This window comes from Carassius gibelio, chromosome B11, assembly GCF_023724105.1.
Source record: "Carassius gibelio isolate Cgi1373 ecotype wild population from Czech Republic chromosome B11, carGib1.2-hapl.c, whole genome shotgun sequence".
Taxonomy (NCBI): domain Eukaryota; kingdom Metazoa; phylum Chordata; class Actinopteri; order Cypriniformes; family Cyprinidae; genus Carassius; species Carassius gibelio.
In genome coordinates this window covers 22,221,279-22,282,226 of record NC_068406.1, presented here as the reverse complement: position 1 = coordinate 22,282,226, position 60,948 = coordinate 22,221,279, and the positions used below count along the sequence as shown (strand labels likewise).

Below are 60,948 nucleotides of genomic sequence, written 5' to 3'. Positions count from 1 at the left end.
TTTTCAGTGCCTTTCATTTATTTGTTTCTCATCATGCATGTCTGAGCAGTTGTTGTACTGAGGAAGCGTTTTTGTTAATATAAGGTTGTTGTTGTTTTTTTTTTGTTTTTGTTTTTGTTTGTTTTTTACCAAAAACACACCATCCACCTTAAATCTAATAATGAATCACTGAGACACCTGTTCACACTGGTCTGTGATCAATGAGCTTCGTCTGTTCACATGAAACCATGTGTCAGGATTACCTCTCCTGAAACCTAGTTCAGTTAAAATCATTTACATCAGTCATCATTTACACAAACCCATATGACTTAATGCATCACGTACACCAAACTCTAGAAGATGCACAGTGCATATTCATATAATACAAGCTCTTACCAGATATAAAATGAAAGTATTAAAAATAGATATATAAATATATATAAAGAATTCACAACAGTAGATATATCTTAAATACATTTTTGTTGTTCTTATCTTTTTATGCTGTCATAGGAATGTACCTGAGCCCTCATAAAGATACGTCAAGATGAGAAGATAATATGCTTAAGAATGCTGCTTTACCAGATGTGGAACCCTGCATATGTAATTACATTTTTAGAGAATGAAAAAAGTTCTGAATGGTACTAGGTGATACTGATTCAACATTTCAAGATTTTTATTTTTATTTAATGATGTGATACTAAGTGATCTGAAGGATAAAATAAATGGTCTGACAGATGCACTTATTCATTTTTAAATTGTGATTTATAAATGTATGACTGTCACATTATGTTTTTGGATTGAAAATTAGTATTAAATTAGAGTTGTCTTATAAATAAATAACAGAATAGATAATGATGGATACTTTGTGACTTTTGTGAACAATACATTAGTAAAGAAGCAGATTAGAGTGATCCATTGAGCTCAGTTACAGTACATGAGAAAATAATATTTAAGTTGTTATCAGTCTGAACATCAAGAACTTCTGGTATGAAACCACAAATTCGACACACCCTCCTCATTAAAAAAATAAAAAAAACATGCGTGCATACCTTTTGAACCTACTAGTGATGATGCACACAATCAGGTGTTTAGGTATTTCACATTTGTAATTGAGAAATGGTTTTTAGCCGGGGTTATGAAACACTGCTCCAGAGCAGGGTTATCAGTGCTTTGGCTTATTACTGTAACTCTGTATTGCAGTGTCAGACTAGTACAGTGTGAAACGATGTGGTGATAAAATGTTGGGACTAGATGCTTATTAACTGATTACCGGTCGGTGTGGCTCATATTCTCTTGCTTTGGAAAGTCACGAGACAACGCCTCAGCGGTCGAGTGGAAATTGTCAAATAGTGATGGAAAACATGTGAATTGGAGTATAGAAGGGGTTAATTTAATCTTACTTTTTTCAACCTTTATCTTCAGTGTGGAAGTAAGCCTATGGACAATACTTCCGGTTCATTAATTTTTTTTTTACATTTATGCTTTTAGCAGACGCTTTTATCCAAAGCGACTTACAGTGCATTCAGGCTATCAGTTTTTACCTATCACGTGTTCCCAGGGAATCGAACCCCCAACCTTGCGCTTAATAACGCAATGCTCTACCCATTGAGCTACAGGAACACATTAGCCACTATACAAAAATAACAAGGAGGATGAAATTGTGCAATAAAAAGTTAAACTATTTGCACTACAACCAGTGTGTTCATAATTAAGATAATACATTAAATAATATGGTAAGGCAAACTAGTTTTCAATATCAAGCAGCAAAACAAGCTGTTTGTAAAGCTAAAACTAAACTGGACAAGGATGAGACGAAAACTAGACCCACAGAAATCACAAATGCTGCTCTTACAGAAAGAAAAAGGTGGATATTTCAGCATGTGCAAGTGCTGTTATCAGTGGCGGCTCCAGACAATTTTGATTGGGGGGGCAATGGGGGGGTCCTGGTCTTTTCAAGGGGGGTCTCATGAAAACCAACAAAAAATACAGTGGACATGGCTAATAACTGCATATTTCTGCTACTAAACAACAAAAACACCTTTGCAATGTAAACAAATGACAGGCTATATTTGTAATTCATATCCTACACAGCGCACTTTCATGTCAGGTATATTATGCATTTTTATTGACATTGATATTTTTACATTTATTTCCAGATAGATATTATTGAGTTTACAGGCTAAAGTGGTCTTGCTGTTGTAAACACTTGCTTTTGTAGAAAAAATATTTGCATCACATTTAAAATATAATTATATTTTAATTCATTTCTGAATTGTTTTTATTTTTATAATGATAATTCAGAGAATGAGAAAATCTGAATAAGCCTTACCAGTGTTGTGATAATTATTTTTACGTGTTAAAAATAAATAAGTACTGTAATATAATAAAAGTTTATTCAAATAACATAAAAAAGACCAGACCCCTCGATGCATGTGAAACTTTTCTCCCTCAAACAGCACACTAGTGTTACTTCTACACTACAGCAAAGAGTATAGAAGTTACTTCTATACTCTTTGACTACAGGCTACACACTGCAATATAAACAACGTATCTGCATGTTCTCACATCACATCGTTCTTGTAAAATAATAATAAGTAAATAAACACCAAAATCACTTCGCTGAGAATGAAACACCACTTACCAGCTGCCACGATGTTGAAAATGCAGCATGAGGAATCTTCCCGGTTGGATGAGGTCGTAGTCAGGTGAACTGTCATCATGTTGGTCATTTTATTTACGGCTAAATTATTATTAATAAATTGTACTAATATTATGATTGGGCGTGGGCAGGCATTCACAAAAGTTTATGTTATTACAAAAAAAAATTCGAGGAAATTTTGCTTTTGACAAAAGGGCACTTAAGGGGCAAAGGAGCAGGTGCTCAAGTGAACCGGTTCTTTCGGACAATTCGATCAAATAAACCAGTTGAAAAAAAAAATGGTTCACCGGTTCTTTTGCGCTCGATGTAATGCCGTCATTGGCGATGATTGCCCTTCATTCAAGCCTTCAGTTTACCCGCGCTTATAACATTAGCACAGAATCAGTTCAGAATCAATCACCAAAAGAATCAGTTCGGTTCAGATGCGCTCTGTGTCAGTCTGCTTCACGCTGAATCACACATGCGCAGTTATCATCAGCTCATCGGTTCTCGAATCGGACGCGTCCGACAGAAACGGTTCTCGGTTCAGTGTATGAATAAATGTCGAAATAATTATTATTTATTATTGTTCTGCGTAGTTTGAAGAGAAACATTTTTGGATCTTTATCCCGCATATATATATATTTTTTAATCAGGAAGAGGCTGGGGGGTCAAATGGGGGGTCAAGGCATTTTTTGGCAGGGTCTTGAGACCCCCCAAGACCCCCCCTGGCGCCGCCGGTGGCTGTTATAAACATGTTACATACTTGATTCGTCCAATGACACTGACACAGCTAATATGCAAATAAGAATATTAACCAGGGTTTAGCAGTGTACAGTGTGAAACCTCAGTGTATGAATATCCAGAATTAACTGTTAACCCTAAAATTTGTCTCTCAAAACATTTCTGTTTCCCTTCCAGGTCTACAATCTTCAGTTTTTTAGCAGTCATTCTCTGAAATTGTAGGCCATGATAGAGATCTATTGTGATGACATTCAACAAGACCTTTGACCATGTGTAACACCTGGGTGTGTTCATTAAAAAAGAAACATTTACTTCTCAGATTAAGGGAAATGTTGTGATAAAAATTCTTGATAATTCAGTCCAAGACAAGAAATGTCACATTCTGACATAACTGAACGGCATAAAATATGTTGACCTTTCAGGTGCTAGAGAACAAGGGTTCATACCCACCTGTTCACAGGAAAACTAAACATCCCCTCCCACATCCTAGACAGCTATTTAAAAGATTTTTTAAAACTGACAAAGTCACAGCCAAGCATTTGCTTCTGTGTCTTGTTTCCCACTTCCACGCTTGAGACTTTAACCAGGACGGCACTATGTCTTACCCTTATTCCAGAACCCCAAGTGTTTATGGAGGAGCCGGTGGTCGAGGAACCCGGATCTCTGCATCACCCTCTTCACCAAGGGGCTTCAACCTAGCTGATGGTTTAGACCCGTCCACTGATGAGAAGGGCACCATGCAGAATCTGAATAACCGCCTGGCGTCCTACCTAGAGAAAGTGCGTTCACTGGAGAAGGCCAACGCTGAGCTGGAGCAGAAGATCAGAGAGCGGTGTGAAAATCGCCCTGATGTCACATTCGACCACACCATCTTCCTGGACCCCATCAAGGACCTGAAGAACAAAGTAAGTTCAGAATCGTAAGGAGTAAGGTGTTCTGGGTTTCGGAGGAAGAGTATGACCTGACATGCTATTTGAGGCATGATATGCAATCATGACATAAGTAATCTGTGAAACTAAAAACATAGTTTGATTTATTGTCAATAATTAAAATAAAGCTAAACTAAATTATAAATTCAATTCTAACTTAAAAAAAAAACATTAGTGTCACTATGCCTCATCAACAAATTAAAATATAAGTTTAAACACTAACACCAAATCTAAATGGAAATTTAAAAAACTAATAAAACAATTACAGAAGCACATAACAACATTAAACTGAAAATATAACAAATCCAAATATTAATACTATGATATTTTATATCTATCACTGACAACAGAACACTAATTGGCTCATGGCATTTGTATTTGTTTGGCTCTGTATATATAATTATATATATTTACTGACTGATTAGTCTGCGATGGCTCTTGACAAATATATGTTAAGAAACAGACTGAACAGGTTTGCTCTCAGACTTGGCTTTTGTTCCAGATTCTGTGGCTGTACTAAATTCCACACCAACAGCCACCTCTAAAAATAAAATGACTCCAGGTGCCAGGATGTTTATTGTGCAATAGACTAATCCACTTTTTTTCTTCTCATATGGAATTCAGTGTTCTGAGGGCGTATATTTTGTAACCTTCTAAAACAATCATCATTGACAGCCACTGTTTGTGTATAACCATCTTTATAATACAACTAACTTTCTTTTTTGTATTGGCAGATTCAATTAGCTTCCCAGGAAAATGCCACATTAATCCTGGCTGCGGATAATGCCAAACTGGCTGCTGATGACTTTAAGCTAAAGTGAGAAACTGAATATTTATGTCTTACAGTTGTTCTAATTGGTAATTAAAGGTAATTAATCCTGTGAACCATCACCGCAGGTATGAGAATGAGCTGGCCATGCGTCGGGCCATTGAAGCCGACACCGCCAATCTGAGGAAACTTCTGGATGAGTTTATCTTGAGACGGTCGGATCTGGAGATAGAGACTGAGGCTCTGAACGAAGAGCTCATCATACTGAAGAGAAACCACGAGGAGGTACGATATATGACACATATTTCCCATCCTTGCCTCGCTGAACAGTCTTCGGTGTGGTTATATGCCCATTCTGTCTCATTAAAAAATAAGTGAGTTAAAAATAAACAGAATTCAGCTCATTGTTGTTTAGTGCCACAGTGTATTATTATCTATTCTTTAAGAGCCAATTCTAGCATGTAAACACCAGTAATATTGCCATGACAGGACTTGTATTTAGGGCACTGCCCATGCGACTGGTCATTCAGATATTCCACCCACAGACTGATTCCTGTTTTACACAAAGCTGTTATATAAGCACAAATTACCTGGAAACATTGACACCCTACTGTATACAGTAAATATCCCCATGGTGATGTGGTATGGTGATGCGATTCCTGCGAAGACTCAGAGCTGTTCAAATAAACCATTTATAACTAACACTTTAGATTAGGAACACTATTCACTTTTAACTAGTTGGTTATGCATATTACTAGCAATACATTGGTGGTTTTGAATACTTACAAAGCACATATTAATGGCTTATTCTACCTAAACAGTACCTAAATAAAACCACTACAACAACTGCTGTAGCTCAGTTACTATCAAAGCAGCAAACAATGAGTTTATTGAGGGAAACTCTAAGTAAACAGGAAGTGAATATGTGTCCACTAATCTAAAGTTTTATTTAGACACGTTTGGCTCGATATTCACCTCATTTGCGTCTTCCTCGCAAATTGAAAAATGTAAATTTTTCTTGAGCAGAACATTTTCATGACGCGTTGTTGCGCAAGCCAATCAGCAAAGAACTTAATGACTTGTCTTTGTATCAGAAAACTGATGTTATTTTATTTGTATTTTTTTATTCACGCGAGTGACGCCAAAAAAAACATCCCGCGAGTAGGCCTAATCTAGAGCGATGCAAATATGTAGACTTAGACTATACCTTTGCGTACTGCTAGGTGATTAGACTCCTAGCTTAGCATATATATAAAAGTTACAGTACTTCACCAACAATAATTACTGCGACTGATAAAACTGGACTGATTTACATTGCAATTTGCGATACATATATGATATAATATCTAGAAGTTATTGCAATAAGCCAATGCATTTTTGGCCTGCTTTCTCTTTGCTATCCAATGAGGATTCATCAAGGGGATACAATATTGCTTATTATCAACTATTATTGAAAACGAATGCTGTTTCTTTGTCACTGCAAATCGCTGTAAATGTAAACATCCAGTTTTTGGGAGTCTGTCCCTAGAAGTCCATTGTGCGGTTTCGTGCCGACATTGTGAAGACAAATAAGGATTCTGTTTGTTTATGCTTTCTAAAATGCCTATTTAATTCAAAATTAGACGAGGATCTTTTCTCAGTGTGAGAATCCACCACTCCTCACATTCCAGTCTTTCCACAAACAGACGGGCACACACCCTCGTGCAAACTGAACACAGCACAGCTCTCAAAAACCTGTAACTCATATCCAGATATAAAACTACCTTATATTTCACAGTGATACACAAACTTGTAGATTCAGTTGCATACCATGAGTATATTAAAACACTGATATAAAAGAAGAATAATGTATACAGTCAAATATGTTATAGACAAATTTTCTAGGATTTTCTAGGATTTCGTGTTCACCAGTGCTGCTTTTTGTCCAAAATACAGTAGAAACAGAAATATTGTATTAGTGTCTGCATTTTAATATATTTTAAACAATTTCCATGTGATTGCAAACCTAATTTTTCAGACATAGGCCTAATTTATTGCATTTGAAAATGGTTGCACTGCTTAAAATGTAAATGTTTTTCAGGACTCTTTGATACACAGCAAGTTTGAAAACATTTATTTAAAATATAATTTAGTCTTTACTGCATTCTTAGTAAATGTAATGCGTGCTTGCTGAAAAAAAGTATCACAAAATCATAGTGAAAATAAATTTTGAACAGTATGTTTTCTAAACTGAATGAAAGGAAAATTAAAGTCTTTTATTTAAATGTGGAAAATGATTCTGGTTCTGGATGGTTCTGGAGCTGCCCATAATCAACCTTTTCAGAGATAACAGTTTCCACGCCAGAAAAATAGGGTCATTAAGAGCGTTTCTTCCTTCCTTCAGTTTTTCCCTTTTCCTCTTGTTCTTCAGCTGCCTGCTCTGCTGGGGTTTTCCGTTCCATTACATCATTTTAAACTAAACAGTAATATCTCTGGGCCTCTTGGGTCTCTGTTCATGTGTTAACGCACTCAGGCGCACGCTAAAGAAAACATTTGCTAATTTACAGCTGATAAAATTGTTGCATAATAAACAAAACAATCTAATTTTCTCCTCATATCATACAAATATGTTTGGGATTAAAAGACATGGCTCATCCCACCTTTCCCACTTATTTTTTATTCCTCTTAAATCTACAAATAGATGATTAATGCTTCTTAATGATTAATGTTCTGATATGTGTTTTTTCTCAGGAGATGTCTCTGGCTAGTGCCGAGGCTGGAGGTCAGGTGAACGTTAGTGTGGATGCAGCACCCTCTATGGACCTGAACCAGGCCATGACGGAGATCAGACAACACTATGAGGCTGTGACTGAGAAAAACCGTGAAGAGTTGGAGTCCTGGTATGAAACCAAGGTGAAGTTAAAACCACAAATGCATCTGTACTTAAGTGACTTTATTACATTTAAGTATTATTTTTGGCATCTTCAGTACATTGAAATTGAATCCCTGCACTTTTAACCAGTTCTTGATTTCTATTTTTAAATGCAAAGTACATATATGGCAGGTTATCATGAGTTCTTATCAGAAAAAAAGTCAATAATTTAAATATTTATTCAAGAACAATTAATACTTTTTGTATGAACAATTGTAATTTACTCAGGTTTTCTAGATAATTTGTCTTTCCAGTAAGTACAATTTTGACAATAACCCTAACTGTTTAGCTGAAGTACAAACTGATTGAAATTCATTGAATTTACTCCCTTTTTTTTAAGTTAAGTGGTTGCAATCAATTTCTTTTTGCTACATTTAAATATACAAATTTACTTGACTAACTTGATCTTTTTTTTTAATAAATGACCTTAAAACCACTTGCCTTAAAAAAATGTAGTAGTTTTATAGTGTATAAGTTCTTACACTTGCAGTTTTCAGTTTTAATCACATCGACTTAGTCGCTCATCTGTGATTAACAGGAAAAAATAGTTTTATAGTAGCGTGCATGTGATGTTATAGTTGTTTTTGCTGGCTGCAGATGGCCACAGTGCAACAGGAGGTGGTCACACAAAATGAAGATCTTCAGAACAGCAGAACAGAGCTGAAGGAATACACAAACACTTTACAAAGACTACAGATTGAACTGCAGACCCATCAGAGCATGGTAAACCTGCACACACCTACAATAACACATTTATTTGCAATGCAAAACTTGCTTTTCTTTACTCTCAGCAGCTCATAGGGTTGTAGGTTAAAGGGAAGAAGCAATGCATTATAATTTACAAGTCTGTGGCAACATATCTTGGCAGAACGTTTTGTGCCAGGCTGTTTTTGCTCCAGCCTCACCCCCTCTAGTTCACCAACCAGCACTCTGCCAGCTTTAACATATTAAGGGGGAATGTGCTGTAATTTCCTGTGGTTTATATGTTTAGAAGAACAAGAGATAGTGTTTCAAAAGTGTAGATTATTAGCACTGTTTCCATGTAATTCTTCCCTGCTACAAATAACAAATAACAGTCATTATAACAACTATTATTATTATATATGTATATAAATGCAGTCTACATATGCATATATAGATGTGTTTATATATATATATATATATATATATATATATATATATATATATATATATAATGTCTATGCACAGAGGTCAGCCCTTGACGGTGAACTGGAGGAAACACAGGCCCGTTATGGGGACCAGTTGGCTAGGCTTCAGGCTACTGTTAGCAGCCTGGAGCACCAGCTTAGTCAATTTCATGCTAACATTGGCAACAACAAGCGAGAGTATGAAACGCTGCTGGACGTCAAGACCAGACTGGAGCTTGAGATTGCAGAGTACAGGAGACTGCTGGATGGAGATGAGAGGTGATGCTCAAGAAAATTATTTCTTGAATATCTTGTTGAGTCTTGTTGAAATTTAATAACTTGTGATTTAGTACATGCTGAATTTGAAGTTAAAAAGTGTACTTCTTTCGCTTCTTAAATGCTTTACTGACACCAACTCTCTTTCTCTATCTGATTTAACAGGAAGTCCCAAAGTAAGTGACTGTTTTAAAATAAAAGATATATATTCCACCACTATGAAGCATTGTTATGCATTGCTAATTAACCATCTTCCTTTGTCTGTTTTTAGAAATTGTCACCAAAACAATCACAGTGGTGGAAACCGTGGTGGATGGGAGGATCATGGAGAGCAGCGAGAGTGTGGATGTTAATGAGCGAGATAACTAATCTGCTCAAAAACACACCACATGTTTTACTCATGCCTTCTGTATTGCACACTTACACAGTTAATGAAGTAATTGGGAGTTTACATTTAGTAGATATGAACATGATTATCTGAATGTGAATTAGTTTTAGTTTTTTTTTGTCTGTCTGATTTCCAGCTCTCTGTTAAATGACAATCTCACACCTGATGTACTGCAAGCACAAATGTCAAAATGTATCACCAACCTTTCAGAAACAATGCTTTGATATTGACTTAAAACAGTAAACAGATTTAACATGACACAAACCACGGCTTCACTGATTTTATTCTCAAAAAATGGGTCACAGTGGAAGGCCTGAAAACTGGCGTGACAGTCATGTTTGGTGTTTATTTTGTAGTACTTGACACCACTTTCCCATCAACAATGTCTTCCTCAATGGTCTTCACCGTGATGGTTTTAGTAGAGCTCACTACTCCTCCTCCTCCTCCTCCTCCCCCACCACTTGTGCTGAAACTGACAAAAAAGAGAAAGTCTTCAGAAATGGCAATGAGAACGCTCATTTTGCAGGATCACTATCAGTTTTCCAACATCTCCTACCTGGTTGCTCCTCCGTCCAGCAGTCTCCTGTACTCCGCGATCTCCATCTCCAGCCGGGTCTTGATGTCCAACAGCATTTGGTACTCCTGAGATTGTCTGTCCATGTCACCTCTGAGGTGAACGATCTGCTCCTCCAGACTTGTTACACGAGCCTGTAGCTGAGTCAGCTGTATGGAGTAACGCGATTCTGTATCTGCAAGAGTTCCCTCAAGAGACCTTTTCTGTAGAATAGAGAGAAGGTGGTATTTATTAGCACAGACTGGAATAATAAGTATATATTGGGTTAAAAAAAAAAAACAGCCTGCCAAACTTAACCCAGCCTAAGATGATTGTCTTATCAGGTTCCGAGCATTGTCAGGATTGTCTAGGTTGCTGGTTTCAGAGGGGTTAAGCAATTTATACAAATATCTCCAAGCAGAGTACCAGCTTGGAGACCAATTACACCAGCTAAGACCAGAATGGCTTAAAATGTTGGGATAGATGGATCTTAAAACACTTACTTTACTGAGTTCAGATTGTAACTCGATCTCCAGGCCTTGAAGGGTGCGTCTAAGCTCAGTGACTTCAGTCTTGGACACTTGGAGGGTCTCTGTATTGGCGGTCACCTCCTTAGTCAGTGTCTCTGACTGCAGATAAATAACAATCCGAGTTTAGTTACGCCTCACCAAAGACCAAAACTCGGCTAATCTTGTGCTTTGTTTTACCTTGGTTTGGAACCAGGCATCTAGCTCCCGCTGGTTTTTGGCACTGACTCCCTCGTACTGCTCTCGGATCTCAGCCATCACGCGGCTCAGATCCTCCTGAGGAGCTGCATCCACCTCCACATTCACTGTGCCAGTCATCTGACTACGCATGGATGCCAGTTCCTACATAGAGAAGAACGTGAGATGATTTGTGACCCCTGAGGCACATTCCCTGAAATGTATAGCGCTTATCAGCATCACATTTGACTGCTTTGTTAGTTCATTTTATGGCAAGGTCAGAGGAACATATGTTTTTTGACATGATCAATGTTGATAACAATCAAACAGCATGATTGAATTTGACAGGTTTTTACCTCCTCGTGGTTCTTCTTGAGATAGATAAGCTCCTCCTTTAAGCCTTCAATCTGCATCTCCAGGTCGGATCTTGCCAGTGTCAGCTCATCAAGGAGTCTCTTCAGCCCAGCGATATCTGCTTCCACAGATTGACGCATGGCCAACTCATTCTCATACCTGAATGAATCACACAGAGTGGCTTATTAGTAACTTTTCCCCTAAGAATAAGGGTTGCATACACTGTAGGTTTGCACTTACTTGGTCTTGAAGTCGTCAGTGGCCAATTTTGCGTTATCGATGGCCAGGTAGACTCCCCCATTGATGCGAGTGGCATCTTGGATCTGTCAGAGACAAATAATTATGATTTTGCAAATGCATAGCTTTCAAATATGCATTAATAAGATCTACATGCAAAGATATGTCTGTTGAACCCATTTTGGGAGGTAACAATTTGATGTGCAAAAAACTCAATGAGTATATGACCACACCCTTATTCCTGCAGTTATGAAAACAGTATCTTGTGCACGAGACGTTTACAATAGCAGTACCATATCTTGCAGGTCGCTGATTGTAGCATGGTAGGCAGAGTAATCTCTCGCATCAGGTGAGGTTTTGTTCTCCAAAAACTGTCTGATCTTTAGCTCGAGATCTCCATTGGCCTTCTCCAGTGAGTGCACCTTCTCCAGGTAGGTTGCCAGACGGTCGTTTAGGTTCTGCATGGTTGCTTTCTCACTGACGTTCACTTTGGCGTCCATATCGCCTCCTCCGAAGCCTCCTCCGGCGCCACTGCCATAGCCAAACCCTCCTCCGCCACCAGAGCCACCACCAAAGCCATAGCTGGCTCCACCGCCGCCTCCACCACCAGATGCAAAGGTTCTTGTCCCAGTGGAGATACGGACCCCGTGGCCTCCTGCACCCCCATACACACTGCCAGCACGCATTGCGCTTATATGGCCCCCGCCTCCACCACCAATCCCAGATGACCGAGACATGCTTCCCATAGAAGGACCACGCATGGAGCTTCCACCTATACCCCCTCCAGAAGACATGAAACTCTGGCGGCTAAAGGACGTCATTGCTGGGGTGCGGAGGAGATGGTCTTTTTGCTGGAAGGAGAGGGAATGTGGCGCACAGACGAGGCTGATTGATTTTTATATGTTTGTGGGATGAGGTAAGGGGTGGGTGGAGGTAGAGATGGAGGAGGGGGTGAGGGGAGAGTATGAACTCAAAACTTCATTCTCCGCCCAACATGCCTAGAGGCAGAGGATCTGGCAGGTGAACTAATACGAATGTTGGAATGAGCTCTGAGTGAGAGCTCGTAGCCCAGGGATATGTGCAAAGACAAGAAACACCAAGTCACATCTTATCTCAAAACATGAATGCATTCATAACCTGCAAGATTTATCACAGGATGTGATTGTTTTGATGTGTAGACCTTGATTTTCCCATGCATGTTTGCACAGGGTCTCATGTTACTGCCATAAGGTTTGTGTTACAGGCTTCATAACATGCGCACTGACAGGATGACCTGCGCCTGCCAGCGGGGTTTCCTAAGCAACAGAGTGCTGGAAGTGATAAACACTTATAAACAGCGAGCTAAAACCACACAGTGAAATGGGCTTTTGCTCTTGGAATGCTGTCAGCTTCCCCAGAACAGACCTCCCTTTGTCTTTTCAAATATGAACAGAACAAAAAAACAGAGGGAGAGATACATGTTCCAAAGTGAACTTTTAAATTGCACAAGAGCCATCTGGAGACATACTTGCATGGTGCTTACCGTCTTGCGTAACAGTCTTTTTCTGAGAGCTGAAGCCATTACTCAGATACGCCACTCCAGAAGTCTTTACTTTTATCACCCAAAATTCTCGTATGTGTATGAAAGTTTAAAATGAGAGCTGAAGCATTGCTTTGGAAGGCATTACCATGCAATTCAACCGGTTCATTTCTATCAGCAGCTTTTTAAGCATCAATGAAAAGGCTGCTGCATTAAGATACATCAGTAGCGTAATTGCTAGTTTGAAACATTTACAAACTTACTATATACCCTTGTATAGCTATCATTACAAAATCAAATGAAAAGGTGCTTAGTGAATTTAGTGAAGGCTATATATCAAGTGATTAATCGCGTTTAACTGAGTGAATGTGCCTGCAGTTATAAGGAGTTGAATGATGTGAATTTCATGAGATACTGAATCACAAGATTTATTTGATCCATGTGTTGGTTCCGAACAAGTTCTTTCTTGCTCTGTTTTTAATCACAAATTCAGAGAACATTTTCCTGGATTAAAAGATCACCTTGTTAATGCAAGACCATGAGCATATCGATTTACAGGACACTTTTGTAAGCATGTCATGCAGGAGTTAATCTATTAATGAATTTTAAATCAGCCTTTTTCTGTGAGAATTTTCTTCTGATAAAAAAGGAGAATTGCAAATCTGCAATGCACTAAGAGAGATATGGGAGGAAATAATTTATTTAAATTCATTTGCTTTTACTCATGAAACGTCCCTGATGAAAAAAAAAATTATAGATCCATCACAGAAATTCTAATGGTTTCCACTACAAATACCATTACAAACACTACAAACCATCACTTTTTTGAACCATTAAAACCATTAAAAAAATTATGTAGTGTGTTATTATGTAGACACATAGGCAAACAATTACCAGTAACAAACTCACAGGGTCCTTTAGAGTTTCCATTAAAACCAGTAGGTTACAAGTCCCATTATAACCAGTAAAACCATTACAAATTATGTGATGGTTTCCATAGCTTTTTTTTCAGGAGGTGATAGCATTCCCCTATGATACCTTTCATTCACACGCAAAATATTTGCGTTAGCTAGTAAAAGAAGTGACACACTGAGAAACTTTAAGGCTGCTCACAAAAACATCGTAATATAGGCTAGATTTCCCTCCAACCTATTTTTTTATATGAAACAAATAAAGCAGCATTGATATAATAATATGAAATGGGAGGAAAATAATCAGTAAAAGAGTTTGCAAGTGAACACATGCAACATGTTTGAGAGAAAACAAAAACATTCAAATATTTTTTTCCTCATATCTCATAATTAATCTATCAACATGTCCCTTTAGGGCTTTCATATCATTTTCCTTCATCATTTTGCAAAGTCTCTCCAAAGAATACAAAACTTTTGTAAATTTCAGTTTATCAGAGTAATAAAAACTTTTGTGGATAAATGCAAAAACATATCATTTAAATATAAAAATATAAATAAATTACAAAAAAAAAAAAATCTTACTATCACCTTCTCCCTTATTGTCATTGCAGTTAGGTTTCTCAAGGAACGAGGAACTTTTTCAAATTAAAATATGATATATGTACAAAGATGTATACTGCTGAATGAACCAAAGACTTTAATCAAAAACTGTGATAAAGCAGCCTACATCTTCTTTTTCTTTTCCTATTCGATCTTCAATCATTTTTGCCTTTGACTTTATAACATGGTTCTTCTAGTCTCGGTGCTTATGTGTTGCAGACGTTTTGTGTTTCTTTGCACAGGGTGTGGTACAGTCATAAATCTGCTCCATATTTTAGATAGCAGCATTACTAATAATTAGCAATTGCAAAATGACCTGATCTGGTAAAATAATACTTCATTGTATTGTATTGATATCTTTATTAAGGAAAGCAGTTACATTACTGGTCAAATGTGAGATGCTTAAACTTTCATAAACCGTTTTTATTTCACAGACAATGAAAACACTGTCTGGGACAAACAGGGATTCATCTGAAACTCAGATTTTATAGACTGAACTGGTTTTTCTTGTCTTGTAGTAGCATAGTAGTAAAAAGATACGTGCAGAGTATCTATAATAGAACAATGCATTGTTTTAGAGTTCATCCGGAAAGTATTCACAGCGCTTCACTTTTTCCACATTTTGTCATGGTACAGCCTTATTCCAAAATGGATTCAATTCATTATTTTTCTCCAGATTCTAAAAAATTAATAAGTTTGAAATTGTAGCAAATTTATATATATATATTCAAAACTTTTGCCATTACACTCAAAATTTAGCTCAGGTGCATCCTGTAACTATCCTGTATAATCCTTGAGACATTTCAAAAATTTTGGGATTGGATTGGAGTCCACTTGTGGTAAATTCAGTTGATTGGACATGATTTAGAAAGGCACACACCTGTATATATAAGCAGGGGTGCACATAATTTTTTCAGCCTGGTTCTCATAACAAATCCTGGAGATATGGTTTGGTCCTCACACTAAAAACAAAATGCTAATATTTACTCCTAATTTCTTTGTTTGCCTCTTTAAGAAGAATCGCTTTATGTAATCCCCAATTTCAAGTCGCTTTGAATAAAAGAGTCTGAAAATAAATACATTAAAAGCATTTTCATCATCATATTCAAACTTAAAATCAGCAGGCTTTTATTTTGGCGGGAGGCCGGCAAGTAAATATACGCGTTTCTGGTTTTAGCGCTTTTGCTGATTACTGTAAAAGAGCGTCAGGGGATGAATGTCACAGTTTTGCATTGTGCTTTGAAAACGGCATGACATAGCCTAGATTTATGCTGTCAGGTTGAAAATAAAACTTATATAGTACAGTCTGTGATCTAAAATGGTAAGTGTGTATTAACAGCTGTCAACCATGTCGGTATGCAAATGCACTGTCAGAACATATTTATATAACGTATTTTTTATTTTGGTCACGCATGCGGACCTGCTGACCACTTATGTGCACCCCTGTATATAAGGTCTCAAGGTGAACAGTGTATTTCAGAGCACAAACTAAGCCATGAAATCCAAGGAATTGTCTGAAGGAATCCGAGACAGGATTGTATCGAGGTACAATGGCCTCCGTGGCAGCATCATGCTCTGGTGATGTTTTTCAGCGGCAAGAACTGGGAAACTAGTCAGGTTCAAGGGGAAAGTAATTGCAGCGATGTACAGAGACAGTCCTCAGACTGGGGTGACGGTTCGTCTTCCAACAGGGCAACAACCATAAGCACACAGCCAAGATAACAAAGGAGTGGATATGGGTCAACTCTGTGAATGTCCTTGAGTGCCCCAGCCAGGACCCCGACTTGTACATCTGAAAATGGCTGTGCACTGATGCTCCCCATCGGTCACCGTGGTTTTGCCAAGTGCAACATGTTCCTAGATCAACATCTTTTATTGACCCTGGATCAAAATTAATTTCCAAAAATATAACTTATCCACTTAACCTAACCCTACCCATAATCTATCCCTAAAATCAGAGTGAAATGATGGTTGAATAACAAGGCTGTACAAGCAACCCAACTCTTGTTGTAAGGCCAAAATGGAAAATTCCTAATTGGATTGGTTCACTGGAATGTCATTCCAGGATCAACATGTTGCACTTGGTGAAATCACGTTCACCCATCCCATTTAACCTGATGGAGCTTGAGAGGTACTGCAAAGAAGAATGTGAGAAACTGCCCAAAAATAGGTGTGCCAAGCTTGTAGCATCATATTCAGAGACTTGAGGCTGTAAAGATGCTTCAACAAAGTATTGAGCTTTCAAAAGATTTCAAGATTTCAACGTTGTCTTCTTTCACGTTGTCATTATGGGGTGTTGTCTGTAGAATTTGGAGGAAAAAATTAATTTAATCCATTTTGGAATAATGCTGTAACATAAAATGCTGTGAATTCTTCACATGGCCTCCCCTATTCAATTCAATTCAATTCAAGTTTATTTGTATAGCGCTTTTTACAAAACAAATCGTTACAAAGCAACTTTACAGAAAATTATGTTTCTACAATATTTAGTAGTAGCTAGTAGTTTGTGCACATTTGACAGGATTTTAGAAAAACTAAAAAATAATAATAATACAAGACGTAGTCAGCTAGACGATGAACTATCAATATTATTAATTAAGTTATTATATGATTAAGTCACACATTTAGGAATAATTGTTAGTTCTGTTTGTTCATTCAGGGTTAGCATCATCTGAGGTCCTCTGAGGGTCAGCATCATCTCTTCTCAGGTGTTCTGGATCCAGACTGGAGCTTGTGTAAATCCTAGTTACCACGGGATGTGAATCCCGTGGCAAAACATAGAAACAAAATACAGACATCATTAGCATAGCTGCTGATCCAACAAAGTAAAATTAGTTTAACCCAAGCTAATGAATAAAAATGCACCTTTGATCAGATGCAACTACACTCACAATTAAAAAGATACATTATTCGAATGCTTGGCGAAAGAGATGTGTTTTTAATCTAGATTTAAACAAAGAGAGTGTGTCTGAACCCCGAACATTATCAGGAAGGCTATTCCAGAGTTTGGGAGCCAAATGTGAGAAGGCTCTACCTCCTTTAGTGGACTTTGCTATCCTAGGAACTACTAAAAGTCCAGCGTTTTGTGACCTTAGGGTGCGTGATGGGTTGTAACGTGGTAGAAGGCTAGTTAGGTACGCAGGAGCTAAACCATTTAGGGCCTTATAGGTAAGTAATGATAATTTGTAACTGATGCGGAACTTAATAGGTAGCCAGTGCAGAGACTGTAAAATTGGGGTAATATGATCATATTTTCTTGACCTCGTAAGGACTCTCGCTGCTGCATTTTGGACGACCTGTAGCTTGTTTATTGAAGAAGCAGGACAACCACCTAGAAGTGCATTACAATAGTCCAGTCTAGAGGTCATGAATGCATGAACTAGCTTTTCTGCATCAGAAACAGATAACATGTTTCGTAGCTTGGCAATGTTTCTAAGATGGAAGAATGCAATTTTTGTAACATTGGAAATATGATTTTCAAAAGACAAATTGCTGTCTAATATAACACCCAGATTTCTGACTGTAGAGGAAGTAACAGTACATCCGTCTAGTTGCAGATTGTAATCTACAAGATTCTGTGTAGTGTTTTTTGGTCCAATAATTAATATCTCCGTCTTATCCGAATTTAATTGGAGAAAATTCTTTGTCATCCAATCTTTTACATTTTTAACACACTCTGTTAGCTTAGATAATTGGGAAGTTTCATCTGGTCTCGTTGATATATATAGCTGAGTATCATCAGCATAACAGTGGAAGCTAATTCCGTATTTTCTAATAATATTACCAAGGGGCAACATGTATATTGAAAATAGAAGGGGACCTAGGACGGATCCTTGTGGCACTCCATATTTTACTGATGATAAATGAGATGACTCCCCATTTAAGTAAACAAAATGGTAGCGATCGGACAGGTAGGATCTAAACCATCTTAGAGCCTGCCCTTGAATACCTGTATAGTTTTGTAATCGATCTATGAGTATGTCATGATCTATGGTGTCGAACGCAGCACTAAGATCAAGTAAGACTAGAAATGAGATGCAGCCTTGGTCTGACGCAAGGAGCAGGTCATTTGTAATTTTAACAAGTGCAGTTTCTGTGCTATGGTGGGGCCTGAAACCTGACTGAAATTCTTCATACAGATCATTTTTATGCAGGAAGGTGCTCAATTGAGCAGACACAACTTTTTCTAAAATTTTAGACATAAATGGAAGATTTGAAATAGGCCTATAATTTGCCAGTACACTAGGATCTAGTTTTGGTTTCTTAATAAGAGGCTTGATAACCGCCAGCTTGAATGGTTTTGGGACCTATGACCTGTGTTGTTTGCAAAGTCTTTCAAAGTCTATTCTGCTGTTGCTTGAAAGTAGCCAAATCTTACTAATATAATATAAATATCATACTGTAAAAATAATTCACATTTGTTTTCCTGTCTCACACATGGAATTTAAATCTTTATACACTTACTTGTGAGAACAGCATCAAAAACTTTAAAAACTCTTACCATTAGCAGATGATTTATTGTAATAAGAGTAGATGTATGAAAACTAGATATATTTCTGCTTGCAAACAGAAAAACCATTTTGATCATAATCATGAGTTTCTGAAAATGTGCAGCTTTAGCAGTGATGCAATCATTCGTGTTACTGTAGGTCAGAGACAGGTCTGAAGATCTTCGAACAGTTCAAATATCTCTTCTAGGAGTGTAGCAAGGAATATGAGTCTCTTTCTGCCCTGCCCTGCCCTGCATGAAGCACAAGTGGCTAGAATTACATCTATCTAGGATTCAGAGGTTTGAATGACTTTTGTCTTTTGTTGAGGTAACACCCTGTTATCGCCTGCAGGATCCCGCTTTATGACTCACTGCGGTCTCAGGCTTCCTGTTTTCTTCACCCCTCTTCATGACAATACTCGCTGTTCTCAGCAGCACTGATGAACATCTGTGCAAATTCATTGCAAATAATATCTGTGCTTCACAGACTTAGAGGAACTGAGGGTTGAATCACACATGGTGATTATTGGGTATGGCATGAAAAGAATAATTATCTTGCACCATAAAAATAACAAGAGTACTTTCTTTTCCCGCTTTCATGTTGGGATCCTAGCACATTATTACAGTTGATAAATATAAGACATTACTAACGCAGCACGGTATAAAATGTGAGATGGAAGGAAACGGAGATTTCAAAATGTTTGCATTAAATGGAGAAACTTTTTTAAATATTCAGTGTAATTTAAGAAATTAAATGAAAGAAAAGGATTCATTAATAAAGATATTTTTTATAGTTTTACTGTATTGTCTATTAAATAAATGCAACCTTGAGTTATTATTAAACCAGTTTTTGCTGCTTAATATTTTTAGTGGATATTGTTTTACACTATAATTCAAAAGTGGGGTAAGATTAAAAAATATCACTTTTTCTTAAAAAACATTTAAATACTTACTCAGCAAGGATGCATTCAATTTACATACAAATGACAGTAAAGATATTTAGAATATTTTAAAATATGCTATTATTTTGATCTTTCTATTCATTAAATAATCTTAGAAATATATAGCATTGTTTCTACACAACATTAATCAGTAAAATTGCTTAATAAGACATTTTTCTTGATACCAATTCAGCATATTAAAACTTATTTGAAAGGACTGTGTGACACTGAAGACTGGAGTAATGATGCTGAAAATTCATATTGTTCATAGAAAACAGTTTTCTTAAATAGTAATAATACTGTTATAATAATAATTCACCATACTGTTTTTGACCAAATAAATGCAGCCTTGGTCAACGTGAACTTCTGATCTAAATAGTGCATATGCATCACAAACTACTATTTCAATTTGATAAACTTTTTTCCTCAGAAAATGTCTAAAATTTAATCCAAGTAGTGTCATGAAGAATAAGAGAAAAAGACTATCTGTGTAAACTGTTGGAATGATTCCCAGTCCTGCGTTATGTATTCTATAAATACAGTTTATTCTTTTGTCTGCCTACACAAACAAGGATTCACAGAACCAAACCTGAGCTGAGTGATATTTGAGGACTATGAGGAAATACTGTGGCTGTTGTCTGTGAGGCAGAGCAGCTGTGTTTATACTGGATCTGTCATAGGTGTGAATGAGCTTGACTAAACTAGTTTTCTCTGCTGACTCATTTATTCATCTGATGCCATCTCAGAGCTTTTTAGTCAGCGGCCTGAAAACAGTGAATTTGTACTCTCAATTATGTGTATTAAGTAATGTAAATGAATAACTTTTCATAAAGATGAAGTATTTCAAGACTTCAGCTCAACGTTAAACAAAGAAAAAAGATCATTGTAACACACTCAGTTCCTCCAATCAGAAACAAGCTAGAGTGATGACATATAATCTGCCCATTTTAAAACTGCCCCCAAACTTTTTTCCTCTGCATATCATGTGTACGGCTCCGAACACTAGTAATCTTTATTATCAAGGAGCAATAAAGTCTTTATATTAGAATATCACCCAAGATTCTGTTCATCACTGTGCAAAAAGGTTTTAATTCCTGTCTCATATTTCAAAACCAGTTAACAATAAAATGCACAAGATATACAGAGTAAAGAGAACTGTTTTTATTTTATTCCTTCTATCTTTGCAAGAATATAACAGGCATACCCCCCACCAACTTTAATGTTTTACCTGAATTCCCACAGCTTGTGAGCTCAAAATAAATCTCTCATTTAGAAATACTAAGTATACTATTTTAAAACCTGCTTTAAAAAGTAATTTACCCATTAACCAAACAGTTTATCATTGTATTATCCTTTGAGCTTACTTTGGACTTGTGTTGTAATGTAAGAAAAAACATTTAGCAGAATCATGCATTAATCAAAATCAAGTACATAAGCAGTTCTTCTTGCTCAGCACACGATTGCTCAATATGAGATTACCAGTAAGCTTACATTAGAAAGTCATCTTAATGTTGATATATGTATCCATCTTTTGAGATTCTGATTGTATAATTAAAAAAATTGTGAAGGGATAGTTCTTCCTTAAATTATTCCAAACCTAATTTAATTATTTCTCCTTTTTTTTCTGCTGAACACGAAAGAAGATAACCAAACAGGTTCTGGTCCACATTTACATCCATTTTATCTCTTTCCATACTTTGTGAGTCAATGGGGTCCAACAGTTTCTTCACAATACCTTCTTCTGTGTTCAGCAGAAGAAAGAAACTCATTCCGGTTTGGCACAAATTGGGGTTAACTATCCCTTTAAATAAGGCAATACATCCTGAAATGTTTATTAGTTAACTGATAGTTTTTCATAGCACTCAAATATGGCACAAAATGGCAACATCCACTCAAAATAAAGTTCTCTTTTAACTGGAAATGAAATTCCCTTAAATATGATACTCTGATTTCCATCCTTACAAATTATAAATTTAGCATTTGATATGTGATAGGTATATACAAATGTGCAACTATATCAGAATGACATGCATGACTATCACAACAAATACACTAGATGTACTATGACACCTAGTGGCCAGGATCCTGCATTTATAGAAAAGTACATGTTTACATTTAGATATGTTGTTAAAAACCTTTTTATTTTCATTTTTAAAATTTTTGCCCTTTTTTTATTTACTTTAATTTCATCAGTTTAACCATTTCTTGGTTCATTTCCTTACATTCACCCTCTCACGTCATTCATTATTGACGTACTGCGACACCTAGTGGCTTGTATCCAAAACACACCAACATTAACACCACAATTCTAGTAATAATGACTGGATGACAAAATAACACGCTATAATTATACTATTACTTATAAACACATTTTATTCTAAGTGCAAGAAAAAGAACAATTAAAGCCCAAAAATACCAATTTATTGTCACAGAATTAAGACTGATATTGTGTTTAATCTTTGCATTGACTAGGGTGACAATAAGAGCTCTTTTTCCCTAAGTCCGACTTTTAAATTGCATAATTTGGTTTTGTTTTCCTGTTGACATGCTTTCTACAGCTTTCATACATTATATGTATGCATATTTGGATAAAATGTATGCCAGGGTAAAAGAGAACGTATTGTCACCCTAGAGTTAACATTTATCTTTATACTCTAGTTTACAATTATGTTATTTTTTTTCTTTTTTTGCAGTTGCTTTATCTTCTCAGCTAATTTCTTGGAGTTTCTCCTCAACAGAAGAAGATACGACTTTACCATCCACAATCTCCTCCACAATGACCTTCACTCGGCGCTGGAGGTGAGGGTTATGCTCTGTAAGGGTTTACCAAACAGACGCATATGTATTACTGCCTGTTTCATTCATTTCTGCACTGCATTGGCTGAGAATTTCATTTCACTCACCTTCCTCTTCCTTTATCTCCACCATCTTGGTGACAGTTTCTGTTTCTGTCACAGAAGTTTTAGACGTGGAAGATGCAGATGTGCTTATGAAGGTCCTACAGGACACAACGACATACTCTGGGTCTCAAAGCTGATACAGCACACAAGCTCACTAACTTCTAAAACAGCAAAATTAAATCTGTTCTACGTACGTGTGAGCTTCTCCGTCCAGCAGCCTCCTGTACTCCGCGATCTCTATCTCCAGCCTCATCTTGATGTCCAGAAGTATCTGGTACTCTGAAGCCTGTTGTTGGATGTTGGCATTGAGTCTCTGAAGCTCCTCCTGCAGGTGATCTATACGCAACTGAAGCTGACTCAGCTGGGCCGCATGACGCATGCCAACATCAGCCAAACTCTGCTCCAGATTGGTTTTCTGTGCAAAATGAGGATTAACATAGAATGTAAATTAAATAAAAAGTGGAAATATTTTATTATAACCCATGTTCCAAGTCCACTAGCTGTTTCAATTCAATAGCATGATTGAGAGTGTGAGAATAACTGTTTTTATAGCATTTAATAAATAAGAAATAAATACTTAGTAGCTTACATTTTAACGTTTTTAGTTATTTTTGGCAACAAATGTGTGCATACAACTATCTATGGAAGCCCACACTACTGAATAAAAAATAAAAAATGTTTTATCTTGCAATTCTGACTTTTTTCATGCAATTGCAAGATTATATTTTACAAATCGGACTTCTTTTCATGGAATTGTCAGATATAAGCTATAAAGTTAAAGAGTTATAAAATCCAATTCTAAGGGAAAAAACGTGCAATTGCTTGTAATAAACTCAGAATTGAAATATTGCAAAATATAAAGTCGCAATTCTGAGAAAAAAAGACAAATTAATCGCTCAAAATTCTGACTTTATAACATGCAATTGCGAGTTTATATCTTGCAATTCTGACTATATTTCTGAGATATATTTTATTTTATATCTCTTAAATCAAGAAGAAGTAAATTCGTATTTGGGAGAAAATTTCAGAACTGTGAAATAAAAAGTCACAATTCTGAACTAATTGGTTGAATTAATGATTTGCTGCTCACAGTCACTTCTATCTGGTAAAGATTATTTGTTTTTGAATGAATCGTTTGAATGATTCAGTGACTCATTAAACAGTAACTTGACTTGAATCCGTGGATTCCTACTGAAACGGAAATGGAGAAGCCTTCTGCTGGTCAATGAGATGAATTCACATGACCCACTGATTGCAAAATCTGCTCCATCTCACAAGATGTTCCTGATGGTGTGAATTCCTATTTAGATGACTGGATTTTTACAAAAAACGGAATGAACAGTAAAAAGTCAAGGTGCCTATAATAGGGCTTTTGTAATGCTGCTCAGCCAATCACATTCAAGGACCGGAAATAACTGTTGTATAATGAAAAATAAGCAGAGATCATCAGATATCTCCTGTGAGAATATACCATTGTGAGAAGGCCCTGTAGTTCTATCTCCAGGCTCTGGAAAGTTCTCTTCAGATCAGTGAGTTGAGTCTGAGAGGTCTTGATTTCAGTGTAGCTGCTGGTCACCTGAGTCTGCAGCACCTCCGCCTAAAAATAATGACACCGATAAAATAATGAGGAATACATGATGATAAAAATGGATTTCATAGGGCCCTATTTGTATGAATTCATACAAACTTGCTACATAACATAATTAATAATTACCATGAGACTATATAATGACTTAGACTGAGTTAAAATACTTTCCACCCCCTACAGTTGTCTAAGCCAGACAAATGCGAAATATTCGGAAGTTTTTACAGCAAAGAAAGACTTAACGATTACTTGACTATCGCAAATCGCATTCCTTTTATACAGACCATTGTTCTGAAGCGTATCATCAGACAGCTGGCATTTCAATCATTATTAAGGGATTTACTTTAAAAAACATTGAGACAATGAATTGCATTCCACTCTTTTTATATCTTAGAATCCTGTGACCTTTCAGAGGAAAGTGCACCCGCCTATGCTAGGCCTGACATATTGTTTTTTTGAAGGTGAACTTGTCGTACTGGCTCACCTTGCTCTGGAACCATTTTTCAGCTTCTCTGCGGTTTTTCTCAATAAGCATCTCATACTGCGCTCTCATCTCCTGCAGCTCCTTGTCAATGTTTGACTGACCTGCACAGTCCATCTCCACATTAACAGAACCGCTCTGCTGCTGCCGCAACGAATGCAGATCCTGTGCAAAAGAAGAGGAGAGAAAGAAGCGTTCACGCTTCCAAAAACTGTTCTTGTGTAATAATTGGTTAAATGTGTGAAGGTGCACTGAGTATGTACCTCTTCGTGGTTCTTCTTGATGAACAGCAGCTCCTCTTTCAGTCCAGCAAGCAGGTTCTCTAGATCTCCAATGGAGAGTTTGATCTCCCCCAGAACCCCCCGCAGTCGAGCCAAATCCGATTCCACGATCAAACGCAGATTCATTTCCGTCTCATACCTGCCAAAGCCAAGGAGAAAAATGAGTATATGGTATTCCTTAAACTATAATCCTGAAGAAGGAGCAACTAACACTGAAAATTAAACATTCTGCAGTCTGAAAATCTGAGTGTTGGTGTAACACATCACATACTTCAGCCGAAAATCTTCAGCTGCGAGCTTGGTGTTGTCCAGACTCAGACGGATCTTAGCGTTCTCCACATAACGACTGTTAATCTTTTGGAAAAATAGAAATGTGGGTTAATCAGTGGATATCATTTAATTTAGCATAACAACATCATGCCTCTCTTTTTTTTTTAAGAGAAAGTATCACTCTGTTTAACACGGATGCTTAACAGTGTGTGAACAGGATTGCCCTGTGGTATGTGTGATATTTGAAACACAAAGCATTGGAATAATGGCACAAGGTGAGGCATCGTTCACCACATGCCATTTCAGTCATTTCAAGGGTGTGGATCTTTGGGATGATTGACAGCAGCTCTACCTGTGTGCGGAGATCTGAAATGCTTTTGAAATAAGCACTCATGTCTTTGCTCTGCAGCGGACTCTTGTTGTCATAGAACTCCTTAATTTGCAGCTCAAGTTTCTTGTTGGCCTGCTCTAAAGTGTGCACCTGAAACACAAAACACATGCACGGATCTTCAGAAAATCATTAAAGACGAGACGAGGTAGAAGTTCAGCCCACATAATCTCAAGGATGAATTTAGCTGAATTGTTATTGTACAATCTTACATCATTTGATTTCAGGGAATGCAGAAATATTAAGACTTGAGACAGAAATAAAGTTATTTGAATTTTTTGATAATGCCGCCTAAATATTTAGAAAACCAAAAAAAAAAAAAAAACATGAAAATATGACAATAACTGTATCCATATAAAGTAATCCAATGATACAAATAATAAAATGAACAACCTTACAAAATTTTAAAAAAAAATTTCTTAAAGACAAACAAGCAAAAAAAACTTCAATTAAAATTAACAATTATAATACGTTTTATTAAAAGCATTGTTCCATCCATTACACAGAATTTAAATATAGCATGCTATAACATTCATTTTTGGATTTCTAGTAATATTTATTACGTACTGTAGAATAATTTTGATATTTTTATTTTTTAAAGAGTTAATATATAAACAATTTTAATGCTATTGACACATACACGCATTGTAAAAATATTAAGGTATTTTTTTTATAAATATGTGTTTTAAAAATCATTGATCAGTGTTCCTTAGAAGAAGATTTTTAAGATTTTTGAAATGTAATTTCTGTTACAATTTCAAGTTAACCATACCCGCTCCAGGTAAGATGCCAGACGGTCATTGAGGTTCTGCATTGTCTGCTTCTCACTGCCATGCAACATGACCTCATAACCATGACCAGCCGTTGTCAAAGATGAAGTGGACAAAGATCTGGAGAGGCGGCCACCAAAGCCCCCAGCGCTGCCGTAGTTTTGTCCACCAAAAGACAAGGAGGCCCCTAAACTCCCCACTCCGTTCATGACCTGTGCACCAGAGGAAGATGACCCCAACACACTCCGAGTGGTGAACGTCTTACTGCTGCGACGGACCGACATGGCTGAGCGAGAAGATCTGTGCAAGTTAGGATGTCCTTCAATGTCGAAAACTAAGCACTTAAACTAATTTGCACTAAAGAGTGTCTTATATAGCCCTGTTGCATCCCACACGGTGTCAGATTTCCAGTTCCAGTGAATAGATGGAATGTGAGTGAGACCTGACTGTGCCCAGACGCAGAATAAAACCATTGACTTCGAAACATGCAATCACACCCTTGACCTTCACAAACCTGTAAAATGATTTGTGGCTTAGAATGATTTCATCTTTAACTGTTTAACTATTGTACAAACTGATTGTTTGTGTTGGACATGTGCCAGTTCCAAAAATATTAACAGTGGCTTATGAAAAGGTATAACTTTTTCCTCCTTTAAATGCAGCCTTTATTTACACACATACATGTGACACATCTTTAACCGAATTTACTGATGTTTATCTCTTTTGTGGATTCACCACAACATTCATCAGGTTTTGCTTTGGCATTTCGGTAACATGACAAAAACATTTCTTTCTTAAGCTTGGAACAAAAACACACTCAAATGCCATGTATCGGAAGACTAACCATCAATCATGACGAATGGATTCATGTGTCAGAATGAAGTAAAAACACATCTCTTAAGTACATTTTTCAACCTTCAGTAGCCTAATGTCACCATCTCTTGAAACGTACAGATGTAACCCCTGATGAAACGGATAAGCTGCTAGAGTTGACAGAGAGGGGATATAGCTGTTGACTTTTTAAAAATGGGTGAATGGTAAAATTCATAGGAAATCAATCATGCTTTCAAGCTATTTTGACTTCTACTGTCAGAACTTACATGCAAATTCATGAGGCTCGACCCATTTCAAAGAAAATTTTTCACTCTGTGTATTTTTACTTGTAAATACATGTAACCCCCCTTGGTAGATTTCCGAAATCTATCAGTTGAATTCATCTTTCTTTTGAGTATTGAAAATCATTTGTCTACTCTAGAGTGTCCTTTTAAAAATGCTTCTGCTTCTGGAATTTTTCAAGGAAAAATATTTTATGATAGTTTCCTGTTTTTTTTGTTTTTATTTATCTTTCCATGTTGCGTAGATCACATGATTTAGATTTTGCAGACACAAGCTTTTTAAATATTAATAGTGAAAGCAGATCTGTTTAAATATTTATTCTTTTAAAGCTCACCTAAATAAAAACTCTGCCATCATTTACTCTCCCACGGTCCAAACCTATGACTTTCTTTCTTCTGTGGAACTTAAAAGAACTTGTTTTATACAATGAATTTCAGTGGTAATCAAAACTGGATGATTATATTCTTCAGAACATTTTCTGAAGACATGTTTTCAGGTTGTTCTGCATTCTTGTAATTAGTCTGTTAATTGCAGAACAGGCATTTCATACTGACATTCATTAATTAACGCTCCCCAAAAAAATATCTAAATGAACTGATTCAGAAACTAAAACCATGCTCATACAGAAATGGTTTGCTTCAGTCATTGAATGAGAACTGAATATTTAATGTGTTTTCCACAAATTAATAGACTGGATGAAATGTCACTGCCATTATATCATCAATAACCAATTCTAAAGATATAGAAATGGGGAAAAAGCTAGAATCGAGCAACATCTGATGTCATATACCTTATAGACCATGCATTCAACGGTGGACTGCCAATTGTTTGCTCACCTCAGACACAGGATAGCATAGAATTGAGTTCTTCAGTAAAATCTTTAGGTACATAAAACTAATGGTCCTGAGAGGAAGCAACAGACCCCTCCTCGGCAATAAAATCAAAAGTTCTGCGTCACAGCTTTTCTCCACCAGTTCATTTGAATCAATAATGACAGTTTTAAAAAGGTCACTGATTGATTTCACATCGTATAATATTACAAGAGGACAATTGATTAGATGAGAACTCGGACGCTGACTTGAATAAAAAAAAAAACACTGTTAATTCCTTTTTACAGGTCAAATTCATTTTAATGTTGTTTACCATTATTTAACCACTACAACGTTCCTGGCCGTTTGGTTTTGTAATGCTTGCTATATGTTCAATTCTCATAAATAGCCATTGAATTTCCCATGTTCAGTTTACGCTCATGTTTGACGTATTTTGTTTAAACATGTTCCCTCTCCTGAGCAATTATCAACTCTATTGATTCACACTTTTGTTTTTTTGCCTGAAATTTTTTTATATAAAAGGACTGACCTGTAATTGTATTACAAAGTTTCATCCTTACACTGTTGAAAACCTTTCAGGCTCAGCACTAATCAGGTAAATCAGATCTTTCTTAAATATCCATGCTTGAGAACTTAAATTATCATCTTGAAAACTTAAATGTTTATTAGATATTGTCTAAACTGGTCTTAAGCTGGTTCAAAGCTGGCAGACCATCTTGGATCAGCAATGAACAATTAAGCCACCAAGTGGACATTTTAGCTGGTTTCAGTTAATAACCAACTAGAAACCATGTACCATTTTCCAAATTGGATGTCTAGCAGGAATGTGGGCATTTGTATTTATTTTTGTATTATAATTTGACTCCAACACTTATTAAAACACTTGTTTTTCACAGACATGATGGCCAAGTGTGTTGTATTGGCCGCTGTAGCGATGCTGGCGGTGGCATGTCTGGCCTCTCCTCTGTCCGAAGACGCACCTGCGAACACAGAGGTGACGGAACGGCTCACGGAGAGACCACCGGAGACACCGGAGAGACCACCGGAGAGACCTCGGTCCCGTGCGAGTCGTTCCGTGCATTTATCGGAGGAGCAGCGAGAGCTCATGTCCCGCCAGCTCTTACAGGCTCTGTCAGGTGCGTGTCTCTGGAGGTAAACCATTAGAAGAAACGAAGCCTCGCTCTTACTTGCTGTTCTCCGCCTGTGTTTCTCGGTAGAAATCATCCAGCGGGAGGACTGCGTTACCGATTATCAAGGCTGGGTGGATTTTGGTCGTCGGAGTACAAACTGATTATTTAACCGTATAAACTCTGTAATGATTTCTGTCATTAAATATACTTGCAGCTATATGTGTTTCGTGTCATCTGTGTGTGAAGAATTTGACTCACGTGTGATAAAGATGAAGACAGTCATATCAGTAGCCCACTACCTTAAAAATACAGTTTTATTACATGATGGAGCGGGTCGCCTCTTGGGGACAGTGATGTAATTGCCAGTTTCTCAGTAGGTTAACCATCCCATATTGCAAAAAATAAAATAAAATAAAACATCTGACTGAAACACTTTACCATTTGTAACATAAAACTTGCTTTGTGTGATATATCCATACTACTAGGAGTCAGGGTACAATTAAGATTCACACTGCGTTCAGCGTTAATAAAACTATTCAACATCTAGCACATTGTATTAATTGTTGCTTTCCGGACGTGGCTGCATTTATTCTGACCACAACCAGTTTTTATCCCCCATCTTTACTGTGTATTTGTAAAATTTTATGTGCGAGGCTTCCGGTATCATTCCCTTCCAGCTAATTTTAGCTAACTTATACAAAAAATGCTCGTTTTGCTGCTTGATATTGCAAACATCATATAATTTTTTTATGTATTGTCTTAATTATGAACAGTTTTTACGACACTTGAGTTTCTATTCTTCCCTTTATTTACTACGTGGCTAATAAACCGGAAGTCTTGCACATTCAAAAAAAAATTAATAAAAAAATACAACCGCGTAGAAAAATGAGGTAGATATTCTTAGCTGTTAAAGCTGTCAGTGTAAATAGAAACAGTTTACAGATAAGCACAAATAAAAACATATAAGTCAAAAATACACTGAAATCTTTATTGCATTGCACAATATCAGTGGCTACTTGTGAACTCATGGGCTTTTATGTGAAGCTAAGTGTCTAAACATTTTTCTAATGTAAAAATACCTTAGCCTCTCATCTTTGTGTAAATGAACAAAATTGTTATTTTTTTTAAACAGCACTTTACATATTCTACAAAAATGGCGACCAGGCATTGTGTTTTACACAGAGTGGTATTTCAGGTAGACATTTTTATTTAAATATATTACTTTTTAAATAACCATTTTGTCTGTGACTTTAGATCAGTAAATACTCTAGGCTACACATTATCATGCCCCCTTGAAAATTTCAAATGCATACAAGGCTTTTTCCATATACAGATGACAAGATTTATGTTCACTTGCTTGACAGACAGAAGTAGACACAATGGAAGATGTTAATGGAGAGGAGAAAACAAAGCTGTGTTCAATCAATATTCCCTCAGTGTTAGAATTACCCGATTGTGTATTTACTATTTACAGCTCTAGAGCACTTAACTTTATTACTGCATCCCTGATTCTTGCAAAAACACAATCATAAACATTACAGTGAAAACGTGTCTGTGGCATTCAATTTTCATGACATACGTGTGTGCATGGTGTACCATCACATGAGGTGTTCTTGCATTAAAGCACAGTGAAAATAAAGCACAAGATCACTGCAATTCACTCAACAAGACTGTATAATGTTCCATAAATTGACCACTAACAGCCATCATAAGTACAGCTTCTCATTCTTACAGTGTTTAGACTGCAGGTACAGTACATATCCTCAGATAATGTACCCTGCATTCCCTAAGAAAAGGGATTTGAATGCCCTGAAAAGTGCTATTATAAATGCTTTTGTCAGAAAGCAAAACGCAGTACTGATACCAATGCTTGGTTGGCAGCAAGCAAAAATTGAGGCCACATGCTGAAATTTTCTGTAGTGCTGCTACAATCTCATAACAATAAACCGTGATTTCAAGACTGATAGTGACAGCCAAAAGTCTCAACAAAAGAAGACACGTTAAAAAGTCAACATATGTACAGCCATTCCCTTCTGAAGAATGTTTCAACCACCCTACAACAACAATGATATAAACACGGATGTGTTTGACTTCACAATGAAATCTTTTGAGGTGCAGTCCATACGCAAAATTCCTAGTGCCAATCAGAAGTCACTACAGGAATAAAAACTTGATCTGGCTTTCTGAATGTCCCATTACAAATGGGAAAAGTTTAGCTGCATGCCACAATGCACAAAATAGCACCTTTAAGGGTGAACGTCTTTTTGTGTTTCATGGGGGGCTGGTTTTTCTTTTCAACCAAAAGTCCACAAAGCCTCTGGCGACCACTTCGTACAGGCCCAGGGTTCTGAGTTTTTCAACAAGACTGCTGCTGAAAATGTTTCCCTGCAGTGGCTTTTCTCTTTTTTCTTGTTTCCTTTCCTCTAAACATGCGGTGGCTCTGTGAATGAGAGGGGAGTTGGGATGAATTGCAGCCGAGATGCCGTGCTCTGATACTAGCTGTAGCAGACTGAGGGAGGAGGTCCGGTGGAGGTGGGATGTGGATCCAGAGATGAACTGGAGGCCTGATGATGTCCTCACGTGCTCACGGCTCCCACACGCGGATGCATTCTGGGGCTGAAGGCTAAGGAGAGGACAAGATGTAAAGATGTGCGTCACACCAAGGCAGATATAATCAGGCCAGAACACAAGTGTTAGTGAAAGCTTTTTCAGTTAGAAACACACAGCATATAGTGTATGATCATGCTGATGAATAAAAGATTGTAATGATGAGACTTCCACAAGCTGGTTAACAGCATTTAAAGAAGGCTTCAATGTTACATGCACAGTCTAGTGTAAGTGATTCATTCCCAAAATATGACATTTCAGTCAAGATTTCAAATATTCATGAAACCCTGAATAAGAATGGTTTTCTCATTCTATAACCAATGAGGTTTTAATGATAATGTAATTTCTTTTTTTCTTTTTTTTTGAAAAAAATACTTTCAAGGTAAATGTAAAAGATTCTGTTTATAAAATATTAAAGGGTAAAATGAATTCAAATTTGTATCATTTTTTCACTGCTGTTCCAATCCATGTTTCAATCATAGAAAATAAAATATAAAATAGTCCAGATTAGTAATTGATTAAGATTAACAGATTAGATGTTAATGAGTAATAAACACCATTTTTTTAATGAGAATTAAACCGAATTCATAACCAGCATTTTTTTGAGAATGATCTTACTACATTATATCCCCCCAATAAAACATAACATAATAAAAGTGTTATTTTAAAACAGATGTGTGATGCATGACACATGCAGCTTTCTCACTTAAACATAAATCTGTACAGGAGAGAAGACAGAATTAGTAATATAATGTCCTGATGCTGATGTTTGGTTTGTTCATGAATGAAACCTAAGGTTAAGAGAGAAAGAAAGTTAGTGGGATCATCCTACTAAAGGCTTCATAGAGACCATGCCTGACATGTCTTACTTTATGAAGGACGATATTATAACTGTACAAAGAACAGGTTCCAGCGCTTCCTGTTACAGATGGAAGGAGGGAAAATGAGCAAGGAAATAATAATATTAAGATAAAGGTTAGTTGTGAACAAATACAGATATTTCTGATATTCCTCCAAGTGCTTAATTTAAATAGTTTTTAAATGGAAAAATGAGGGCTGTTGATTTGAACTGCATGACTAGAGTTCAGTTGTATGCCCCTAAGATTCAAGACATGAGGGGAAAAGTTCCCCTGTATTGGTTTTTGTCTTAAATTATATCCTATGATAGATGACGACAGTTTTGGCCTTATCGTCTTGCCCTAGTAAGAAGTGTCTCGTTTTATGCATATGCCCGATAAAAGAAAAAACGAGTATTGTGATGTGTGATTGACAGTCTTATAATAAGCTTGTGTGGACACCAGTGTGATCATGTCTTACCTGGTGGAGAAGGAGGAGAGGAGGATGGAGGGATGGAGGATCTGACAGCTAGTGGACGGAGGTTTGGGTGAGGTCTGAGGGGGGTTAAGTCTGGATGAAGGGACTGTGTTCATGTGAGGAAACACAAACACATGCTAAAATTCAGCTATGCATGACAGGTACCTACACTACACTGATTAAAACCATAATATCTAGAACTGGGTAGTAACAGATTACATAATCAGATTCCATAAATCAAGTACTCGTAATTAGAGTATATTACTTTTTCTAATCCTCATAATCATATTAAAGTTACTTTTTTTATGCATAATTTTATGTTCTTACATTAAACCCAGTTTGAGAAGCCCTGGTTTAATGTAATGTTTAATGCATTTTAAGAGGATGACATAAAAAATTAAATCTATTTTCTTACTTTTTGCTTTTTTTTATCAGTATGGTAAATTTAAACCAAGCCAGTAATTTAAAAGTAGTCAGAACACATTACATAAAATGAGTAACTATGATTTCATTACTAACTACATTTCCATCATGTAATCTCTAATCAGTAACTGACTACAACTTGTAAGTAATCTACATTGGTACGTTAAATAATATTATATATATATATATATATATATATACACTAAAAGCTTTTTGGATCTGAAGTGTTTTAACCACTTTAAAAATTCCTCTTCAAACTGAAGAGTTAAGAAGGAAGTGTGTTGCTGTCTTACCCACAGTGCCCTGCAGGAGATTTGGGAATTTGGAGAGATCAGGCTCATCCTCCTCGAGGTCGTTGAGGCTGTAGACGTGTTGGAAGTCCACGTCCAGCTCTCTGAAGTCTTTGGTGAGGACACCTGGCCGAGGGTGCAGGATGCCCCCCAGATTGGGCTTGGCCAGCTGCTGCCATTGGTGCAGAGTCACTGAGCCTGTGGACAACGAATGATGAAGTCGCTCAATAAAATGATCTTTTATTTTTATCCATTTAGGCTACAAATGTTTAATAAGGATTTTTAGTTGATTTGAAACTGCTTATCCACTCTTTCCTGCTGCATCATATTTGATATGCTCATTTCTAAGGCATCTGCACGGTGTAATATATGCATTCTGTTCCCTGACTAATAGTTTAGACTTTTTAGCAGGTGAAATGCATTTTTGGGTAATTCTAAAAATCTTTTAGGTTGTCTTTTTGACAAGAATAACTTTTGTATACTCACTTTCTAACTGATATACATGCTGAAGAGGACAAGGTATTTTCAGGCATCGTGAAATAACTTTTTCTTAACTATTCTTATTAATATTTTAGGATGAAAGTTTACTTGACTGCAGAAACTTAGGTTTACTTGATTATCCATATATCATTTATTATAATGGTTAAATATGATACATCAGGCTTTTGATGAACATTTATTTGTTTCTCTCTCATCTCATAATTGTATTGAATTGAATTATATGTTTCGCCCCCACAATTAAAACTACAGAGCTTTGATCATTAAACTATGAATATAAATATCAATCATATTATTGGGAGATACAGAGTGACAACTGATATTAACATGGATTTTATATTGTTATAAAGACCTCAAGTATTTAAAATACAAGCTATCAGAATTTCATTTAACATTTTGACCATACAAATATGAGCAACTGCATTAAATTGCATATTTCTGCTCAGTTTGGGCCAATGAATAAAACTGAGCTCCATATTCTGCTATATATCATACTATACGAGTCATTAATGCCTGATGTATTAAATATGATACTTAACTAAAAACAAATCTTCTTATTTTATTTTTCCAAAGGTTCAATAAACTGTTCTATCTTTAAAATAGATTTTTCTGACCATTATTTCATATATCTGGCTTTACAGGAATAATATTGGAAAAATTTTCATCCACCAAAAATTCAGAAATATGATAGGAAAATATGTTGTAACATTGATTGGAAGAAACATAAACCAGGAAATGATATCATAGAGAAGATCCTTGCATGACTTTGCAAACGTAAATAAAATATCCCTTCTTTATATGACATGGCAATTTAGGTTGTAAAGTTGTGCAACTCCCCTAAAATGTTTTTTTTTTTTTATTTGTAAACTTGGATTTTGTGGTTTGAACTAGTGGTCGACCGATATTGAGCACGTTTACATACACACCAGTAAGCTGATAACTCACAAATATCAGCTTATTAAAATAACCAGTTTTCCCGTTTACATGCACATCAGTAACCTGACAACGCAAGTAAGCTGCGTTTTCATGACTTCATTAATAAATCAGGTAATTTCCCTGTAGTGACATAACAAAATAATAATTTGCATATCTGACTCTATAGATTTGTCAGTTGTGATGTTAATTTCAGCTTGCAACATGTCGGTAAACTTACAGCTTGTATTTACCCTCTCATGCAGTTATAAACATATTGTGACTGAATCACTTCTACTTCTGCTGCACGAGAACATTTTGTGATACATTTTCTTCTTTGTTTCCTGTAAGGCGTTGCTTAGGTTAAATCTGCACTAATGATGTGTCCCTGTCACTTATAACACATGCGCACTTCAATAAGCCGACAGAAAGCAGGTTATTGCCTTTACATGCCAGGTGAAATCGAGGTAAGAGGCGAATAACTACCTGTTGCGACCGGTTTATGATCAAGCCATTTTTGACCTTACTCCAATAAAAGAAAACAGATTACCTAATTTTCATGACCAAGTGAGTTTTCAGCTTATTAATCCTAATTGGGTTAAGAATGTGCATGCGCGCTCATTGGTTTTTTGACAGCTGATGCCGATATTTTAAATAGAAATACCAAATATCGGCCGATATATCGGTCAAACACTAGTTTGAACAGCCCTAGTTTTAGAGTTGATCTAATCTCTCTGCATCACATGCTTCACATGCAGTAGCAGCAATTTCCACCGCACCAATAACACGGGGCTGCCCGCCGACGTGCCTGACTTTAAATCGGCGCTACTAAACACGGATATCGGCCGATGCCGATATATAAAAAAATGACAAATATCGGCCCGATATATCGGCCGAGCGATTTATCGGTCGACCTCTAGTGTGTATCTACTGACCCTCCAGCGGCTTGACTATCTGCAGCCGTTCAGGCAGATACGAGCGGGAGGAGCCTGTGCTGGAGGAATGTGTGGAGGTGCCGGAGTAGTTGGTTCCTGTGGATGCGATGCTGCCACTAGGCGTCAGGAAGCCGCTGGAGCTGCCGCCACTGCCACTGCTTCCACTGTGTAGGGCACTCAGTTTCCTTTCTCTCTCCACCTCAAAGAACGGCCGCTCTGACGTGTGGCTCTCCTGCCGCTCCGAGAGAGACCGGAGCGCTTCCTCCAAATCCTGCCCACCTGGCGTACCTGGCTGGCCCAAACGCTTCAACTCCAGTAACCTGTGCAGGAAATATGTTATTATTCATTGTTAATTGATTTTTTCTTAATAGTCAGTCATTTTTGTGAAAAGTTTAAAACAAACAGACACTGACCCATGATCTTGTGTGTGCGTCTGAGAGGAGTGCTTATCCTCCATGTTGACACTAATATTGTCTGATTCATAATAACTGGTCTGTGGAGTACTGATTCGACTAGAGTGTAATGATGAAGGGCTCGAACCCGGAACCTGCAGAGACAGAATCTGGGAACGTAGCCGAGCCCCCTGATTGGCCACTTTCACAGTCTCAAACACACGCAACGGATGATTCCTGCACAGAGAGTTCAACACAAACATGTCATGTTGCAGTCCTGGGTTATATTAACATTCACATTTATATACATTATACAAAACATGTTCGTTAGACTTTGAATAAACTGCAAAAAATAAAAAATAAATTCAGTATTTTTGTTTTGTTCCCCAGTAAAATATCTAAACGTTAAAATAAATAATTTTCAGGCTGCTTGAAATTCTAAATTATGTATAATAATAATTTAAGAATGGAAGATTTTTCTATAAAATATTACGATATAAATACATTCAAAATATATTTCCGTCCAAAAGCTAGGTAAGTCAGTAAGATTTTCTTATGTTTTTGATGGATGTTTCCTATGCTCACAAAGACTGCATTTATTTGATAAAACACAGTAAAACAGTAATATTGTAAAATATCACTACAAAGTAAAATACCTTTTCTATTTTAGTATATTTTAAAAATTACTTTTTATTTTTGTGATGGCAAAGCCGCAAATGTACAGAAATCGTCCTTATGTTCTGATTTGCTGCTAAAGAAATTTCTTATAATTATCAATATTCAAAACAGTGGTGCTGCTCAACTTTCTTCTGAAATTGTTTTTTTTTAATCCTTTGATCAATAGAAATTTTAAAAGAAAAGGATTTATTTAAAGCAGAAAACGTTTATAATATTATAATTATCTTTACTTTTATATTTTACAGTAACGTAATGTGTTCTTGCCTAATAAAATGTTAATTTCTTTTAAAGACAAAAAAACTAACTCATCTCAAACTTTTGATCAGTTCTATACAGTATATCCTTCTGAATATCTTAACACACTTAATGTATTTTTAAATGCATTGTAAATATATTTTTTTTTTCTTCGATCTCAGTTTTACAGATCTTAAGATATTTTTTATGTTAAACAAAACAAAAATGCACATTATAAAAATGTTGCAGTATATGAACAGCTGTTAACTGTACTTGTATTCAGTGGGTGCTGGGCTGTCTAGGCCTTTCCGGAAGGTTCCTTCGATCTCAGCAGCGAGAGAATCCATTGGGACGACCGCTGCCAGGGTACTGTAACGCTGCACGGTGCTGTTGGGCAGACTCTTATTGCGCAGGTTCTTAATGTCCTCTCTGGCCTCATGGAGCATGTCCTCACATTCGGAGTACCTCTCCTGCAGTTCCTTCAACTGCCACCAGAGGGAGACAGAACACCAGCAATTGGCACTCCAAGCACAAAGCCATTGATTGAAAAGGAGGCATGGTGTAAGGATTGTACCTCTGTTTTAAGCTGTGACTGGGATTCCCGGGAAGCATTCAGATGTTGCGTCAACTCCTCATTCTCAGCAGTGAGCTGAATTTGGAAACATGGAATTTGATGTATTTGTTTATAAAAATGTACTCTCTAAATCAGGGATCCTCAAATCTGGACCTCGAGGTCCACTTTCCTGCAGAGTTTAGCGCTAACCCTAATCAAACACACCTGAGCATGCTAATCAGTGTCAATCAATGTCTTTGGGATCATTCGAAAATGGCAGACAGGTGACTTTAATCAGGGTTGGAGCTAAACTCTGCAGTGCATTGGACCTCCAGGGTAAGATTTGAGGAAGGGGGCTCTAAATGCTAAAAGCATGCATATGTTTGTGTCTAACCCCTTTGCATCGCTGCTCCAGGTCGACAATCTGTCCCAGGAGGGAACTAATCTCCTCTTGTTGTCTAAACGAATCTTCCACCTTCCGGGCTAATTCTTCTGACAGAGATCCGACCTGTTTATTTGCTGTAGCTAGTGAGAGAAAAAATCAGAGGACACTTTAGTCAGTTATCACGAAAACTTATTTGTGAAGCTTGAAGAAGGGCATCATGGGTGATTTACTCACAGAGCTCGTCCACACACACCATCATAAGCTGTTGCTCTTGTTCCTCATAATTGTTGGTCTCAAATGTTAACACGTTAGCCTAAAAAGAGAGGGATGGGTGTGAAAACGTGAAACTTGCTCTAGCACAGCATTTTGATATTTTTTGTGAATGCAGGCGTGCATTTAAACACACCTCTGTGCGCAGTTTGATGTTCTCCTCTTCTAAACCCTTGAGTTTATGCTGAAGCAAGTCGTAATTGATATAGTTGCTGAGAGATGAGGACGAATCACTCTGTATTAGTCTGAAGGAGGATAAAACACTTATCAGTATGGCAGAATTGAGGAGTTGATCACTGTCCGTGTGTGTGTGTGTGTGTGTGACTCACAGTGTTTCTGAGGCATGCTCTATATCTTCAGTGCTGGCATAGAAGTGCAGGAGATCGTCTCTCATGGAGAGCTCATGACGCAGCTGGGAAATCTGTAAGAACAGACCCAGAGTCAGTGTTAGCATCATATAACACAAGACTTTTTAATTCAAATGGTAGACAGACAGACAGACCGGGGACAAGAGGTTTAACATCAAAACATTTTCTTTTAGCAATAATCACCTCTTCCTTGGTGATTTCCAGATGTTCGTCCAGTAGTTTATTGCGTTCAGTCAGGGCTTTATTCTGCTTGAGCAGTGATTGGCCAATCCGGGCAGCCAATTCCAGATCACGCTCTTTCTGCGGAGGAAGACGAGCATGTGCAGGACTTTTATTATGTCATCACTGAGACATCAATGGAAGGAGCTTGGCATCATTTACACTAACTTGTTGGTTAGGAATAGTCTCTCACCTCCTCGAGCAGATGTGTAACTGCCTCAATGTCACGATACGTCTTTGTGATTTGACCAACTCTCTCTGAACACAGCACTGCGGAGAAAAAAAAACAGATACTGAAAGGATGGATGTGACAAAGAGGCTGTTGAAAGTTGGCTAAAGGGTTCATGAAACAAAATCGAATAAAAATGGAAGTAGATTTCAGAATAGTGTCACTGTGTTGGTCCAAAAAAAAACAACTCCTCTGATCAAGCACTGCTTATACAAGTGTGATCTGTGCAGAAATGCATTATACAGCCCTGTAGAGTCAATGTGACCCAGCCACGACCAGACAGTTAAACAGAGAGCTCTGCATTCAAGAACAAGAGCCTCTTAGCAGCCTGATCCTCATTAAGGGTTAATTCTCTCATTTTCATCCCTACTCATAAATACTGCTCAGGCCTGGCTTTACAAACACCTTCCAGATCAGGGATTCGCACCAGAGAGACCATGCTGCAGGGGGTACACTATTCTTTTATGAAAAAATATTACAAATATGAAACAGTTAATTAAATATGAATAGAAAAAATTCTAAAATATATAATCTATTAAAATAAATATAATTTATTTTACACATCTTATTCTATAAATGTAAATAAAAGTAATTTCTTCTGTGTGTTGTTTGACAAATCTCTAGAGACTTTTATTATAAAATAAAACAAGAGCTGATCGAAATTTTTGCTGAATATGAATAGTTTTTCAGAGCAGAGGGTACATTAATATTTTTTTTTATATAATACTATTAAATATAAATACATATATGAATAGAACCTAATAAAATTACGATTTTGTTGTTGTTGTTGTTGTTTTATTCTTTTTTTATCAGTTCCATTTAAAGTAAAAGAAAGCAAAAGATTAAAATGAAAATAAATGTACTAAATGACATTCAGTTATGGCCTGACTGTCAAATTTGTTGACTGCTTTCTGTTCCATTTTGTTCAATAATATGTGCACAGCACTACCCTCTACAGAAGTGCATTATATTTTTCTGCTGTTTTCAGCACAGGTATTTTCACTTGGTTTGTTCTTGCCTTTCCCCGAGGCGTAATCAAATTTCAGCTGGTATGAGACGTGTTTGACTTTGCTAAAATAAGAGCTTGGCAGCGGTTCCCAGCTCTGAAAATGACAGCTTAGCTCTGCAGAGACATTAATAAAGCTCTAAACTTCTACACTAGAGACACTCAATGCACTGCAAAAAATTACACAACGACCATATTATTATACATATCCTGGAGAGCAAATCAAACGATCCTTTTGATGTTTTGAAAATCTTTTGTTGTTGAATGTGTGTGTGTCTAATGAAACTATTTTGAAAACCATCAAGAACATTATTAAAAGGAAATAAGAAAACAACAAAAACACAATCCAAATTTAATTAAAAACAGGTTCGCTTGGAATGAAGACAATCATGGTTTGCGCAGACCACAGTGTTTTGGCTACCGAGGACAGGAAACCAATGAAATTCAAGACATTCAGAAACTGAAACTGTCATTTTTGTTTACTTTATCACAATGAGCGATTGTATTTTTCATATCCAATCAAATCTGAATCCTGAAGCAAAACCAGAGTGCTACACAACTATTAGTGTCAGCATGTGTCCTTTCATTCATTCCTGGCCAGTGACAGACCCGCAGCTAAATCTGCTCACCTGGCCCGAAAGGAGCTCAGTTCTGCTGTGATTTACGTCACTGAGAGAATTAAGGACATTAAGACAGTAGACTGTACTACGTGAAACTGGACTGAGCTTCTGCAGGCAGGATAAAGTCCTGGACAGATCAGAGTCATTTAGCTGTCGTGGAAAGACATGCAATGAATCCGATATCCTTCAGTGGACCAAAAAGGAAAGATTATTATTTAATACATTTGATTAAAATCCAGTATTCAGATAGACCATGGAATATATAGATACATATATCTCCACCTATACTCCGTATCTTACAGATCCACTTCAACAAGGTCAAAACCATCATTCCATCATTATGATAAAAAACAAATGATGCAAGTACAAGGAGACTGTAACCACATGTTGGAGGTGAAACAGTACCAACATCCTCTTCAGCAGACGATAATGAGGATTTACTGACATGCTGCAAATAAAGACCTTCAAGATTGACTTCATGCTTTCTCTCCTCCTGCCTCACAGCATTACAAACAACTCTCCTCTCTCTCCGTTACCTTGCACCAGCTCCCTGCACAGTCCCTCAGTGTCGGGTTCATCTTCATCCTCTGGTTCTTCATCATCTTCATCATGACTGTTGCTGCTGTCTCTTTCGCTCTCATCCATTCCCGAACTGCTCCACACCTCCATTACTGAACTCACACTCTGCTATGTGTGTCTGCCCTGCAATGCGGTCTGTCTCGAGTCTCTCTCTCTCTCTCTCTCTCTCTCTCTCTCTCCACAGACTGTGCCAGGCTGATTTATGACACGAACCGTCTGTCTGCTGCCAGTCACTGCTCACTAACGCTCCTGTACTCCCAGACTCTTCTGAGAGTGTGTGTCACTGCAGCTCAAGCCTGATGGCAGCTTGGACTCACCTGGCTGCTCTGAGCCACAGGAGGAGATCAACTCTGGGAGGAGGAGAGGGGACGACGGCTGAGGGAAATTCAAGGAGATAGATGAAAGACCAGGGATTTGTGTGGTACTGTAGTCATTTGGGGGTTTAGATCAAGTTTATCTATGAGTCAGTTCTGCTGATTTGATTCGAAAACAGCTTAGGTTACTGTGCAGATGGAACACCCCCCCCCCCCCCAAACACAATATGGTACCTTCCAGATTAAAGTCAGAATTCTGCTGCAGATCAACATACAGACACTTCCACAAACAGCACCACAACAGTTTTGTTATTTGAAAAAAAAGTGCAATGAAATCAAATCTAAGTATTCATGTCAAGTTTATTTGTATAGTGCTTTTCACGATACAAATCATTGCAAAGCGACTTTACAGAAAAAATTAATTTCTACAATATGTAGTAGTAACTTATCAGTGGTGATTGAAGTATTTATTGGAAAACTTTAAAAAAAAATCTAATTTTGCCTTGGCAACTAACTATAATTTTAAAGTTAAATTACAAAGATTATTTAAAAAATTTTTATTAAAGCTATATAGAAATATTTTGTATGAAAAAATATGAGAAATACATGAACGTGACCTGAAATTAAAATAAAAACAGAATTTGTTTTATATATATTATAAAAACGTTTTATACAATATAAAATAAAACGTTTGAAATATATAAAAACTTTAAATATTAGTATATAAATAGCAGTGTTGTCAATATCAGTGTTGTTATTCTTAATTAAAAACTGTTGTTTTTAGTAATTGTAAAAAAGCTGAAATAAAATAAAATAAAAATGTAAGATGAAAAACTTCAACGAAAATTACTTAGCAATTAACTGAAATAAGATTAAGTTAAAGCACTAAAAATATTCAAACAGCAATAAAAATAAACATGGATATATATATATATGCATATATAAATAAGGGACATGATAAACTAAAATTTAAATGAATGTATATAGTGTTATATATTAAAAAACTAAACTTAAAATAAAATACAAAATCTAAACATAATAGTAAATAAATAGTGCTAAAATATGACTGCATATATATAAAGGAGGAATGTGCACCATGATATGATGTTAAATTAATTGAATAAATCAACATTTGCCACCTCAATGAAGATCTTTAAAACTATTTATTTTATGAGTAAGTAGACATTTAAAATTGTGGCTTAGGAGTCAGTATATTGTTTTTTTCATTATAAAATAATTGCACATAATCTGATGACTGACCTACAGTCCAAAAGCAATCCATTTTGCATTCAAGTTAATCTGTGCACACTCAAAATCATACATGGGTTGATACATGGTACTAAATTCAAACCCAGGTCTTTAGTCTTTCTATATCAGACATGTAAAAGAATTTGGGTCACAACTGCTTTCTAGCCAGATTCTGAAGGGGTCTATCAAATATTGAAAAATAATTTTAACTGCAGGTCACGTCACCACATGATGTGGCACGATGTGCTAAAATCTGACCTACAAAACACTGGGACTTCTTCCAGTGAGAGCTCAAAAAGGCTAGGCAGAGTGTGATACAAGACGGACAATGAATATATACTAGAAGTGTAGATGTTGAGATATTTAGGCTAGAAATAACATCTGTGTTTGGGCTACAGTCCACGTAAAGAGAACATTGCAGGTATGAGAACGTTTCCATGCCAAGTGGATTAGAACTAAATTAGCACCACCGTAAATCAATCAGAGCAGTCACACAGTGATCTGTTTCTTTTTCCCATCACTTCAAAACTGCTAAATAAACACTGGCTGATCACACTGCCGTTCAAATGTTTGTGGTCAGTCAAATGTTTTACATGTGTTTTTGAAAGAAGTCTCACTGAGGCTGCATTCATCTGATCAGAAATCCCAGTAATAATATTATAATGTTTTTACATTTATTTTGTATTTGATATCTTTTTAATGGTAATATATTAATGTGATGATTTTTCAGCATCATTACTCCAGTCTTCAGTGTCACGTTTAGACATGCTTCTGCTGTTTTGCTGCTCACGAAACATTTACCATTATCAGTGTCGAAAAAAGATGTGCTGCTTAACATTTGTGTGGATTATTTTTCGGGATCCTTAATTAGAAAGTTTAAAAGGACAGCATTTTCATATTTTGTAACATTATACATTTCTTGACTGTAACTTTTGATCCGTTTAATGCATCCTTGCCAAAAGAAAGTACTAATTTCTATATAAAGTGACAGTTTTATTAATAAAAAAAAAATGACTCACTCTTTGAAAAGTAGTGTATGTATTCTGTAAGTTCCTGCCTGTATTTAGTCCTGCAGGTTTTTGTGGTCAGTCATTGATAGTTTTATGATGCCACAAAATCACAACCATGAAACAAACTTTAATGACTGTTTGTTTTTTTCAATCCTGTTAAATGTACGGTAAGTGATTTCTAAGAGGCTACCAGGTGTGCAAATACATACAATGACAGGCACTTAGGACAGCAGCTTATTGTAGCCCTCGGACCGAGGGATATGATTGGTCAAACATTTTATGGTCCTGCGCCTGCCATAACCCCTATGCCTATAAATACATTTAGACCAGTTAACGGAGTAATTGCTATCGGGATGTAAAGAGACTTTTTCAAACAGCATAACAAAAACTTTTTTTGAACCAAATCACCTTAAATCTCAAGAAACACATATTAGAGAATCCATAAACACACTCCCAAACTGCAGTGACCTAAATTTAGCCAATCTGATCAACAGACAGAGACTGCAGTGCTGGTGTAAACGTCAGAGCGGCTGACTGTCTGCCAGGCCGTCGAGAGAAGCCACTGAGAACAGCATTATCCTGGTCTCATTATCCTTAAACAGCGAGGAGCTAATCCTCCTGATGGCATTTACAACTGTTCAAGAAGAAGAAGGGAAGTGGCTGGGATTACAGCAGTACTCTATGACGGGGTCAGCAGTGCCACCGAGCCTGTAACTGGTAAAGTCAGGCTGTACTACCACATGTTTTCATAAAAACTTTTATTTGATATGATACATGTTGCTTCCTAAATTACATGACCAGCGTTAAAAGACTGATGCAGGGATGAATTATGTTTGTAGACCAAGTTAGCATCTTAGCACCTCCGAAACCATTGTCCTTAAGATTATTGGTTTTTGGTTAAACGGCTGGTCTGTGGTTATGTTTCAGCTAAAAACATTTATACGTTTTATTCTACAGCATAAAAAAAAAACAGTAATACCCCACTCACAATTTTGTAAAGCTTTTAAAAGTCTAAATGAGACTACAAACGTCTCTACTAACGTATCCACTTATACACCCTAGTGAAAAAGTATTATATTTAAAATACATTTATTTCATACTAAATATAGTTAAAATCTATTAACATATTTACTGACAGATAATTCAAGACTTAGCCTACTGATGTAAAAATGCTAATTAAACTTTATTTGGTGAACGACTTGTGCAAAATGCATATTTCTTAATATTAAGTCTAAAATGTGTTTTAATGTCACTGTTTATGAGGGCTGTATGATCTTTGAATAATATCAGTCTTTAAATGCATAATATTTAAAGGGTACCTGAAGTGTACTTGCCATAGTTCACCTTTAGTGTATGTATTTCCACACAATTATATATATTTCACTACCATGCTTTTGCAGTTTTAAAATCATTGGATTTGACAGAAATGGCAAAGCAGTATCTAGTTAAACAGAACGGTGTGGACTCACAGAAGTACTTGAGCGTCTCGTCGATCTGCTCCTGTGTGAGTTCAAGAGCGCTCTCTGGTGGCAGCAGAGGTGTGTGCAACCAGTCGTCATGCTCGTACCCAAACACATGGTCCGCCCGCAGAGTGTATTTGGGCAATTCTTCTGTGAGCAAGCTGACAATCTCCACCTCTGGCAGGTCCACACTGGAGCACAGGTCTGTGTGTGACAGACAGAAAGAGTAACATTCAACATTCACAAGAGCTGAAAGTATCTACAGAAATTATCAAGCTGCATCATTTAGAAGCTCACATTCATTGACGTAATAAAAAAATACCCTTAAAATGCCCCTGTGTCCTGACTGAGAAATTAAAATCTCAGTGTGAACATTAATTCAGCAGCAGCTCCAGTATGATATACAAGGTGTCTTTTGAGTTAAAAAGCCAGATTAATATTATTAGTCAATCAGTTATTAATAAAAACGGTTAGGTGTAAATTACTGGTAGCTGCGAAAGATGATTTGAAATCATATTTGAGAGTTGAATGATATTAATAAACCTACAGCACACATTCTTTTAGGATGGAGTATAATAAAAAAAAAAAAAAAAAGTGCACATTCATTTAGGTAGTTCCTTAGATAATGGTTTGTTACACTTTTGCTGCCTTTGTCTGCTTTCTGTTCTGTTATGAAGGTAACACAACAGTAGTATCAGTGCACTACAGGGCGTAAAGAACTAATGCAGAAGGTGAACAATGTTTCAATGTGTAACAATGTGTAACCTCACCTCACAAATTTGGGCAGTTTAAAATACAAAAACCTCAAACCTACCAACTGGTGTTTGAGAACGAGCATAAAGTACTGTTTGGGTTAGTATAGACTCTAGAGAGCATTTAATTGAACAAAAATATCTCAATGCAAGAGGAGTTACCAGTATTTTTTGTCCCCAATTAATATACACTGCAGCTTTAAGGGCTAGTTCACCAAAAAATAAAAAGTTATATTAGAAAGAGTTATATATATAAAAATAATGTCCTGCCTCTTTCAAACTTAATAATAGCAGTGAATGGGTGTTCATATTACAATAAAGGTTCCCTGGTAATAAAATCTTTTTTTTTTTTTTCAAACAAAATATAGTTCAAATCTATTAACACATTTCTTGACACATTGCTCAAGAAATAATTATATTTACACTTGATTTAGAGTCATACTTGTGTACAATGCACATTTCTTAATATTAAGCCTAAACTTTGTTTTAATAATATCAGTCTTCAAAAGCAAGCTATTTAAAGTATACCTGAAGTATACTTGCAACAATTCCATTTTAGCACGATCAAATACTTTATCTTTAGCTGGACTTCAGCACTACTTCTGTATAATTAAAGTACATTAAGCACAAAATCAGTTGTTCCAGTTTAGCAGACTTTAACCTGTTAAATTTCACCCCGTCCCGTATACGGGACGCCTACGTTGACTATACTATATTACAATCAAATCTAATCTAATCTTGACAAACTATATATCGTTGGAAAGGTCTAAGACTCCCAAATATATATTTGACCAATATTATTTGTTAAAAATTATGTAGGAAAAGTAATAGATGAATTTATGACAATAGTGCACCCTCAGAAATCTACATTACAAAAGGAGCTTTGACCTTTATTTAAAAAAAAAGACTTCCTCGTTGCCTTTTTCTCCATCACATTTTAGAAATCATCAGAAGTTAAATATCACTTGAAAACATAAAATCTCAAAATTCATCCTTTAAAACCCATTTTAAAATCAGACAATGCATTACCGTGTAAATGGTACATCAAAATCATGTTACAAAATGTTTTCAGTCATAAATTATTAAAATGTATGTTTGTATCATGCACATTCATCTCTATCTTCAAAAGCGTGAGTGACAGTTAACAGGTTTTAAGTAAACCAGTTTAGTATACTAACAGTCAGTTTTTGTAGTATACTTATTTCAAATACATTTATAGTATATTTATCTTTCACTAGGGACTCCAGTCTTCAGTGTCACATGATCCTTCAGAAATCATTCTTTTATGCAGATTTGCTGCTCAATAATTATTTCTTATCAGCAATGGTAAAAATCTGCTTTATCTTTAAAATCGTAAGTGCAGCATTCGTTTGAAATAGAAATCTTTTGTAACATTTTAAATGTCGTTGCTGTCACTTTTAAACAATCTGCCGCATCCTCGCTGATTAAAATGATTAAGTTTGTTCAACAAAATTGGTTGAGCACTGTGCTATCAAGTGCAAGGTGGGGGGTTCGATTCCCTGGGAACACATAATATGTAAAAATTGATAGCCTGAATGCACTGTAAGTCGCTTTGGATAAAAGCGTCTGCTAAATGCATAAATGTAATTTAATTTAAATTGAATATATTGACAAGCTCAACAATCACACACCAACAAAAGCATTTTCTGTACCTGTGAGAGTAGAGACATCATGGAAGGCCTGTGCCTGCGGACGATCCTCCTTCAGGTTCCCAGGAGCGAGGCAGATCTCCTGAGCGAGGGTCCCGCATCCCTCTCCCTGCTCTCCATTAGGGATGAGGTGCCCTGGGGTCTCCAGGAAGGGCTGAGAGAGGCACGCAGGAGGGGAAGAGGCAGAATCAGAGGAGTGGGACAGTGTGAAAGCCCTGCTGGGTTTCAGGGTGATGAACGCTTGAGGCCTTCAGCAGACTGATGCTGGATCAGAGAACAGACAGACACACGTCCTCATGTGACCTAGCCGGGACAGAAAGAAACAGAGTGATGCACACTGATATTAACAAACTGAATGTAAGAAAAGAGCTTTTTGTGTACTCCTCTATCAAAAGAGGTATAAACACAATGATGCTCAAGAAAGCATCTGAAAACAGGCCATTGATTGTATTGTCCTTTTGATGTGTAACTAGATAGGCCCTCACGTACTGGAACTACAGCTTAATGTATTCCAGGGAAAATATCTGTCAGATCCAGTATTAAATGTCATGATGCATGTTTCAATAATTCAGCTGGTGGCAAATAAACAATCATGCATGACTTTTCAGCCATGACCTGTTTGGAAACAAAGACCTGTGGTGAGAATATATCACGTTTGATAGGATATTTGGATACAAGATGTGTTATGACAATAAAAGGTAATATTGTGCTAGAATATAATTATACCATAGCAATCCTTTGGTAAGCTCATGCTCTTTTGGTTACTGTTGTTTTGTCATAGCTTTATAGAACATCCAATAGAAATGAACTAGAGACTTGTACTTCTATAAATAAAACAAAATAGGAAAAATGCACTTCTAGAAATAAAATAAGGAAATAAAATATAATAGATACAATTCTTCTAATTTATAATCATTTAAAATTGAATGTGCAACAAGTTGTGAAAATACAGAGCATTTTTAGTTGTCATTTTTTCACAAACACTTGAGAAAAACTGCTCTAAAAAAAAGCATGGATCAGAACTGGACTAACACAAATTCTCACAGTCTCTGGAATAAGATGAGCCTCATATTTAACATGCTTACAGCTGATAAGATTTATCAGAGATACAAAACAATAATTGTTATATAATAGCTTTAGATTTAGCTTTTTTTTTTCATTTCTGGCATTTTTACCTCTAAGCTTGTAAGAAACATAAACCTTTGTTGGTCACAGAACATATTTCTTTAAATCCAATGGAAAAATCCAGGGTGATGCTAGCTTCCCGGGTTGGCAGACAAAAAAATACATCACTCTGCAAACTTTTAATTCCAAAACAAATTTGAGCCCTGTATTTATTGTTGGTTCTAAAATGTTGACCCAGTTCTTAAGTCACTGTTCCTTTCAGCCAGAGACTTTGGACTAGTTCAAGGTGACCGGACTCACTGCCAACCAAACTCCTGCTGGAGCTGCCTACGTGTGTCCTTTCACATAGCCTCTACGCCTCTCAGTCTCAGGGAAAGAGAGAGGCCAATAGAGAGAGAGAGAGAGAGAGAGATAAAACAAGAGAAAGTGGGAGAGAGAGACAGGCGAAACAAAGAAAGTATTTTTTCAGCCTATCAGAACACACTTGAATTACAGCTTAAGTTGGCAGGAGGGGCAAGTTGAGTATTCAGAAAGCATGTGATTGGCTGAATGCAACATGCACTATGAACCGGTCGTCTCCTAGGAGACATGAGGACTGTGAACGTGCGGCTTGGTCACATGATGTATCCGTCAGTGGGCTTTTATGGGCATGGGCTCATGCAAACACATAGACATCTATATGCATGCATACTAATAACTTGTTTTTAAAAGTTTAAAGTTAAAAAATTTACTTACAGTGTCAAATGCTCACAGACCACACTTTAACTACAAGTCACAAACCATTTCTTTCCATCAAAATCAAACCACTTTCCTGCAAACTGTTCAATGAAAATCAGCCCTATGAAGAACACACTATGGGAAGATCATCATATGCACAGTTTTTCCTGATTAAGCATGTCAAGGTTAATGCAGTTTTCCTTTCCTCTCTCACCTTCAGTAAATAGATCAGTTGACTGATATGAGTTTTCCAAAGGCCAGTCTTGATGCCAGTATATCAACGTGGCAGGCGACTAATATCATGCCAGTATTTTGATAATGCAATTTAATGATCGCAAATAAGACAAAAAGCCTTTATTCAAAATCAATTATAATTAAATATTTGAATATCCATAATAAATAATAAATTGATATTTACTCTGGGAACCTTTTGTTTTGACCTTAGTGCCTGGACAATTATGTTCTAACCTATTTTTGAGTCCAAAAAAAATATCTTTAAAATTATCCAAATGGCAAAAGTTGACAGCTAAGGCAGGTAAAAATAGACCTACTGTATCTGAAAATTGCTTGTGTATTATGCAGGCTATTGATCGATTTTGTAACTGGCTTTAAGGAGAACTGATGCTTTTGGCAATTTACTAAGCAAGCATGTGTATCTTCTAATGCTAACATCAGATCAGGTCAAATATCAACAAATTAACCAAGGCATATCAATACCTAAGATGGTCAAAACTGTTTTTTTTTTTATATCTTTACAAAAATATGAGTCATATCAGTGGAAGGAAATACATAAAGGCAAAACAAGGAACTACAAGCTCAATTGTAGTAAAATACTGGCAGTTACAAGAATGTTTTCCTCTAATTTGCATTGCCTGGATCAGGTAGGTTGATTGCCGGCCATAAACCATGACATACTAACAAAGTCAGGTTGGATACAGATGTAATAAGAACAATAAGGGAGCATGACCAATCAAAATCAGATTCAAATATGATTTTAAAAGATACGTCCGTCAATATCTAGCCTACACTTTAGCCCTCTTCAATCCTGCAGAGATGCACAAGGAATCATCCATTACCTTCTGCTTGATAATCCACAACCTTTAAAAGAAAACAACTACATTCATTTTTTTCAAATATGTTGCGCAGTCTTAAGTTATGTAATGATACCGGCTCTCAGCAGCAGTATCAGCTGTTTCTAAAGGAGATCTAACGGAGAAGCTCTGTCTCTGTCCCCAGGTGATAGATACGTTTCTCCTATCACTGCTGTATCTGATCATGCGTGCCGACTATACAAACAATCCCCATTGCCTACGAGCAGTCCTGCACACACTCTACCTGAATAAAAAGGACAAACAAATCATTGTCATCATAAGATTATGAGCTCAATGTACAATAAATAAGACACTGATGATGCAATTTGCAGTTGAAAATAGCACTTTTGTGGAAACCTGTTTTTCCAAACCAGTATGCTAGTATTTTGTCCATGGAAAATAGTTAAACAGAGTCTTTGCAGGTTTAAAGATAAATTTAGGATATTCATGTCAACATGTACAGTAAGTCTTTTATTCAGTTAGTTATTCGCAACACTTTAGTGTTTGAAAATACAACTTCAAACAGATCATTCATTTTTTTATTCATTTTACAAAAAATAAAAGAGATATATATATATATATATATATATATATATATATATATATATATATATATATATATATATATATAAATTCCTCAGTATTTTTGTCTCGTTTTCAAGTGCAAATGTCTAGGATTCTTGATTCAGGAAAGTGCATTTACTTGAGAAGATAAACTTTTTTTTGATTGATTAAACTGATTAAAATTAAGTTACTTTATGATTAAACCGAGGACAAAAATCTGCTACTGAGCTCCAAAATTCTATTTTCATATATGGCAGATATTTTTATTTGATTTTTTTAAGCATGAACGTTATATTATGACTTCATATTAATTTGACATCTGAAGCAAATGTATATTTATTGAAGGAAGTTTAGATATTTGTTTTGGAAAACTAAATACAGAAGAAAAAAATAATTTGTTGCAGTTTATGCAACATTCATTGCCATTCCTTTATGAATTTAAGACATTCTATTCCAATTTAAGGCCTTTTAAAGCCAAATTAAGACTTTTTAAGCCATTTTAGACCCACAGAAACTCTTGTGAAGCTTTTTTAAAACGTTCTTTGAACATTAAAATTATTATTTGCCAAAGGCACATTCACAGACTTTTAAAAATGACATTTGATGATCACAATAAGGTTTATTCACAGAGCTCTGAAGTCCAGCTGGCTCAGAGTCAGGAAAATGACATCACCCTCCCTCCCCCTCTCCCTCCCACACGTGCTTTGTTCGGGTTTTTACCTCAATCTAAATCATAACTCACAAAGTGTGGACTGGTGCATGTTACACATTAACCCGAGGACATGAATAATAAAAAACTTCCTATGCGTCTGAACTGATGCACTTTCCTGGACTCTGCAAATAAAAAGTAACAAGCTATATATAGCTCATCAAAGTTCTACCTCTAAACTTTCTTTCCATAAAGAGGATGATAATGATATGAGACCTGAAATAATACATTAGCAAGAAGGCAAAAACCTGATATGTGCTGTAAGCTGGGCAGGGATTTATGTTAAAGAGGTCAAAGTTGCGCTCATGTATCAAATGACATCAGTATTTATAAAGGAGATCCGCTGATCTGCTTTGTTTTCACTGTTTCAAGCCAGAAATAAATCTAACATTCCAAATAAATTCTGCTTTTAGTGAATTGGGATAAACTATAGAGCTATAGTGGATAAAGTTAGGTTAGAAACTTCTACAAATAACTTTTTTCTATTGAAATATATTTTGTAATATATAATTTATTCCTGTGATGACGAAACTGAATTTGTCAGCCATTACTCCAGTCGCATGTCGCATGATCCTTCAGAAATCATTCTAATATGCTGATTAATTATTATCAATGTTATAAGCCCACCCAATCAAAATGAATTAAAGATTGTGTAAAAATTTTTATGCAGTGATTAAAACCAATCAGAACCGGACTGTATTTCAAGAAGTTTAAGATAATAGCTGGAGACTGCCCCAATACTATAATAACTCCAGAAAAATGCAGTATTTTTCTTTTATTAGCTGAATGCAAGGCGCGCTGAATACACGAGGTGCTTCAGTCTGTTGCAGAAAAGTAGAGGTCCAAAACGGGCAGAAATATTCATTTCCCTCTATCATGGGGAGTTTGTGAGTTACGGGAAGTTTAATAAGCTACATGAAGATGTATCATAGCCCACTACGGAAATTACCTGAGCAGTTTTAATAGTTTTAATGGCATTCATTGCATGGACGGGGCAAGAACATAAAATAAGCGTCTAAAATGCATAGGCTATAGAGGAAGAGTGGGGACAGTTGCAACACTTTTTGCATTTGCTTTAGTTTCTCAGAGACTGTTTGCATTAGAAAGCCAGAATTTAAAAACAATAAAGCCACATCAGTGAGCTACTCACCCACATTGCTGTAACACGTGCACATATGATCATATACATGCAATTTATACTTGAATAGACAAAGCCAAATGTTGCAACTGACCCCACAGCAGGGCACAGTTGCAACATTCATTAAAATGTAATTAAAAAATAAATATCATTTAGCAATTTCTTAATTTTATATGTGCATAGGCATGGTCTTTAATAAGTTAAATGGGCTGTATAAAAACAAAGAATAGTAAATGGGGAAAAATTTAACATTTCAAGTAATAACCATGTCTTGATTAATTATTACACCAAATGTACCAAGCTATACATTATAATTATGATATGTATTTTTAGTGTTATTAATAAAATAATCACGATCTTGTGTAATTGAAACACAAAAACAAAATGTCTAAATGGTCTGTAAACAAACAACGATATATCACATTTCACTGTGGACAATTACTTCCTGCCTCCTTTCTATCGAGGGCTTCTACAGTGTCTCAAACTATACTTGGGCACCAAACAGATATGTCATGTCCATTTGAGTCATGTTCCATACATCTACAGAAACAGGCTCGTAATAGCAGCTAAGAGCGACAACTGAGAGTCAGACACATAAAAGAAGTCTAGAGCTACTTACAGCAACTGACAGATGATCTCTGCATTGGGCCAAAGCAGAGCCGCTTTCCCCGGGACACAGAAGATAGGTCACACACAGGAGCCTGTGTACTTCTTCAAACTGTCTTTTTCACCCGCTCAAGGTTGCCCTGTCTTGTTCTGCTCACTCTATCGACTATCTTGTGCACTGAGATGACTTTCTGAATGGAGAGATAGGGAGGGTGGAGTAAGAGGAGTGGGTGGGAGCAGGAGAGAGGGAGAATAAAGAGAGCCGGCACTTTGCAGCTCATCCAGCTAAAAGCAGTTTCACCGCTGACAGGTCAATTTAATCAAATGCCTCTGATTACTTTATGGAATCAATCAGATTTACTGATTCATTTAACCTAATCATTCATTTTACACTCATGAATGGTTTGTGGATGCTTGTGATGGTTTTGATGCTTATTAAACCCATTATTAAATTGCATTGCTTCATTCATTTGATAATAGTACTCAGTGATGACCAAGTCATTTATTTAAATGTCAGTGACTTCCAGGTGTGATGTGGCACAGTGTGACACTTGCAAAATGTAGCCCAACTGAGTTTTTTATATATCCAAAGGGTTGATTATTTGTAAAATTAACACACCTTTTTTTTCTTTTTATTATATAATAGCCCTATTTAAATAGTCTTAGAACATTTTCCAACTTATTTTTCTACTTTTTCTGCATTTATTTTATTTTATTAATGTCATAGACACTGATTTTCGCCATTTTAAATTACACAAATTCATCATAAAAATATATATATATATATATATATATATATATATATATTTTATATATTGTATTTTTCACAAAGGATAACAACAGTAAGGACAGTGATATGACTGATTATTAGGATTCAGGTAAATATTTATAATACCTAAATACTACATTTGAAATTAGATTTAGCAAGATTAAAAATCTTTAATATGTCACTTCTGAGACAATATATTGATTCCAAAAATAAAAATGTAATTTTCTTTTGTGATTTTTAGAAAAAAAGTATGAACTTTTCTGTGATGCATGATGGACATTGACAAAATAAGTTTTAAAACATCTATAAAGGCCAGAAGTTCCATAGTTATAATCCTAACATAATAAAGTTCAAGAAATCTATTACAAATTGCATTCATAAATATTCAATTTAGAACCAAACCTATGCTGGTTAATTATAATAGTTTTTAAACATCATGCCAGCTCACATAATGAAATAATTTTTCTAAATGTTTATTCAAAACAGGAACACATTGATATTTCATATTTCTCCTCATAACATTTTCCTCATGAGCCCAGGATCAGACTCTACCCTCTGAGTCACCATACTGATTTTAACAACATCCTGGAAACACTGTCTATGTCCCTGTTCCTTCTCTTCCACAACAATAGGAGCACATGCACAAACCACAGAGTTCCCTGTTTTGCATTTGCTGGGAAAAGAACAAGCCTGAGCACACACAGCAAATCAGAGAACAGGTGCGGACAGGCTTGGAGAAATAAATCACATGCTGTATTTAAATGAATACGTTCAGAGAACAATGTCCATGTTTTCTAATTGAAGTCCATTTTCTGATTAACCCTTCATTTCCACTGTACTGTACGTAACAATAATAATCATGCACAGTAATTTAATCAACTTAATTTTCATTCAGAATTACAAAGTGTAGGTCAAGAGAGTTCTATGGTGCATTATTTATAATGCATTCACTTGTACATTGGTATGCAGAAACTTAAGAGAAAGAACAGCTGAGGTGTTTGTAATCTTTATATTATGTATATATAATGTCGTAAATTGCAGATAACTGGAATATTGGCTTATGGCAATAAGGCGTTTTACATGACTCAAAAATAATTAAAATGATATAATGTATATCAGTTTATTATTGTGCATGCAAAACCAGTCAATGAATCTCTCCGGGTGTGTCTACACCTGTCTGTTGCTGTTTTTCATTTCAGTGGGAAAATCCACAGCAGCTGTCTTAAACTCAGGGTAAAGCCTGTTTTTAGCAAAGTACTGCATAAAAGGATTAATAAACCATTAGGTTACAAATTAATGGGAGGTTTAAATATTTCACCCACATTGATTTTCATAATTTCCCACTTATTACTTTATTCTAGTTGATAAATCGCTTCACTGGGCAAATAAATTAGGTTTTAATGACTTCACAGCCGACAGGGAACATTCTCAGAACTTTGGTTAGAACATTCTGGCAAGATCCTCTCACAGTTATGAACAAACATTTTTCCACATTAACTGAACGGTCTTTCAAAGTACTTTAGACTTTAAAGGGATAGTTAAACAGAGAAGGAAACTCTGTCATCATGTAGGCTACTCACCCTCAAGTTATGAAACAATGACTGCTGTCAACTTTTTGGTTACCAACATTCTTCAAAAAATATTCTTTGTGTGCTTAACAGAGGAAAGAAAGTCACACAGGTCTGGGACAATAATATAAGATTTGCATTTTTGGGTTAACTATCCCTTTAATAATTTTCTCAGAATTTCAGCAAAAGCATTATTTATGCATTGTTCATGGAATGCTTTTTTCTGAAATGTTGTAGTTGGATGTTCATTATTACTTTCTTCAGAATGTTGAAAAATTCTCAAATGGAGCATTCCATTTTAAATCGTTTTTTAAAAACTTTTTTAAACGCAGAAATAACGTTCACACGTTATGAATCATAACTCAATGAGAACGTTAGCTAAACTATCTAACTCTAAGAATATATTTTTGTCAGCTGGATTGTCATCTCCTATTCTATCTAAACAATACATAACTACTATGAGAACTTCATAATGACGTCACCGTGAGCATGTCCGGGTGTGTATTATTTTTGTAAGGGCTCAGCACCAGGCTGTAGAAAACCTGTAGAAAAGTATATCCAACTGCAAGCTCCCTTTTCGGATAGCACCAGACACAAATGCCCTATGTGTGCATTCAATTCGGAAACAGAAGACACTTTTCAGTGTCAAAGCTTTCCATGAGTTTCCTTAACCTTATTTGGTAGTGAGGAAGTGCAGCAGATGGAGAGAAAAAAAAGGGGAAAAAAGGAGTAAAAGGACTCATTATTTGGTCTGCATAAAGCATCAAATGCACGCTGAACCTTTTCTTTAACCTGTTATAAAAACACAAGGAAGTGAACTGTAGATGTTTGTAATCAATGCATGAGTAAAGATGAAATGTCCCACCCTGCCAAACAACTGAACAGAACAGTCGCCCCTCAGTCCAACTTCCTCGCTTCACGAATCAGCGGCCAAACAGTTCATTTTGTTGACAGCTGATTTATAACTTACTTTATTTTGTTTGTCCTCCTTTCTCACGTTTTTGCCCCTAGGTGAAGTTTGTCGACAGTGCCTCGGGCTGTCAGGATCCTCTGGACAGATCCTCCGTGAACGGCGCGCGCTGTGATTCAGGAGCTCGAGCTCCGTCCATCAGAGGTCGCTCCATCACTGAGGAATGTTCAGCTGTTCATCTAAACACAGAGCCTCAGATGTGCTGTCAGGAGAGGCATTTAAGTGGACTGAAAACATTACGCCAGTTTTTGATTTAAAATGTATTAAGTAGCACAACTGTTTTCAGCATAAAATAAAAAGAAGAAATGTTTCTTAAGCAACAAATCATTGAATTAGAATGGTTTCTAAAGGATCAAGTGACTGTGGAGACTGGTTGCTGAAAATTCAGCCTGGCTATAACAGGAAAATTGAATTTTAAATATATTATTTTTGTGTATATTTTTATATATTTTGTGTATAAAATATATTATTTTTTATAATCACAATGATTGTGATTATAATTCACAATTTTACTTTATTTAATATTATTTAATCAAATAATAGCAGCCTTTGTGAACATTATAGACTTTTCAAAAACAAAAAAATGTACAGATTACAAAAGTTTGAAAGGTCATGTATATTTAAAAGTCATGTATAAATTTTGTATCTTTTATTATAGTCACTACGAAATGCTTTTTTATTATTACTAATAAAACATAAGGTACATGAAAACATAGTCATCATAAACATCTGAAATAAGTGGTAGTAGCATCTACATTAACCAGTTCATTCAAGTCACAAAATAAGTGTTTAATATGACTGTATCACACTGATTTCTTTTTGCACAAAATTCATCTGGTAGAAATAACACCTTCACATCACACATTGTTTGCAGATCCATTTTGATATGCTCAGTATATTGAAGCATTTCCACTCATGTCGGCAGAGATGTTTAAACATTTAAGTAAGAAAAGTTAGTGTCTATTACACTGCATTCATTTGATGTTTGAAGACAAAATGATACTATTTCTAACATCACAGTATTGTTTGCATTCAAAAAGTGCACTTTTTGCCATCCATTTAAATCCCTTGAGCACTGCATTTGGCTCTACACAGCTTTATGAGTCTCCTGCAAAACAATCCTTTACCGCTTAATCAATCTGCAAAGATTGCATTTATTAGAATACTGCTTGTTTTCATTCACATCAGTTACACTGGTTTGGAAGAGCATGTTTCATAATGCAGCATGTCCATATGTCATCTGTCTGTTATAAAACAATGAGGCTATTCATCACGCATTGTCTTTGTCACAGAGATCCTCTATAAAGAGTTCTGGGCTGAATCTCAGTCGATGTGGAAACACATGTCTGTGTCTGCTGCACACGTTGCAGCTATTTTGGTTTCCTGAGCTAAACATGAAAGGCAGCTTGGGAATGCTGACCTCTGACCCCCATTCAGTCTGTAAGGCTGAAACATTGACCACAAACCTGAGATTTTGTATTTGTTGTATTTTAGGGGTTTTCCATACTTTATTTGAACTACCCAAAATACACATTCTCAATGCACAACAAAGATCGAACTGTTTTTATATATACTGTTTAAAATCAACATAAATAGATCCAAAGATTGCTGGAATTAACCTGCAGTCCTTTAAGCTCTTTGTTTGTTACACATCAAAAAGCTAATGTTCTCCTTTGCTAAACTTCCTGATTTTGACCATTTGATTTTGACTTCCATTTTTGTTACTGCTGTCATCCTTTCAGCACAAAGGAGTGGCCCAGCCACACCCCTAACCCTCCTCCACCCTTTCTCGCTTTTCACTCTCCCTTTTTTTCCTCTGAACTATGTTTTGCGCATTGGTAAACAGTAATCTGAATCACTCACTCCACACCAATTAAACCTCTGCCAAATGCATCAAATGTGAAAGATTTGTTGAACTTCAAAAATACAAATATCTTAAAAAATCTAAATCGATAAGTGTCTAGCCTTTTAGAATATTTTTAAGATGTTTGGGGACATGTAACTGCTAATATACAATATTATGGATTCATAATAACTCTTACAAGTAGATGATAAACTTCAGATTAAAAAAAAATTAAATAATAATTATAATATTAAATGTTGCTTTCACTTTTGGGAAGTCTTTCATGTGAAATTTGTTAAACCCTAAGAAGTTTAATTTTAGAATAAAAGCACTCTAAGTAAACTGGATGAGTGTAAAGTTTCAGAGGTGAGATATCATCATATTGCATTGTCTGAGAATGACTTTGTCAGAGTCATGACGCATGGCCTTGTATGTCGTAATACCTGCCACAGGTGTGGCCGCTGACATGGGAATATGCCCTACAGGAAGAAGATCTCACTGCTTTTGAGAAGTATAAGTTTACAGCAGAATATGATTTGGAAGGATATCTCTGTGAATCATCAGAAACAAACAAACAAAAAAAAACATAGACGAATCCTTATCAGTGATCACAGACAAGAAATGACGGATACAGACAGGATGTAAGCCTCAGTGCTCACTGCGGGGGAAAAAGCTTTATATTTTATTTAATTTTATACTTTTATTGTATATTGAAATAAATGTTTATCCTTCATGGTTGGACACTATATTATGTAAAAAAAAAAAAAAAAAAAAAAAAATATATATATATATATATATATATATATATATATACATCAAGGTCAAGGTCAAGTTTATGTATATATATATATATATATATATATATATATACACATCAAGGTCAAGGTCAAGTTTATTTATATAGCCCTTTACTACTAATAATAAAATATCAAAGGAAATCAAAACAAAAGTAATAAAATTAAGACAGGAACATCATGCAATATAAAACAATATAATTTTTTTTAAAAAATATTAATTTAATAATTAATATCAGATTACACA

The 60,948-nt window shown here is 36.1% G+C and overlaps 5 protein-coding genes and 1 long non-coding RNA gene across 9 annotated transcripts; 2 read left to right on the top strand and 4 right to left on the bottom strand.

The window, feature by feature from the left end:
* The first annotated feature begins 3,904 nt into the window (after positions 1–3,904).
* On the top strand, positions 3,905–9,429 carry LOC127968050 (keratin, type I cytoskeletal 13-like). The gene is made up of 6 exons (XM_052568913.1): positions 3,905–4,266; positions 5,025–5,107; positions 5,188–5,344; positions 7,790–7,951; positions 8,568–8,693; positions 9,180–9,429. The coding sequence occupies exons 1-6, from the start codon at positions 3,958–3,960 to the stop codon at positions 9,399–9,401; spliced, it is 1,059 nt and encodes a 352-aa protein (XP_052424873.1). The 5' UTR covers positions 3,905–3,957; the 3' UTR covers positions 9,402–9,429.
* Positions 9,430–10,047: 618 nt separating this feature from the next.
* Positions 10,048–12,504, bottom strand: LOC127968049 (keratin, type I cytoskeletal 50 kDa). Its single transcript, XM_052568912.1, has 7 exons — positions 11,924–12,504; positions 11,634–11,716; positions 11,396–11,552; positions 11,043–11,204; positions 10,839–10,964; positions 10,339–10,559; positions 10,048–10,254 (listed from the first exon to the last, which is right to left on the bottom strand). The coding sequence occupies exons 1-7, from the start codon at positions 12,449–12,451 to the stop codon at positions 10,128–10,130; spliced, it is 1,404 nt and encodes a 467-aa protein (XP_052424872.1). The 5' UTR covers positions 12,452–12,504; the 3' UTR covers positions 10,048–10,127.
* Positions 12,505–22,445: 9,941 nt separating this feature from the next.
* On the bottom strand, positions 22,446–27,144 carry LOC127968040 (keratin, type I cytoskeletal 19-like). Its single transcript, XM_052568903.1, has 9 exons — positions 26,768–27,144; positions 25,960–26,088; positions 25,609–25,691; positions 25,320–25,476; positions 25,060–25,221; positions 24,462–24,587; positions 23,185–23,405; positions 22,994–23,088; positions 22,446–22,903 (listed from the first exon to the last, which is right to left on the bottom strand). Exons 1-9 carry the CDS (start codon positions 27,047–27,049, stop codon positions 22,797–22,799), a joined length of 1,362 nt encoding a protein of 453 aa, XP_052424863.1. The 5' UTR covers positions 27,050–27,144; the 3' UTR covers positions 22,446–22,796.
* Positions 27,145–29,165: 2,021 nt separating this feature from the next.
* LOC127968046 (gastrin/cholecystokinin-like peptide) lies at positions 29,166–30,058 on the top strand. The gene is made up of 3 exons (XM_052568911.1): positions 29,166–29,306; positions 29,608–29,847; positions 29,929–30,058. Exons 2-3 carry the CDS (start codon positions 29,610–29,612, stop codon positions 30,000–30,002), a joined length of 312 nt encoding a protein of 103 aa, XP_052424871.1. The 5' UTR covers positions 29,166–29,306; positions 29,608–29,609; the 3' UTR covers positions 30,003–30,058.
* Positions 30,059–30,815: 757 nt separating this feature from the next.
* On the bottom strand, positions 30,816–42,861 carry LOC127968036 (trafficking kinesin-binding protein 1). 4 transcript variants are annotated; one of them, XR_008155881.1, is made up of 16 exons: positions 42,311–42,860; positions 40,113–40,189; positions 39,884–40,000; positions 39,662–39,753; positions 39,469–39,577; positions 39,297–39,375; positions 39,072–39,202; positions 38,699–38,773; positions 38,398–38,609; positions 37,234–37,449; positions 36,821–37,140; positions 34,479–34,673; positions 33,766–33,868; positions 33,318–33,367; positions 33,155–33,239; positions 32,316–32,464 (listed from the first exon to the last, which is right to left on the bottom strand). XR_008155881.1 is itself a non-coding variant. In XM_052568895.1 (15 exons), exons 1-14 carry the CDS (start codon positions 42,441–42,443, stop codon positions 33,334–33,336), a joined length of 1,893 nt encoding a protein of 630 aa, XP_052424855.1. In that variant the 5' UTR covers positions 42,444–42,860; the 3' UTR covers positions 32,316–32,464; positions 33,318–33,333. The 4 variants fall into 4 exon arrangements, 3 of the variants coding, with proteins under 3 accessions (XP_052424854.1, XP_052424856.1, XP_052424855.1); XM_052568895.1 differs by lacking the exon at positions 33,155–33,239; XM_052568894.1 differs by lacking the exons at positions 33,155–33,239; positions 33,318–33,367 and having other exon boundaries at positions 30,816–32,464; positions 42,311–42,858.
* Positions 42,862–48,902: 6,041 nt separating this feature from the next.
* On the bottom strand, positions 48,903–58,240 carry LOC127968047 (uncharacterized). The gene is made up of 3 exons (XR_008155882.1): positions 58,065–58,240; positions 54,771–54,948; positions 48,903–49,110 (listed from the first exon to the last, which is right to left on the bottom strand). It is a non-coding gene; the product is annotated as an uncharacterized LOC127968047 (long non-coding RNA).
* Positions 58,241–60,948: the final 2,708 nt, after the last annotated feature.

Bases quoted from the DNA above. Each gene is read 5' to 3' on its own strand.
- LOC127968050 (XM_052568913.1), top strand. From the start codon at position 3,958: ATGTCTTACCCTTATTCCAGAACCCCAAGTGTTTATGGAGGAGCCGGT. The intron at 4,267-5,024 runs GTAAGTTCAGAA...TTGTATTGGCAG, and splicing joins TCAAGGACCTGAAGAACAAA to ATTCAATTAGCTTCCCAGGA. The intron at 7,952-8,567 runs GTGAAGTTAAAA...TGCTGGCTGCAG, and splicing joins AGTCCTGGTATGAAACCAAG to ATGGCCACAGTGCAACAGGA.
- LOC127968049 (XM_052568912.1), bottom strand. From the start codon at position 12,451: ATGACGTCCTTTAGCCGCCAGAGTTTCATGTCTTCTGGAGGGGGTATA. The intron at 11,717-11,923 runs GTACTGCTATTG...TGTCTCTGACAG, and splicing joins TCAGCGACCTGCAAGATATG to ATCCAAGATGCCACTCGCAT. The intron at 10,965-11,042 runs GTAAAACAAAGC...ATTTATCTGCAG, and splicing joins ATGCCTGGTTCCAAACCAAG to TCAGAGACACTGACTAAGGA.
- LOC127968040 (XM_052568903.1), bottom strand. From the start codon at position 27,049: ATGTCGGTCCGTCGCAGCAGTAAGACGTTCACCACTCGGAGTGTGTTG. The intron at 26,089-26,767 runs GTATGGTTAACT...TTTGTGTTTCAG, and splicing joins TGGCATCTTACCTGGAGCGG to GTGCACACTTTAGAGCAGGC. The intron at 23,406-24,461 runs GTATATTCTCAC...CATTTTGCACAG, and splicing joins TACAGGGCCTTCTCACAATG to AAAACCAATCTGGAGCAGAG.
- LOC127968046 (XM_052568911.1), top strand. From the start codon at position 29,610: ATGATGGCCAAGTGTGTTGTATTGGCCGCTGTAGCGATGCTGGCGGTG. The intron at 29,848-29,928 runs GTGCGTGTCTCT...GTTTCTCGGTAG, and splicing joins GCTCTTACAGGCTCTGTCAG to AAATCATCCAGCGGGAGGAC.
- LOC127968036 (XM_052568894.1), bottom strand. From the start codon at position 42,443: ATGGAGGTGTGGAGCAGTTCGGGAATGGATGAGAGCGAAAGAGACAGC. The intron at 40,001-40,112 runs GTGAGAGACTAT...CTTCCTCCGCAG, and splicing joins TTACACATCTGCTCGAGGAG to AAAGAGCGTGATCTGGAATT. The intron at 37,450-38,397 runs GTACAGTTAACA...CTCTCTGTGCAG, and splicing joins CCAGCACCCACTGAATACAA to GAATCATCCGTTGCGTGTGT.